Source organism: Schistocerca gregaria, chromosome 1 (genome assembly GCF_023897955.1).
Source record: "Schistocerca gregaria isolate iqSchGreg1 chromosome 1, iqSchGreg1.2, whole genome shotgun sequence".
Taxonomy (NCBI): domain Eukaryota; kingdom Metazoa; phylum Arthropoda; class Insecta; order Orthoptera; family Acrididae; genus Schistocerca; species Schistocerca gregaria.
Genome location: NC_064920.1, coordinates 1,026,519,059 through 1,026,591,147, shown reverse-complemented (window position 1 = coordinate 1,026,591,147; position 72,089 = coordinate 1,026,519,059). Strand labels below are relative to the sequence as shown.

The window sequence follows — 72,089 nt, the reverse complement described above, 5'->3', positions numbered from 1 at the left end:
ATTTTTGATATGCCGAGAACTCTTTGAAGACGAACCTCGCTCAGGGAGACCTACAACTTCAAAATCTGACGAACTAGACCGACGCATAACAATAAGGATGGTGGGTATACTGTTAAACACTTTCACGACAAATCAGACTTTGACAGAAGGTTTGCACATGCGAAAAGTTTGTGCCAAAATGGTGCCGTAGAACCTCGCAGATGAGCAGAAGGACAATCGAAGAAATGTACTTATTTTACTGTTCTTTACTTTAAGGGCCTCTCCACTCTTCAGCAGATGGCATGTCTTACCATTCACCAGCGTTCACGATCAATCAAGTTTTCGTCTTTCAGATATCTCTCCTGATTATTCCAAATACTCCTACCCTGTATGTTAACCTCGGCATCCCCGCTTTCTTCTTCTTAGCGCCGACCATTCCAGGATTTCTTTTGGCTATCGACCTTGCTCCATTCGCCGACAGGGCTGCACCATAGAAGAGGTCTGTTCTCAATTGTCTGCACTACTGGTTGTTTGGTATCCATTATCTCCCTAATTTCATCATTTCTCCTCCATTCTGTCTTGGATATCCTGGTTGCCCTTCTTATTCCATCTCTACTGCCTGTGCACAGCCTCTCTACCGCTCCTCCAAAGTCCATAATTCTGCACCGTACATTACTATACTTTAGACTACTGTAAGCAAAATCCTCTTATTTGTTTCTTTCGATATTGCCCGGCTCCACAGAACACCATTCATCATTTTAATTGTTCCTCTTCCGCTCCACATCTCCTTCACAGCTTCCTGAGGAATGGAGAATCGATCAGCGTATCAATTTTCAATACGTCCACTTCTTTAATTTTTTCTCAATTTTTCCTGCTAACTCCTGTACATTCCATGTTCCGCAAATCAGAATTCTTGTTCTTAACCAGAGGCCATGCCTTTTAATCCGTACAGCTTTTTTTATTCTGTTTGGAAACCGTAGCAAATGCCAGCCGCCCACCAAACACCCAACCTGCAGGACCGATATTTTTCTCCAGGGTTTACTCCTCTAAGGAGGATGGCTTCAACCTGCCCTATTTTACTGTTTCAAGAAAGGAAAACTCGGGAGTGGATAAGGGAAAAGATGGCGCGTCGTGAGACACTATTTGTCCGGATCGTCTGCGAGAAGCCTGTCCGGCATGTGTGCATTCATCTTCTTGAGAGGATTGCCAGCGACCAAGAATGGTTCATTCATGTGACCACAGGTGATGAATCCTGGACTTTTTAGTGCCGTCCTGAGACACAGATGCGAAGTGAGGAGTGACACACTCGGTCGCAAAAAGCGCGAATGAGCAAACCAAAGACCAAAACAACGCTGATTTGCTTTTTTGATAGTTGGGGTTTCGTGCATAGAGAATTTTTTGCTCCGAGATAGTCAACCAAATGTTTTACAAAGATGTCCTTGAAAGCCCCAGTAAAATGGTGAATCGAATGTGACCGGACATTGCAGATAAGTGGATGATGTTAATGACAATGCCCCCTGTCACACTGGGACTTCCATCACAGAATGTTTGGCCTCGAAACGGATTCCTGTTATTCCACTCATATTCATTTGATCTGAGTACTTGCGACTTCTTCTTTTTCCAAAATTGACAAATTTCTTAAAAGGTCATTTCGGGACTGTGTTGAAGCCTTTCAGCGCTGCTGTGAACACTGGGAAGAACGACTCCTCCGTGTGTGGCTGCAGGAGGGAATTATTTTGAATGGTACAATATTGTTGTTCGAAAAAATAAAAAGAGTTCTGTATAAAAAATAAGTCTCGTTACTTTTCGCACACATCTTGTGTAGAGGCGTCCGGATACGTTTGATGAGATAATGTATAGTGAGCGAAAAGAAAATATCGGGACAAGAATATGAATGAGCAGAACGAGTTTTCACAAAATACCTGTTTCAGAACTCACGGTGACAGTCTATGCAATAGGTAGAATGACTGATGTCTTCCTCATTCCACAAATGGGTTTATGACCCGTATCTGAGCGACCAATAGCGTTCATAAAAAGCAACCTTCTCAAAACGGAAGCTCAGTCTGCTGTAGGTGCTGCCGTCTCGTGGTTACTGTCATTTGGTCTACGCTTTAAATTTTTAAACATATTGTACAAGCAATATGTATTAGTTACAACCTTTTAAGTATATGTAATTTTCATCTTCATTTCGCTTAGGACTTTATTTTAAGACGAAGGTGGGTCCTTTTGATTTGGTGCACACTCTAGTGGTGTTTTTGTTTGAATGTTGGTATTCCTGCTGCTATGGGTTTATTTAGCGATTGTCATTTTCATTTGTAGTTCAGTTTTGGTATTTGAGGTTACATTGTCATTTTGTCGTTCGGAGATAGTGAATGGAGCTCTGAACGCTACAAAATGGAGAGCCAAGAGGAGAAATTGTAACATTTCCTACATATTTTCCTCTCTGAGTTCAATAGAAGGGTGACAGCAGCGGAGGAAGCCAGAAACATATGCGCCGTGTGTGAGGATAAACCATTGCACTGAGCACGGCTAGGAAATAGTTTTCTCATTTTAAGGAGGGTCGTTTTGACATTAGCTACTCTTCACATTTAGGAAGAGCTTCAGGGTTTGATGAAGACTGTTTAAATGCATTAATCCGCTATTATCCACGTCAGTGAACTCGAGATCTTCCACATGTGATGAACTGCGACCATTCCACCATAGCGCAACATGTGCGTGCAGTGGGGAAGGTTCAAAAATCGGGTGTAAGGGTAACGCAAACACTGAGCCAAAATCACGAAAGTCAGTGGGAGTCCATGTATGTATCTCTGCCTGCTCGCCATCAATTGTCTCGTGAACAACACCGAGCATTCCTGTTCTGCATCGTTACTGGTCACAAGAAACGATGTCTTTATGCTAACATAAGGAAACGAAACGAAAGGTTGAGCCCAAAGAAAGCAACAACTCCCTGCATAAAGACTGTCCGCATCCACTGTAAGGTGTCAGGCAAATCCAACACCTTCCATGAAAACCCTGACATGATAAGCAACTCCAGTAGCATCTCACATAGCTCCGAATAAATCGTGACATTAAATTAACCAAAGTAATACGAAAATGGTTCAAATGGCTCTGAGCACTATGCGACTTTATATCTGTGGTCATCAGTCGCCTAGAACTTAGAACTAATTAAACCTAACTAACCTAAGGACATCACACACATCCATGCCCGAGGCAGGATTCGAACCTGCGACTGTAGCAGTCGCGCGGTTCCAGACTGAGCGCCTAGAACCGCGAGACCACCGCGGCCGGCCAAAGTAATACGAGTAACGAGTGAGCAAATGGAATCCCACAAACTAACATAAGAATGCCTAAATGCATGTCATACCTTCCCACCGTGAGACAGACGCAGTTCCGAGGGGAGAAACGAAAACAGAAGCTGAGAGCAGAACCGTGTTAAGCTAGAAGGCCCTACGATAAGGGACGGACTTGACACCCGCGTCGCCAGCCTACCGCTAAGACCACACCACCCGCTCGTTTTAGCATGAGACTTTTTCGCGTCTTTGTTACGTCAAGGACCACCCCCCAGCCCACCAAAAAAACAGTATAGATCTTACGATAACGCTAAAAGCACCACACCAGCTGCAAGTTTTAGCGTGGGACTTTTTCGCCTCTCTGTTACATTGCAAATTTTAAAAACATTGCCCCACCACGAAAAGTATAACATTTCTCATTGGATAGACAGAATTTTTGTAGGAGGAACTTAAGGTTAACATTGAGACCCTGATTGGTCAGATGAAAACACAGCCAGATAGTTCTTTTTTAAACCAACTTCGGTAAATTGTAGTAAGGAGAAGTTAGGAGAAAGAGTTAGTTCCGGGTCGGCGAGGTGAGCGGAGCTGTGCTGCCCGCAGCCCCCTGACGAACACCGACAAGGTAATGAATGCACGCGATGCCGCATAACAGCGCATAAAGCTTCATTCAGAACTGCAGAAGTGTCATCTGTTACACCCCTTCTTTGCGTAACACTAGTGTCGATCGTAAATTAAAGCTCATGGTGTTCACATTTGCCACTTGAAGTAAAAATCTGAAACGCGATGATTTTTTTGTTATATACACTCCTGGAAATTGAAATAAGAACACCATGATTCATTGTCCCAGGAAGGGGGAACTTTATTGACACATTCCTGGGGTCAGATACATCACATGATCACACTGACAGAACCACAGGCACATAGAAACGGGCAACAGACCATGCACAATGTCGGCACTAGTACAGTGTATATCCACCTTTCGCAGCAATGCAGGCTGCTATTCTCCCATGGAGACGATCGTAGAGATGTTGGATGCAGTCCTGTGGAACGGCTTGCCATGCCATTTCCACCTGGCGCCTCAGTTGGACCAGCGTTCGTGCTGGACGTGCAGACGGCGTGAGACAACGCTTCATCCAGTCCCAAACATGCTCAATGGGGGACAGATCCGGAGATCTTGCTGGCCATGGTAGTTGACTTACACCTTCTAGAGCACGTTGGGTGGCACGGGATACATGCGGACGTGCATTGTCCTGTTGGAACAGCAAGTTCCCTTGCCGGTCTAGGAATGGTAGAAAGATTGGTTCGATGAGGGTTTGGATGTACCGTGCACTATTCAGTGTCCCCTCGACGATCACCAGAGGCGTACGGCCAGTGTAGGAGATCGCTCCCCACACCATGATGCCGGGTGTTGGCCCTTTGTGCCTCGGTCGTATGCAGTTCTGATTGTGGCGCTCACCTGCACGGCGCCAAACACGCATACGACCATCATTGGCACCAAGGCAGAAGCGACTCTCATCGTTGAAGACGACACGTCTCCATTCGTCCCTCCATTCACGCCTGTCGTGACACCACTGGAGGCGGGCTGCACGATGTTGGGGCGTGAGCGGAAGACGGCCTAACGGTGTGCGGGACCGTAGCCCAGCTTCATGGAGACGGTTGCGAATGGTCCTCGCCGATACCCCAGGAGCAACAGTGTCCCTAATTTGCTGGGAAGTGGCGGTGTGGTCCCCTACGGCACTGCGTAGGACCCTACGGTCTTGGCGTGCATCCGTGCGTCGCTCCGGTCCGGTCCCAGGTCGACGGGCACGTGCACCTTCCGCCGACCACTGGAGACAACATCGATGTACTGTGGAGACCTCACGCCCCACGTGTTGAGCAATTCGGCGGTTCGTCCACCCGGCCTCCCGCATGCCCACTATACGCCCTCGCTCAAAGTCCGTCAACTGCTCATACGGTTCACGTCCACGCTGTCGCGGCATGCTACCAGTGTTAAAGACTGCGATGGAGCTCCATATGCCACGGCAAACTGGCTGACACTGACGGCGGCGGTGCACAAATGCTGCGCAGCTAGCGCCATTCGACGGCCAACACCGCGGTTCCTGGTGTGTCCGCTGTACCGTGCGTGTGATCATTGCTTGTACAGCCCTCTCGCATTGTCCGGAGCAAGTATGGTGGGTCTGACACACCGGTGTCAATGTGTTCTTTTTTCCATTTCCAGGAGTGTAGTTATTGAGTAGCCACATCAGCCACTGTAATTTACGACAAGTTAGATAAGAAATTAAAGATAATTGAGTGTCACTGTAGACCATTTTGATAGTTTTCTCTTTTGTGAAACTTAATTTAAACCTAGATTATAGATGTGATATGGCATAGGTCATCCTTCGATCCATTGTAGAACTTGGAAACCCATTCATGGAATATTCGTTCACATTTTTGTTGAACGCAGTTGGTTTTTACCATCCTGTATTAAAACAATTCCTTTTATCAATAGTGCAATTTATAAACAATGTTTTGTGAGTAGAATAAAATTTCCAATGGTAAACTTAACTGCTTTTTCGACGTTATTTTACTAGCTAACTAAAAATTGGAAAGCCTTGAACTTCTTCCACTAAATTTAGTTAGCATTAAGATTCTTTTACAGGGAGTGCAGTGGAGCTGACGCTGAGATCATTAAGTATTTGGTTATATCATCGCTAGTCTCACTGAACTCTTCTGAATTCTAGATGTCCTGTGTGGTCTGGCGTCTCCTTACCAGCAACAGGTCCCAGGTTCAAACTAGTCAATTCCCTAAAAAACACGCTCAGAGCGTCGTTGCGCGAAAGTGGTAGGGAGACACGATACAGAACAAACAGACACCGCCATGAATGTTTAGACCACAAAAGATAATGTTATGCATCTGCCTAAACAGCGACTCTATGGTGTAATACGAATTGTTTGGTGTACCAATCATTGCTGACATTTACTGTCAACAACTAAAACGTCCTGCAGATGCCCACATTCCGCTAGTCTGACAAAAAAAAAAAACTAAAAGGGGGTGGTATTGGAAAGCCATTCCGCACCCACCACATTCACCTGATCTTGCGCCCTCAGATTATCACCTTCTCCGCTCTCTATCGATAACCTTCAAGAAACATTCTTTCTGGATTAAAATGCGCTCTGAACATAGATCGACTAATTCTACTCCTCAAAATCATTTGATTTCTACAGTCGCCGAATCGAAAGGTTACCACAGCATTGGCAGAGTATTGTAAATGGTTCAAATGGCTCTAAGCACTATGGGACTTAACATCTGAGGTGATCAGTCCCCTAGACTTAGAACTACTTAAACCTAACTAACCTAAGGACATCACACACATCCATGCCCGAGGCAGGATTCGAACCTGCAATCGTAACAGCTGCATGGTTGCGTACTGCAGTATACGCCTAGTACCGCTGGAGCACCGCGGCCAGCCTATATTAAATAGTGAAGGAGAATATATTATTAATGATTTAAGTCTCTGTTATGTATATCTGTTGTGTTTATTAAACTTATATAGAAACGTATGCACCAATATTATATAGCCGGCCGGTGTGGCCGAGCGGTTCTAGGCGCTTCAGTCTGGAACCGCACACCGCTACGGTCGCAGGTTCGAATCCTGCCTCGGGCACGGATGTGTGTGATGTCCTTAGGTTGTTAGGGTTAAGTAGTTCTAAGTTATAGGGGACTGATGACCTCATATGTTAAGTCCCATAGTGCTCAGAGCCGTTTGAACCATTTGAACCAACATTATAAGAGGGCACCAAAGTGTGTTGGCAACCACGTGACTCGGTAATTACGAGGTTTGGTTTGATTCACGCCGATTTGAATTTCTTTTCCATACTGCCCCTGTATGGGCGTTTATGTCGTTTTATGACTATCTTTGTACTTTTGTACCCATTTTCTTTCCTTTCCGTGATTGATCGATCTAAAGGTGACGAGAAAAAGTGTCGAAACTGGTTATCCAATAAAATTAAAAAGTGACGTAGACGGCATTTTCCCATCTAAACAACCGAAGCGTTCATGGTGCCCTGTGAACATCAGGTCCCTTATTATGAGATATTAGCTGTTGCCTGCGGCTCCGCTTGCATTGCAATACTTTTGCTTCGGTGAGTAATTGTAACTGCCTGCGTTTCCAATTAAGCATAGCTCGTGATACGATATCTTGTGATCTTCCCTCGGGAGCGCAGATTTGTGTGTGGGTTTGCCCTATCGTGGACAAGGAGCGCGTTTGCATTTTTATGTGCACAAACACGCTATTATCGTATCTTCAACTTCTCTAGACCCTCACACTTCGGAGTTTATCGTTTGACCACGATGGATGAAATCGAACAGAATAATCCCTTCTGAGTCCCAGAAGATTTTGGCTATGACTTTACCAGCTGATGTGATTAAAAACAATCACATTAAATTAAAAACAATTTCTTCTTTGAGTGGGACGTTGTGTGGTGTCGCTCCATGGATTCCCGTTTTGTTTCAGGCTGGTGAAGAATTCATGTTTCATCGACTGTGACATGTTCCTTGTATTGTACACTGTTTAGATTGATTGAGGCACAGCTTTACTGATGAGATAGTCGACAAGGAAGCTCCTATCATCAATGTTACACAACCAACGATATGGTCCTTTACTACGACCAGCTTTATTTCAGCTATTCGTAAAACCAGGTCTGCCCGCATCTCGTTGTCGTGCGGTAGCGTTCTCGCTTCCCACGACCGGGTTCCCGGGTTCGATTCCCGGCGGGGTCAGTGATTTGCTCTGCCTCGTGATGGCTGGGTGTTGTGTGATGTCCTTAGGTTAGTTAGGTTTAAGTAGTTCTAAGTTCTAGGGGACTGATGACCATAGCTGTTAAGTCTCATAGTGCTCAGAGCCATTTTTGAACCAGGTCTGCTACTGAAGTTGTTTTAGAAGAGATACAACAGCGTGACTACATAATATTTTCTTTATCACTTCCAGAACCACAAAAAAAAAACATTCTGGTTTCTAGAATAAGGGGAACGTACTTACAGTTAATGTTACACATTTCGAAACATCCACACAGATTAAAACTAAGCATCAGTACACGAGTGTTGATCGTAGGGATGCTTTACAACGTATAAGCCGCCACAGTTTGGTAACATTTCCCTCCTACTTTCCAAACTCCATAAATACTAGCTAGTTCAGTGCTGTACTAACGCCCTGGAGGTCGTGAAAAAAGGCTATGACGTACGTCGCCCCAGCGACAGTCCATCGGGTGTTCCCAAAATAAACATTTCACAGTGCAGCAAGCTGTAAACTGCTATGAGGCTTTGTCATAAATTAGAAACCTTGCGCTAAGGCGAGACACTAACGTAGAACTGGTAATTCTCTGAAGGGGAGAGTTCGCCTGCTGGGGTCATGTTCAGTACTTGTCTCCTAAAAGGATTTCTGACTCTGTACATCCGATGAAGAGTGAAATAAATTTTTCTAGAGTTTATTTAATGTTTCTGTTATTTTGTGGGATATGATATTTGAACGATTCTGTTTACATTCACATTATATTTTCCATCATTGAAATATATTTTACATCTTCCCGGAAATGTTATAAACCTGTCGCAGCAGGATCTAATAAAATTGTAATTAAATTATTTAAGGGTAATAAAAATACGTTATTTAATTACATAAATGAGAATATACGTCTATGTTTGTGTTGAATAGAAAGTTGCGATATCTGTGGATACAGTCCTACAATACCATCATTTAGTTTCCAATAGCACCGTAATTGAATCGGGTTCCTACAGAGATTTTTGTTGTACAAAACTATTCTCTATTGTTATAAGTATTGCTAGTCTGTTTTGACAATACCTTGAATCTCTTAATCTCAGAGGCGATGACGCATGAATTTTACGGCGGATTCTGTGTAGAAGTTCGGTCGCCGTGCAGCTATACGGACTTCATTTCCTTGTAACTGAATTCTTTATCTGTAAAGTTCTTCTGGCATACAGCTTGCAATAATTTCTGATATGCCTTTTTCTCTTCTACAGCTCATTATTTCACTTCACGGAAGTATACACTTTTAACATTAACTTCCGAACAGAAAGCACGATTGCAGCTATACATAATACGAGACGCAATTGCTTCCCATTTCCATTCTGCGCCGCTAACTGACAACTCACGACTGACAGTCCGTGACGTCTGTTGGGTTCAACAACCACAACAAGAAGAGATCAGCTCAGAGATATGCCTACCTTATTCTAGGCTACTCGTAACTCGTTCTTAACCCGTGACACTGGCGTCCTCATGCACAAGTTGAGTATATCCATATACAGTTTCAGATTATTTAATTTACTTGCATTTCATTGATAAAAGTAATTAAAGGAAGAATTGCGCAGGTAATTTGTCCTTTCAGGTCCAGATAATTATTTCTTCTCATTGTGACCTAAAGTCCCACTTCACTGTGAATAAAATCTTCTACGTGGTGCACAAACAAATAGATCTGTCTCCTTCATACGTTAATCAAACATTTTCTACAGTGAAATTCATTTTCGGTGAGCGTTTTAAAGTGTGGGAGCGAAAATCTAAGGACTGTACTGTATGGAGAAGTCTGAGAGAAGGCTACATCCAGTAGAGGACGATAAATGGCCGACGATAATGGTGAGGATGGGGTAACGTGGAGCCACTCGTAGCTTCTTTCTTAATTCGTTCTAACGCTTTGATGTGAGCTTTCTACGGCTAAGTGTTGGCAATTTCGAACGCAGGAGAAACCACCACTTCTTACCGCAACTGATGATAATTATAAGGATGATGATGGTGATGATGATGTGTTCTGTCCATTTGGCGAGTGCATCACTGTAATTTCAGCATTATCCAGTCTTCCCTACTTTTCTCCATCCTTTTCTCAGCTACGTATGGTAGTTTTGTTTTGATGCTGTACGCTTTAATAAGATAATTATGTAAGACTCAGCAACTACATCTTGCTCCCTTTAGTTAATGGAAAGTGAATCACTTGACTTGTCATCCACTTTAATGGATACATTTTCTAAGAAGCTAAATAAACAATAATAAATAAACAAGTATTATCTTCTATTTACTTGTTTTTCCCACCTTTTCGCGACGGATTAATGTACATGTTCACCTGATACTCTCGTTTTGCTTATTGCTTATTCCTTACAAAAAAATAGACCATTGAGATTACTCTAATTTGCTCGACAACAGGAAATGTCGTAATAGGGCAGGCGCGGATGTTGCCTGCATCAGCGAGTGTTTCAAGAGCACGCAGTACCTCCACCTACGTGTACTTTCTTACAATGAGACTTGAGAAACCTATTTCGGCCTATTAATTTCTATATCTTTAGAGTGGTATCTTTATAAATGCAAAATATGATTTCTGATTTATGTTGTTCGCAGCATTCACTAAAAAAATGAAATGTTGACACAACTACACAGCTTTAAATATATCTGCCACTGTGTAGGATATTTTCCTACAAAGATATGCGTGAGTTTGGTAGCGGCTTAGTTAATGTCGTAAAATTCCCTTGCCAACATTCTTATTGTGGACGACTTCAATCTCGACACAAAAGAAATGCTACTGCTCGCAGCACTAATGACTTATTTTGTATGACGTATTATTGTGCGACATTTTTCTACCAGACTGCTTCCACACGCCGTCACGGTTTCCATCAAAACTTATCGTTTCAGTGGTATTGGCGGAACAGTTTACTCCAAACGTCCTATTGCTCTAAATCAGAAAATATCATCTACAAATTATGACACAGAGTGTACAAGACTGGTGGGGTAAATTTTTTGTTTGCGAAACATGTTCTAGTGATGGTTACTATGGACAACCATATGCTATTAAAATGTTGGGAACTTCTACATAATAAACCCACTTAATAAACTGCGGACAACACCATTTACCACATCGTCTTACGCCACATAGTGGTACACGATTTCTACGAAGCTGTTTGTACTGAAGACATCCGTATCCTGCAGTTTAGTGCTACGTAACTTGAATCGTCATAAGCCAGAAATTAGGTTTGTTGTTCTCCTCTGAGGACATTTGTAGGATGAAAAAAGAAAAAAACGAAAACAAACTTGCTATTCCATTTCTGCCTTACATGCACCCGGTGTCTGATTTGCCAGTAGGCCATCAGAACGACTTAAGAACATAACTTGCACGCGTTCTGAGGTTATTCGTGCCTCCCGCCCCAGTCCTCGTCCCAACGCGTTATTCGACTGATTTGGTTTGTGTTAGAGGTCCTATTACTGTTTATAATTGTGCAGAGTTGTTGATGTCAGTTTTGTTGAGGCAGCCTGATTCTATGGTATTCCAAGATTCGTGAGGTGAAAACAGTGAAGCGTTGTGTTTGCTGTTCATATTTTCTTTTTTACTCTTAAATCTTGTCGTTCACTCTGGATAGTATATATTTCCACGATTGCTATGTTTTCTAATTTTCATTTCTTGTTTACTTTTGACTTTAATTAATGCCTAACTCTCGCGTAGGTATCAATGCGACAGTTTTAAGATATGGGGGCGATTAGATTCAGCGTTTTCTGTCTAGCGCACGAGATAATTAAATGGCTTGCTGTCGATCGATCTATGCATGGAGGTGTAAGATATTGGCTGCATGCCAAAGGTCTGACTAAACATTTCTCACTTCGAATTCTTTGAAAGATTTTACAACAACTTTCATAGTTTCTTCGTGCTGGTTTTGAGAGAGTTTGGTATGTTGTATACATTGGTGAATGTATACATCAAATTTCTTTCTTCAATTCTGAAATAATCACGGTAATATGTGACTGTAAATGGTATTGATAAATTGTGTAAAGCACAGTTGTGAAATAAAATAATGGTTGCAGCTAAAGTTTAATGTTAGTTTAGGGGGACCACAACGTGGTTCAGGTCGAAAATAATCGATTTTAGGTTTTCATCATATTTCGATAGATTAAAGTTTTATTTAAGTGCTCTGAAAAGGATTTTGCTGTACAATTTTTTTTCAGGCATTTAAAAGCATTTTCCGACCACGTGTGTTTATATGTGCCACGCCCACTTTTCTGCATATATTTTCGATCTTTATACCCCCTACATTGCACGTTAGGAATTTTTTTTTTACTCCCGAGTGTGTTGGCTATCCTGGGAATGCAACGATCGCTACTCTTTTGTTTCTGCTGTTTGTAAACAACACGCTTTCAAACACGCGGTTACTTGAGTTCAAGTGTGATTACAAGTAGTTTTTGTACGTATGTTTGCAGTGCTTGTTTACAAATGTACTCACCTCTTTTACAGCTATTTATGTAGAAGCTCCTGCAAGTTAAGCCTATACCTAACGTCCTCTACTGATGATAAGCCATGTCATGGATTTTGTCCATCAGGAGAAAATTCGTGGTGCAAATACAACAGGGCTTAGGCAACTGGAGCATCTTATTCTCACCAGCATGCTCTTCCTGCTGCTCTTATTACACCAATTAAACCTATTTTCAGAGACTTGGTTAATCCTGACCTTCTAAGGAAATGTCTGCATGGGCAGACCCAGAACTCAAATGAATGTTTCAACAGCATAATTTGGAACCGTTATTACATTCAGTTGTGGTAATATTGGAAAGTGTTTGGTACTGAGCCGGCCTCGGTGGTCTCGCGGTTCTAGGCGCGCAGTCCGGAACCGTGCGACTGCTACGGTCGCAGTTTCGAATCCTGCCTCGGGCATGGATGTCTGTGATGTCCTTAGATTAGTTAGGTTTAAGTAGTTCTACGTTCTAGGGGACTGATGACCACAGCAGTTGAGTCCCATAGTGCTCAGAGCCGTTTCGAGCGTTTCTAGACGCTACAGTCTGGAACCGCGCGACCGCTACGGTCGCAGGTTCGAATCCTGCCTCGGACATGGATTGTGTGATGTCCTTAGGTTAGTTAGGTTTAAGTAGGTTTAAGTTCTAGGGGACTCATGACCTCAAAAGTTAAGTCCCATACTGCTCAGAGCCATTTGAAACAATATTTTTTTGTTGGGTACTGAAAAATCTGGTAATTAATCCTGGTGAAAATATGATCACTGGGCTGCAACGCTGCGATAAAATAAGGATAGCCGATGCAGACAGGTCTACATCTAATACGGCCAAGAAAGCAAGACAAACATCCAGGAAGGTGAAAAGGAGCTAGAAGGCCTGCTAGAGGCCAAAGAAGGGCCATCATATGCAGCAAGATAGTTTTAATTAACTGTAAGCAAAAAAAAAAAAAAAAGATTTTTCTTCAATGTCAATTTCAATCAAACTAAAATTTTCAGGACATATGCCCCTTTACATCAGAAACTATCATATATAAAAGAATGAAATTTTCAGAGACTCTGCATAACATAAAAAGCCACCTGTTGTAGAACATTCATTAATATCCCCCCATTAGGAAATTCACAAAAAAATTTCTACAGAAAAAACTTAATATTTTTTGTTAATTCATTCAAAAAAGCATTTCCTACAAACTATAAAATGGATAAAGTAGATTTTAGTACAGTTGACTCTCTTAGCATCGTGTAACATACAGTAAAAATATTAAGGTCCTGAATCAAATAGTTTCTTCAGAAATGGGTTTTACTTGCCTCAATTGGTTCAAATGGTTCAAATGGCTCTGAGCACTATGGGACTTAACATCTATGGTCATCAGTACCCTAGAACTTAGAACTACTTAAACCTAACTAAACTAAGGACAGCACACAACACCCAGTCATCACGAGGCAGAGAAAATCACTGACCCCGCCGGGAATCGAACAAGGGAACCCGGGCACGGGAAGCGATTGCCTCAATTAACATGGATTAGATAGGGATGGTGTGGTCCCCTTACGACGATTTCTACGGACACTCTTAATACGTCGCTTCAGGTAGTGTAGGTTTACAGTGAATTGGTGCCTCTTTCCTAGACGACCTGAGATGAAGCCATCAAAGTACGCAATTTGTAAGAGTTAATGAAACTTAAAAGACGTGTTGAATAAGTAGTCAAGTACTAAGAAACAAAGATACAGTCTCAAAGTTTCGTTTTCATCCTGTATTGTGAATGTTGAGTTGCTATGAACTGAGTTTATTGCCTCGTGATAGATGTTCGTGAATCACAGAACTCAAGTGAGAGCACTATGGGACGTAACATCTGAGGTCATCAGTCCCTTACACTTAAACCCAACTAACCTAAGGACATCACACAAATCCATGTCCGAGGCAGGATTCGAACATACGACCGTAGCAGCAGCGCGGTTCCGGACTGAAGCCCCTAGAACCGTTCGGCCACAGCGACTGGATAAGTGAGAACTGCCAACGAATGGAAATATTCTGTTTTCCTCTATCGGCAGAAGCGCCTGAGTAGAAAGATGAAAACGAGGATCGTACGGCGGGGCAGCTGCGACACCACGTGCTGACACCTGCATCGATCTACCGGTGGCCTAACAGATGGGGTGTGGCGGTGATGAGATCAGTCCACGCTGGGGAGCCGACGCAGTTAGCGGACTGGTGGCCCCACCCAAGAGGCGACATCTGTCGCCGTCCCCACGCGGCTGCGGTTTGCTGGGCAACAAAACCCGCCGCGAGCGACCTTAATGAGGATTAATACAGCCCTACAGGTAGCAGTCGCTAAAGTCACCTCTGATTTCCCTCATGCAAGAACGTTACAGATTATCTCACAAGATATTTAGTTCCCACAATGATTTTTCACTCCGCAGCTGAGTGTGCGCTTATTTGAAACTTCTTCACAGATTAAAACGTGTGTGCTGGCCCCGAACTTGAACCCGATAGCTGTGCCTCTTCGATGGCTAGGCAGGCTTGGGTAGTTCAGTCGGCAAAACACGCCCCAGTGAAAGGCTACCGGCACACACTTACCATCTGCCAAGATGCTCCACTTCTTTTTGTCATTAGTCTTCTGACTGGTCTGATACTTCCAGCCTCGAATTCTTCTCCTCTGTCACTCTTTTCAGCTCAGAGTAGCACTTGCAGTCTACTTCCTCAATTATTCTGCTGCATGTATTCCAGCCTCTGTCTTCCTCTGCAGGTTTTGCTCTCTACAGCTCCCTCTAGTACCACGGAGTTTATTTCCTGCCGTCTTAGCACATGTCCTATCATCCAGTTCCTTCTCCTCGTCAGTGATTCTGTTAAGAACCACCTCAGGCCTTACCTTATCGGGCCTTCCATTTTTCAACATTCTTCTGTAGCGTCATATCTCAAATGCTTAGAGTCCCTTCTTTTCCTGATTCCCACAGCCCATGTTTCCCTACGATACAAAGTTGTGCTCCAGACGCACACTCCCTGACGTTTCTTCCTCAAGTGAAGACCTATGTGTCATACTAGTATATATCTCTTTTCCAGGAATGCCCTTTTTGCCAGTACTATTCTACTTTTTATGTCCACAGTAATTTATTTTGCTGCCTAAGTAGCAGAATTCCTTAACTTCGTCCACTTCGTGATCACTAATTTTGATGTTAAATTTCTCGCTGTTCTCTTTTCTGCTATTTCTCAAATGGTTCAAATGGCTCTGAGCACTATTCGACTTAACTTCTGTGGTCATCAGTCACCTAGAACTTAGAACTAATTAAACCTAACTAACCTAAGGACATCACACACATCCGTGCCCGAGGCAGGATTCGAACCTGCAACCGTAGCGGTCGCTCGGTTCCAGACTGTAGCGCCTAGAACCCCACGGCCACACCTTCCGGCGCTACTTCTCAGTACTTTCGTCTTTCTTTGACTTACTCTCAATCTAAATTCTATACTCATTAGACTGTTCATTCTATTCAGCGGATCCTGTAATTCCTCTTCACTTACACTGAGAGTAGCAATATCATCAGCGAATCTTATCATGGATAACCTTTTACCTTGAATTCCAATTCCACTCTTGAACCTTCCTTTTATTTCCGTTATTACGTCTTCGATGCATTGAATGAGCAACAAGGGCTTAAGATTACTTACTTAGTTATCTGATAAACAAATCGTAATTTTTCCGTTCTGCAAATGATGACTAAAAATATAATATACTGCGTATGTTGATGCACATACAACACAACTGCCGTCCGCGACCACCACCTCATGTGTACCCAATCCAGCATGCTAACAACACCATCTTTCCTGCCTCATATTCTACATTCCATTCTTCCCAGCGATCACTCTATTTCTACAACTTCAGCGACTGATGCATCCAATGCTATCTATCCACGGACCCAGAGAAAAGCAGGTAATAGTAATGGGGGAAAAAACAGCAAATCGTTCCGTCCCCAACGCCTTTACCTGACTATTCATAACGGAACAATACACCTAACTGATCTATTAAAATGTCTTGGACAGAATCTATCAAAAATTAAATGGATGTGATACAGGGTGTTTCAAAAATGACCAGTATATTTGAAACGGCAATAAAAACTAAACGAGCAGCGATAGAAATACACCGTTTGTTGCAATATGCTTGGGACAACAGTACATTTTCAGGCGGACAAACTTTCGAAATTACAGTAGTTACAATTTTCAACAACAGATGGCGCTGCAAGTGATGTGAAAGATATAGAAGACAACACAGTCTGTGGGTGCACCATTCTGTACGTCGTCTTTCTGCTGTAAGCGTGTGATGTTCACAACGTGCAAGTGTGCTGTGGACAACATGGTTTGTTCCTTAGAACAGAGGATTTTTCTGGTGTTGGAATTCCACCGCCTAGAACACAGTGTTGTTGCAACAAGACGAAGTTTTCAACGGAGGTTTAATGTAACCAAAAGACCGAAAAGCGATACAATAAAGGATCTGTTTGAAAAATTTCAACGGACTGGGAACGTGACGGATAAACGTACTGGAAAGGTAGGGCGACCGCGCACGGCAACCACAGAGGGCAACGCGCAGAAAGTGCAGCAGGTGATCCAACAGCGGCCTCGGGTTTCCGTTCGCCGTGTTGCAGCTGCGGTCCAAAGACGCCAACGTCCACGTATCGTCTCATGCGCCAGAGTTTACACCTCTATCCATACAAAATGCAAACGCGGCAACCCCTCAGCGCCGCTACCATTCCTGCACGAGAGACATTCACTAACGATATAGTGCACAGGATTGATGACGGCGATATGCATGTGGGCAGCATTTGGTTTACTGACGAAGCTTATTTTTACCTGGACGGCTTCGTCAATAAACAGAACTGGCGCATACGGGGAACCGAAAAGCCCCATGTTGCGGTCCCATCGTCCCTGCATCCTCAAAAAGTACTGGTCTGGGCCGCCATTTCTTCCAAAGGAATCATTGGCCCATTTTTCAGATCCGAAACGATTACTGCATCACGCTATCTGGACATTCTTCGTGAATTTGAGGCGGTACAAACTGCCTTAGACGACACTGCGAACACCTCGTGGTTTATGCAAGATGGTGCCCGGCCACATCGCACGGCCGACGTCTTTAATTTCCTGAATGAATATTTCGATGATCGAGTGATTGCTTTGGGCTATCCGAAACATACAGGAGGCGGTGTGAATTGGCCTCCCTATTCGCCAGACATGAACCCCTGTGACTTCTTTATGTGGGGACACTTGAAAGACCAGGTGTACCGCCAGAATCCAGAAACAATTGAACAGCTGAAGCAGTACATCTCATCTGCATGTGAAGCCATTCCGCCAGACACGTTGTCAAAGGTTTCGGGTAATTTCATTCAGAGACTACGCCATATTATTGCTACGCATGGTGGATATGTGGAAAATATCGTACTATAGAGTTTCCCAGAACGCAGCGCCATCTGTTGTTGACAATTGTAACTACTGTAATTTCGAAAGTTTGTCTGCCTGAAAATGTACTGTTGTCCCAAGCATATTGCAACAAACGGTTTATTTCTATCGCTGCTCGTTTAGTTTGTATTGCCGTTTCAAATATACCGGTCATTTTTTAAACACCCTGTATATATAACCAGGCCAAAACAGCCACGTTAGACCGAATCTAGTAACCGATCGAATACGGGGACTAAACGTAACCATCATGAACCGTACAGACAAAGCCGGCATCCGAGTAATCCACATTCAAGCTAATGTTGCATGAAGCTCTCGATCTCCTGAGTTCCACCACTCCCTTAAAATGCTGCAACAACACGCATTCCACCTCACTTTACGGATCCGACTGCACTCTCTCAACTACATTCTGTACCAACACAAAATATCCACTCTCTTCAAACCTCTAAGACACCATCCTCTGTCCTAAATTTCGCGTAAACACGAGACGCCAACATACTATCTCTTATCTGCCTGGCTGTAGCACCTCTATCATTACGTTCAACCTTTCCTTCATCTACATGCACTCCACGTCTTTTCTCAGCGTAACTTTGGTCACATTTCTATTGTATAACAATTCCTCAGAAGCGTCTTCTACCCAAACTGCGTGCCTATGGAATATAGCCACAGTTGTACGACCGGATTCGTGATTTCCTGTCAGAAAGATCACAGTTCGTAGTAATAGACGAAAAGTCATTGAGTAAAATAGAAGTAATAGGCCCTCTGATGTTCCTGACCTATATTAACGACGTAGGAGACAATCTGAGTTGCCTCTTAGTTTATTTGCAGAAGATGGTGTTATTTACCGTCTTGTAAAGTCATCAGATGAAAAAAATTTTTAAAATTTTTTAGATAAGACATCTGTATGGTGCGAAAAATGGCAATTGACCCTCAGTAAAGAAAAGTATGAAGTTATTCACGTGAGTACTAAAAGAAATCCACTAAATTTCGATTACGTGGTAAGTCACACATACCTGAAGGCTGTAAATTCAGCTAAACACTTAGGGATTACAATTACAAATAACCTAAACTGTAACGATCACATGTATAATGTTATGGGTAGAGCAAACCAAAGACTGCGATTCATTGGCAGGGCACTTAGAAGGTGCAACAGGTCTACTAAAGACACTGCTTGCACCACGCTTGTCGCCCCTATTCTGGAGTATAGCTGTGCGGTGTGGGATCCGCAACAGGTGGGACTGACGGATGAAATCTTATAAGATAAAGGAAGGCAGCTCGTTTTGTATTATAGCGAAATAGAGGAGGTAGTGCCTCAGACAAGATATGTGAATTGGAGAGGCAATCATAAAAACAAAGGCTTTTTCTGTTGCGACGGGATCTTTTCTGAATTTCAAACACCAGTATTATCCTCCGACATTCTGTTGGCACCCACCTACATAAGGAGATAAGATCACCACGATAAAATAGCAGAAATCAGGGCACACACAGAAAAAATGTAAATGCTCGTTTTCCCCGAGCGCCGTTTGAGAGTGGAACGGTAGAGAGACAGCTTGAAGGTGGTTCATTGAACCCTCTGCCAGACGCTTTATTGTGAACGGTAGAGTGATCACGCAGATCTAGATGTAGATTATTTCCAAGATCCACTCTTCCTATCAGCTGTAATGCATCGTAGCTATTCCAACTCAGCGGAATCTGCCAACGTATTCTTAGCCCTATAAACAAAACGTTTTATTAAAATCGCATTGATTTTAACTTTATTGGTGAATATCAGGTCTTTTATATAACAGCTTTCATACGACCAGTTTCAGCTTCACACTAGGTTGCAGTACTTGGAGGAGTTATTATTGTCCAAATATTCAAATGTGTGTGAAATCTTATGCTAAAGTCATCAGTCCCTAAGCTTACACACTACTTAACCTAAAGTATCCTAAGGACAAACACACACACCCATGCCCGAGGAAGGACTCGAACCTCCGCCGGGATCGGAGTTATTATCAGGTGTCATGCGTTTGACATTTAGCAACTGGTAATAACATAGCGGCTCCGCTCATTGGCTCTTCATGAGGACTGGAAATTCTTCTGAAGATGATTGTTTCGTAGGAAAAATCAGTAAAATTAAAGTTAAATCGTTTTGGACAGATACGTTTTTGTATTACCTACCGTGGCTGACTTATTCATGAAAACGTATAGGGTACTTACCGTTGGTCTTCAGTCATGAAATATGGCAAGAAGTAAGATTTCATTGTACCAGTAAAGGAAAAAAGTCGAAAATGGTGAATCTATATTTATATCATACGAAAAAAATTTCACATTTGTTTTCAGACATTCTGTTGTCCATCCGCCTGTTAAGCGGCATAATTATCAGTAACGACAGACGTGTCACGTTGAAATTTGTGTCACATACTAAAGTCTGCAGGCACTTGGCGGGCACATAAATGTAAGCTTCAAAGACTATGTGGTCAAAAGATACGGTCATTATCACGTACTTTGATACTCGCGAAGTCACTCATTGACAACGGCCTTGCCGCAGTGGTAACACCGCTTCCCGTCAGATTAGCGAAGTTAAGCGCTGTCGGGCTGGGCTAGCACTTGGATGGGTGACCATCTGATCTGCCGAGCGCTGTTAGCATGCGGGGGGCATGGGGCACTCAGCCCTTGTGAGGCAAACTGAGGAGCTACTTGACTGAGAAGTAGCGGGTCCGGTGTCGGAATCTGACATACGGGTGGGAGAGCGGTGTGCTGACCACATGCCCCTCCATATCCGCGTCCGGTGACATCTATGGGCTAAGGATGACATGGCGGCCGGCCGGCAACCGCTTTGGCTTCTTCGACTGTTCTGGTCGAGTTAAGTTAAAGTCACTCATTAAAATCTGTTGTTTATTTGCCCCTGAAGTTCTTTTTTTTTATCTTATTGGACTTAACTGGTAAGGTCATCAGTCCCTAAGCTTACACACTACTTAACCTAACTTATGCTAAGGACAAACACACACACCCAGGCCCGAGAGATGACTCGAACCTCCGCCGGGACCAGCCGCACAGCCCCTGAAGTGGATGGTTCAAATGGCTCTGAGCGCTATGGCAACATCTGAGGTCAGCAGTCCCCTAGAACTACTTAAACCTAACTGACCTAAGGAAATCGCACACATACATGCTCGAGGCAGGCATCGAACCTGCGACCGTAGGGGTCGCAGGTTTCCAGAATGAAGCGCCTAGAACCGCTCGGCCACATCGGCCGGCTTCCTGACGTAGAATGGTGAAATTTGGCAAGCAGAAACTTTTCACAGTACACGTTCGTAACTGAATCGCATGGAAAATATATTTCTTTCGTCATTTCTTATCCAATTCAAAACTTGAAATTAAAACAATCTCGAAAGCCTTGGAATCCCTGGGACGTATATCTTGTCAGTATGAATCGACAACAGGGAAAAATCTTTCGAGATTCTCGTTGCCCGGAATTGTGAACTGTGTGTTTGCATTATTAATTTCGTACGAGACCCTCAATGTGCGAGGTCCACTCGCACCTGCCCAATTTGCCTTTGCCGGCCGTTGTGGTCGAGCGGTTCTAGGCGCTACAGTCAGGAACTGCGCTACCACTACGGTCGCAGGTTCGAATCCTGCCTCGTACATGGATGTGTGTGATGTCCTTAAGCCTGTCTCACACGGAGCAAAGTTCGCTGCAAGTTTGTGAGATGGCATGCATGCCTGCCAACTTGCAGGGAAAGGAGCAGCCTATCTTCCATGCCGAAGCTCTCCCACGGTGCAAGATCGGCAGCTAGTTGTGTTGTTATCGGCTGCATGTTGTATCGAACGAAGATGGCTGCTTCAGGTACAGATGTTCAGAGCAAACTGGCGTTATTAGCTGTTTTGGTGCTAAACGATGCAGAAATGCATGCTAATGAGAGAAGAAGAAAGAAAGAATGGACGAAAAACTGGATTAAGAGGAGAAACGATGGAAAATGTGAGCTCTCCATGCTTCATAAAGAGTTGAGGTTAATCACATAACACCTACTTTTGTTTGAAAAGTATCACCATTTCATTACTGTTTGATTTTATAAATATAGCAGTAATGACTGTTATATACGACTTTATTTTATAGGATAGAAGATCGTACATCGTTTGCAAATTTTAGGCGAATGGATGCGTTGATATTTGCAGCTCTTTCGGGTGCCTCTGGACGCAAGTGTTTATAATAATAGTTTGCGCGTTTCACGACGTACAGACACTGTTCTTCCCTATAAGTACATATCAATGCTTCAATCGCTTCCTTGGACCACTGCGGTGCCATTATTTAACAATTATAAGAACTTCCTACCGCACATCACAACAGCAGAAAAACGACTATCAACAAAGGCTTCACGCCCAAGCTTTCCGCGACTGATGTCACAAACGAAACGCCTCATGATTGTCCAACGCAGGTAGCACGCAGGGAACCTTGCAAGAAAAATAGTACCGGACCTATCCTGAAAATCTTACAAGGTTCCCAGCAAGGTAGCCCGCTAGCAGACGACGGAGCCCACAACGGAACCGCCGCACGAGCCAGCAAGGGAACTTACAGCGAATCTTGCTCCGTGTGAGACAATGTTAGTTAGATTTAAGTAGTTCTAAGTTCTAGGGGACTGATGACCTCAGAAGTTAAGTCCTATGGTGCTCAGAGCCATTTTTGAACAAATTTGTCTTTATGTCTTGTAGTTCTGATGCGGCCTTCTCTGAAACTCCGAAGGTACTTATGAATAACCATTTACGCGAGCACGCGGCGCACATGTTCCGAACACTGCCAGTAAAACGTGCTGATGAAATCTCGGTGAGAAATGTCCGCCACCGCCGGTTCGGCGCCCGCCTCTGCCGCTGTCGCGGCGTATTATTTGGCCGGAGTGAGCCCCGCAGAGATTGGCGGTGGCGGCGGCTGCGGCGCCGGTAATCGGCAGATCGTGTCACCTGTCGGCCGACCGCCCACGCCTCCCCGCAGCTGTGACAGCCGCGCGCTGGCAGCGGGAATCGCAAACGAAGAGGACAGGCGGCTGGCTGCGCGCAGGGGATTACACCGCCTCCCTGTCCCGCAGCCGCGCGAACCTAGCCCTCATCCACCGAGCACAGCGCGCAGAGCGCATTAGGAAATACTGATTCACTCTTCACAACACACGCGGTCGATCCATGTCCTGGCGGACAAACTGGTAGTGTCAAAAAATACGAGGGACTTTCCATAACTAGCCCAAAACACTTTCTTCTTGGCCCATTTCGGTAAACAAAGGTGGATTTTCTGTAGGACGTATGCAGTAGTCCTGCTTCAGCTCCTATGCTTCCATGAAGCGGCGATAAGTGGCGGCGCTATACGCAGATTTCAAAATAGTGCCTGTAACGGAGGTCCGTTCCAAGCAACCAATAATTTTCTGAAATAGAAATAATTCAGAAGCGAAGATCGCTTAAATACTGTTTACTGGATGACTGGTATCAACACACCAAAGGTGCCATCATCGGATCTGTGAGGATATAACATGACAAGTTTCAGAGAAGGCTTACGTGAGTTACACTGTATACAATCCTGGAAATGGAAAAAAGAACACATTGATACCGGTGTGTGAGACCCACCATACTTGCCCCAGACACTGCGAGAGGGCTGTACAAGCAATGATCACACGCACGGCACAGCGGACACACCAGGAACCGCGGTGTTGGCCGTCGAATGGCGCTAGCTGCGCAGCATTTGTGCACCGCCGCCGTCAGTGTCAGCCAGTTTGCCGTGGCATACGGAGCTCCATCGCAGTCTTTAACACTGGTAGTATGCCGTGACAGCGTGGACGTGAACCGTATGTGCAGTTGACGGACTTTGAGCGAGGGCGTATAGTGGGCATGCGGGAGGCCGGGTGGACGTACCGCCGAATTGCTCAACACGTGGGGCGTGAGGTCTCCACAGTACATCGATGTTGTCGCCAGTGGTCGGCGGAAGGTACACGTGCCCGTCGACCTGGGACCGGACCGCAGCGACGCACGGATGCACGCCAAGACCGTAGGATCCTACGCAGTGCCGTAGGGGACCGCACCGCCACTTCCCAGCAAATTAGGGACACTGTTGCTCCTGGGGTATCGGCGAGGACCATGCGCAATCGTCTCCATGAAGCTGGGCTACGGTCCCGCACACCGTTAGGCCGTCTTCCGCTCACGCCCCAACATCCTGCAGCCCGCCTCCAGTGGTGTCGCGACAGGTGTGAATGGAAGTACGAATGGAGACGTGTCGTCTTCAGCGATGAGAGTCGCTTCTGCCTTGGTGCCAATGATGGTCGTATGCGTGTTTGGCGCCGTGCAGGTGAGCGCCACAATCAGGACTGCATACGACCGAGGCACACAGGGCCAACACCCGGCATCATGGTATGGGGAGCGATCTCCTACACTGGCTGTACACCTCTGGTGATCGTCGAGGGGACACTGAATAGTGCACGGTACATCCAAACCGTCATCGAACCCATCGTTCTACCATTCCTAGACCGGCAAGGGAACTTGCTGTTCCAACAGGACAATGCACGTCCGCATGTATCCCGTGCCACCCAACGTGCTCTAGAAGGTGTAAGTCAACTACCCTGGCCAGCAATATCTCCGTATCTGTCCCCCATTGAGCATGTTTGGGACTGGATGAAGCGTCGTCTCACGCGGTCTGCACGTCCAGCACGAACGCTGGTCGAACTGAGGCGCCAGGTGGAAATGGCATGGCAAGCCGTTCCACAGGACTACATCCAGCATCTCTACGATCGTCTCCATGGGAGAATAGCAGCCTGCATTGCAGCGAAAGGTGGATATGCACTGTACTAGTGCCGACATTGTGCATACTCTGTTGCCTGTGTCTATGTGCCTGTGGTTCTGTCAGTGTGATCATGTGATGTATCTGACCCCAGGAATGTCTCAATAAAGTTTCCCCTTCCTGGGACAATGAATTCACGGTGTTCTTATTTCAATTTCCAGGAGTGTACATTACTATTAGTACAGTACAACATACGTAAATGTAGCTTAAAATTTGTAGATCATTTGGATATAATGATACATGAGGCAGTCCAGCAGATTTACACTACTGGCCATTAAAATTGCTACACCAAGAAGTAATGTGTGGTCTAGCGGTTCTAGGAGCTCAGTCCGGAACCGCGCGACTGCTACGGTCGCAGCTTCGAATCCTGGCTAGGGCATGGATGTGTGTGATGTCCTTAGGTTAGTTAGGTTTAAGTAGATCTAAGTTCTAGGGGACTAATGACCACAGTAGTTGAGTCCCATAGCGCTCAGAGCCAGCCAAGAAATGCAGATGATAAACGGGTGTTCGTTGGACAAATATATTATACTAGAAGTGACATGTGATTACATTTTCACGAAGTTTGGGTGTATAGATCCCTGGAAACCAGTACCCAGAGCAACCACCTCTGGCCGTAATAACGGCCTTGATACGCCTGGGCATTGAGTCAAACAAAGCTTGGGTGGCGTTTACAGGTACAGTTGCCCATGCAGCGTCAACACGATACCACAGATCATCGAGAGTAGTGACTGGCAGTTGCTTGGCCACCATTGACCAGACATTTTCCGTTGGTGAGAGATCTGGAGAATGTGCTCGCCAGGACGGCAGTCGAACATTTTCTGTGTCCAGAAACGCCCGTACAGGACCTGTAACATGTGGTCGTGCATTATCATGCTAAAATGTAGGTTTTTTCAGGTATCGAATGAATGGTAGAGCCACGAGTCGTAACACATCTAAAATGCAACGTCCACTGTTCAAAGTGCCGTCAATGCGATCAAGAGGTGACCGAGACCTGTAACCAATGGCACGCCATACCATCACGCCGGGTGGCACCCCAGTATGGCGATGACGAATAGACGTTCCAATGTGTGTTCACCACGATGTCGCCAAACACGGATGCGATCTTCGTGATGCTATAAACAGAACCTGGATTCATGCGAAAAAATGACGTTTTGTCATTCGTGCACCCAGGTTCGTTGAGTACACCATTGCAGGCCCTCCTGCCTGTGATGCAGCGTCAAGGGTAACCGCAGCCATGGTCTCCGAGCTGATAGTCCATGCTTCTGCAAACGTAGGTGAACTGTTGGTGCAGATGGATGTTGTCTTGCAAACGTCCCCATCTGTTGACTCAGAGATCGAGACGTGGCTGCACGATCCGTTACAGATATGCGAATAAGACGTCTGTCATCTCGACTGCTAGTGATACGAAGCCGTTGGGATCCAGCACAGCGTTCCGTATTACCCACCTGAACCCACCGATTCCATATTCTGCCAACAGTCATTGGATCTCTACCAACGCGACCAGCAGTTTCGCGATACGATAAACCGCAATCGCGATTGACTACAATTCGACTTTTATCAAAGTCGGAAACGTGATGGTACGCATTTCTCCTCCTTACAAGAGGTATCACAACAACGTTTTACCAGGCAACGCCGGTCAACTGCTGTTTGTGTGTGAGAAATCGGTTGGAAACTTTCCTCACGTCAGCACGTTGTAGGTGTTGCCACCGGCGTCAGCCTTGTGTGAATGCTCTGAAAAGCTAATCATTTGCATACCACAGCATCGTCTTCGTGTCGTTTAAATTTCGCAACTGTCGCACGTCATCTTCGTGGTGCAGCAATATTAATGGCCAGTAGTGTATTAATACAGTGCCACATACGTGAATGTAGCATAACATTTGTAAACCATTTGGATATAACGATACATGAGGCAGTCCAGCTGATATAAAATCATTGTCAGAAAAATGAAAAATAGGAAACAACTGCTCTCATGGTCATTCTTTTCCATCAGATATGTAAAACCAACGTCACAAGATAAAACTACTTGGTACATAAACGCTGCTCGAATACCAATGGTTGGCATCAGACTGCCCTATTCCGCGCCGGCTTACCTTCTGCGATTGTAATGGTTCACAACCGGCCGCTTGATAGCGCTGTCCCAGCAGTGCACATATAGTCTCATGGTTCAACCACTCATTATTACTACAATACAACTTTACAATTACTGCTAATTAAATACCCATGCAAAGAACACTTTCGCATACACGTTCTGTACATACTACACGTGCTATTCATACTCTACACTCTATGAAGTATGTCAGTTACAAACATCTGAAGCAAAGGCATTGTCAATATTAGCACCATAAAAAACTACATATTATAATGTACTCTTATTCATATATGGAAGTCAGTAAATTTAACATAGTAAGCTGTTCATAACATGACTAAGATACAATGTGATGAGTGATTAAAACCTATATCGTGGGCTTTACCTGTCTGGGCACTACGGTATTAGGTATTGTAGCCGCAAAAAAACCTACGACCGTAGTGCCCAGACAGATAAAGCCCAGGATATACGTTTTAAACACTCGTCACATTGTATGTAAGTCGTGTTATGGACAGCTTACTATGTGTAAATTGTGTCTGAGTGGAGCCGTGACCGGAAAGCATGGAACGCCGATTCATGGCATCGCACTGTGTTCAGCAATGACGGGAGGTTCTGCACTAGCTCGAATGTCTAATGTACTGATCAGATTAAATCTAATTTCTACCCATTACAAAGCTATAAATGTTCAATGTTTTGGGTGTGAATCCGACATGCCGTATGTAATTGGCTATATTTCAAGCGCACTCATATGTGCGCGCATCAAAATAGGCATCTTTAGAACTCATCACGCAAAGTAACATTCTGTCACTAGAACATCCAATGAACTCTACCAATTACACTATATAATGTACATAAACGAAGCCTTCGGAAATAGTTTTCCGAATGCGAGAGAAAATCGGTAGAATCAAAGGAATGATTGCAATTTCAGAGAAACTGCATAATTTTTTCAAGATAAAGAGCTTCACAAACAGTAGTCAGTAATGCTTTAGTCTATCTCTGGCCCATATGCAAGCAGTTAGTCGTCTTGGCATTGACTGATGAAGTTGTTGCATGTCACCCTGGGGGATATTGTACCAAATTATGTCCATAAGATGCGCTAGATCGTCAAAATTCCGACGTGGTTGGAAGGCCCTGCCCCTAATTCTCTATACGTTCTCAACTGGGGAGAGATCGGGGAACCTTGCTGATCAAAGTAGCTGTGGTAAGCACGAAGGTAAGCAGTAGAAAACTCTCGCCTTGTGCGCGTGTGCGGGCATTATATTGGTGAAATACACTCCTGGAAGTAGAAAAAAGAACACATTGACACCGGTGTGTCAGACCCACCATACTTGCTCCGGACACTGCGAGAGGGCTGTACAAGCAATGATCACACGCACGGCACAGCGGACACACCAGGAACCGCGGTGTTGGCCGTCGAAATGGCGCTAGCTGCGCAGCATTTGTGCACCGCCGCCGTCAGTGTCAGCCAGTTTGCCGTGGCATACGGAGCTCCATCGCAGTCTTTAACACTGGTAGCATGCCGCGACAGTGTGGGCGTGAACCGTATGTGCAGTTGACGGACTTTGAGCGAGGGCGTATAGTGGGCATGCGGGAGGCCGGATGGACGTACCGCCGAATTGCTCAACACGTGGGGCGTGAGGTCTCCACAGTACATCGATGTTGTCGCCAGTGGTCGGCGGAAGGTACACGTGCCCATCGACCTGGGACCGGACCGCAGCGACGCACGGATGCACGCCAAAACCGTAGGATCCTACGCAGTGCCGTAGGGGACCGCACCGCCACTTCCCAGCAAATTAGGGACACTGTTGCTCCTGGGGTATCGGCGACGACCATTCGCAACCGTCTCCATGAAGCTGGGCTACGGTCCCGCACACCATTAGGCCGTCTTCCGCTCACGCCCCAACATCGTGCAGCCCGCCTCCAGTGGTGTCGCGACAGGCGTGAATGGAGGGACGAATGGAGACTTGTCGTCTTCAGCGATGAGAGTCGCTTCTGCCTTGGTGCCAATGATGGTCGTATGCGTGTTTGGCGCCGTGCAGGTGAGCGCCACAATCAGGACTGCATACGACCGAGGCACACAGGGCCAACACCCGGCATCATGGTGTGGGGAGCGATCTCCTACACTGGCCGTACACCTCTGGTGATCGTCGAGGGGACACTGAATAGTGCACGGTACATCCAAACCGTCATCGAACCTATCGTTCTACTATTCCTAGACCGGCAAGGGAACTTGCTGTTCCAACAGGACAATGCACGTCCGCATGTATCCCGTGCCACTCAACGTGCTCTAGAAGGTGTAAGTCAACTACCCTGGCCAGCAAGATCTCCGGATCTGTCCCCCATTGAGCATGCTTGGGACTGGATAAAGCGTCGTCTCACGCGGTCTGCACGTCCAGCACGAACGCTGGTCCAACTGAGGCGCCAGGTGGAAATGGCATGGCAAGCCGTTCCACAGGACTACATCCAGCATCTGTACGATCGTCTGCATGGGAGAATAGCAGCCTGCATTGCTGCGAAAGGTGGATATACACTGTACTAGTGCCGACATTGTGCATGCTCTGTTGCCTGTGTCTATGTGCCTGTGGTTCTGTCAGTGTGATCATGTGATGTATCTGACCCCAGGAATGTGTCAATAAAGTTTCCCCTTCCTGGGACAATGAATTCACGGTGTTCTTATTTCAATTTCCAGGAGTGTATAACCTGGGGTGGCTTGCCATGAAGGGAATCAAAATAGGAAGAGGAATAACGTTGATATACCATTCTGCTCTAATGATGCCACGATTGAGTACCAAAAAGAATGCTAGGAAAAGAAATGGCACCCCAGAACATCTCTACAGCTTATCAGGCTGCATGACAGTCGACACTTAAGTTGGTACCCCAGAGCTGTCTGGGGCGTTTCCACACACGTCATCGGTGATTAACGGGGTCAGTTCGAAGCAGGGCCCATCACTGACGATAATTCTAGTAGTAGTAGTAGTAGCTTTATTCATCTGTAGATCTCTTTTTACAAGGATATAGGACATGTCAAAGTGTTTACAAGTCTAGACCAATTTAAAATAAACTATTTCGTATACACATAAATTTACAGACTTCTAGTTAGAGACAATCATTACATTTACTGTTGTTGTTGTTGTTGTCTTCAGTCCTGAGACTGGTTTGATGCAGCTCTCCATGCTACTCTATCCTGTGCAAGCTGCTTCATCTCCCAGTACCTACTGCAACCTACATCCTTCTGAATCTGCTTAGTGTACTCATCTCTCGGTCTCCCTCTACGATTTTTACCCTCCACGCTGCCCTCCAATGCTAAATTTGTGATCCCTTGATGCCTCAAAACATGTCCTACCAACCGATCCCTTCTTCTAGTCAAGTTGTGCCACAAACTTCTCTTCTCCCCAATCCTATTCAATACCTCCTCATTAGTTACGTGATCTATCCACCTTATCTTCAGTATTCTTCTGTAGCACCACATTTCGAAAGCTTCTATTCTCTTCTTGTCCAAACTAGTTATCGTCCATGTTTCACTTCCATACATGGCTACACTCCAAACAAATACTTTCAGAAAGGACTTCCTGATACATAAATCTATATTCGATGTTAACAAATTTCTCTTCTTCAGAAACGCTTTCCTTGCCATTGCCAGTCTACATTTTATATCCTCTCTACTTCGACCATCATCAGTTATTTTACTTCCTAAATAGCAAAACTCCTTTACTACTTTAAGTGTCTCATTTCCTAATCTAATTCCCTCAGCATCACCCGATTTAATTTGACTACATTCCATTATCCTCGTTTTGCTTTTGTTAATGTTCATCTTATATCCTCCTTTCAAGACACTGTCCATTCCGTTCAACTGCTCTTCCAAGTCCTTTGCCGTCTCTGACAGAATTACAATGTCATCGGCGAACCTCAAAGTTTTTACTTCGTCTCCATGAATTTTAATACCTACTCCAAATTTTTCTTTTGTTTCCTTTACTGCTTGCTCAATATACAGATTGAATAACATCGGGGAGAGGCTACAACCCTGTCTCACTCCTTTCCCAACCACTGCTTCCCTTTCATGCCCCTCGACTCCTATTACTGCCATCTGGTTTCTGTACAAATTATAAATAGCCTTTCGCTCCCTGTATTTTACCCCTGCCACCTTTAGAATTTGAAAAAGAGTATTCCAGTCAACATTGTCAAAAGCTTTCTCTAAGTCTACAAATGCTAGAAACGTAGGTTTGCCTTTTCTTAATCTTTCTTCTAAGATAAGTCGTAAGGTCAGTATTGCCTCACGTGTTCCAACATTTCTACGGAATCCAAACTGATCTTCCCCGAGGTCTGCATCTACCAGTTTTTCCATTCGTCTGTAAAGAATTCGCGTTAGTATTTTGCAGCCGTGGCTTATTAAACTGATAGTTCGGTAATTTTCACATCTGTCAGCACCTGCTTTCTTTGGGATTGGAATTATTATATTCTTCTTGAAGTCTGAGGGTATTTCGCCTGTCTCATACATCTTGCTCACCAGCTGGTAGAGTTTTGTCATTACTGGCTCTCCCAAGGCCGTCAGTAGTTCTAATGGAATGTTGTCTACTCCGGGGGCCTTGTTTCGACTCAGGTCTTTCAGTGCTCTGTCAAACTCTTCACGCAGTATCGTATCTCCCATTTCGTCTTCATCTACATCCTCTTCTATTTCCATAATATTGTCCTCAAGTACATCGCCCTTGTATAAACCTTCTATATACTCCTTCCACCTTTCTGCCTTCCCTTCTTTGCTTAGAACTGGGCTGCCATCTGAGCTCTTGATATTCATACACGTGGTTCTCTTCTCTCCAAAGGTCTCTTTAATTTTCCTGTAGGCAGTATCTATCTTACCCCTAGTGAGATAAGCTTCTACATCCTTACATTTGTCCTCTAGCCATCCCTGTTTAGCCATTTTGCACTTCCTGTCGATCTCATTTTTGAGACGTTTGTATTCCTTTTTGCCTGCTTCATTTACTGCATTTTTATATTTTCTCCTTTCATCAATTAAATTCAATATTTCTTCTGTTACCCAAGGATTTCTAGCAGCCCTCGTCTTTGTACCTACTTTATCCTCTGCTGCCTTCACTACTACATCCCTCAGAGCTACCCATTCTTCTTCTACTGTATTTCTTTCCCCTATTCCTGTCAATTGTTCCCTTATGCTCTCTCTGAAACTCTGTACAACCTCTGGTTCTTTCAGTTTATCCAGGTCCCATCTCCTTAATTTCCCACATTTTTGCAGTTTCTTCAGTTTTAATCTACAGGTCATAATCAATAGATTGTGGTCAGAGTCCACATCTGCCCCTGGAAATGTCTTACAACTTAAAACCTGGTTCCTAAATCTCTGTCTTACCATTATATAATCTATCTGATACCTTTTAGTATCTCCAGGGTTCCTCGACGTATACAACCTTCTTTCGTGATTCTTAAACCAAGTGTTAGCTATGATTAAGTTGTGCTCTGTGCAAAATTCTACTAGGCGGCTTCCTCTTTCATTTCTTAGCCCCAATCCATATTCACCTAATATGTTTCCTTCTCTCCCTTTTCCTACACTCGAATTCCAGTCACCCATTACTATTAAATTTTCGTCTCCCTTCACTATCTGAATAATTTCTTTTATTTCATCGTACATTTCATCAGTTTCTTCGTCATCTGCAGAGCTAGTTGGCATATAAACTTGTACTACTGTAGTAGACGTGGGCTTCGTGTCTATCTTGGCCACAATAAAGCGTTCACTATGCTATTTGTAGTAGCTTACCCATACTCCTATTTTTTTATTCATTATTAAACCTAATCCTTTATTACCCCTATTTGATTTTGTATTTATAACCCTGTATTCACCTGACCAAAAGTCTTGTTCCTCCTGCCACCGAACTTCACTAATTCCCACTATATCTAACTTCAACCTATCCATTTCCCTTTTTAAATTTTCTAACCTACCTGCCCGATTAAGGGATCTGACATTCCACGCTCCGATCCGTAGAACGCCAGTTTTCTTTCTCCTGATAACGACATCCTCCTGAGTAGTCCCCGCCCGGAGATCCGAATGGGGGACTATTTTACCTCCGGAATATTTTACCCAAGAGGATGCCATCATCATTTAATCATACAGTAAAGCTGCATGTCCTCGGGAAAAATTACGGCTGTAGTTTCCCCTTGCTTTCAGCTGTTCGCAGTACCAGCACAGCAAAGCCGTTTTGGTTAATGTTGCAAGGCCAGATCAGTCAATCATCCAGACTGTTGCCCCTGCAACTACTGAAAAGGCTGCTGCCCCTCTTCAGGAACCACACGTTTGTCTGGCCTCTCAACAGATACCCCTCCGTTGTGGTTGCACCTACGGTACGGCCATCTGTATCGCTGAGGCACGCAAGCCTCCCCACCAACGGCAAGGTCCATGGTTCATGGGGGGAGGTACATTTACTACCTATTTTACATTTACTAGTGGTATAAAATACGTATTTTACAACATGAACCATGGATCTTGCCGTTGGTGGGGAGGCTTGCGTGCCTCAGCGATACAGATAGGCGTACCGTAGGTGCAAGCACAATGGAGGGGCCAAACAAACTTGTGGGTCCTGAAGAGGGGCAGCAGTTCAGTAGTTGCAGGGGCAACAGTCTGGATGATTGACTGATCTGGTCTTGTAACACTAACCAAAACGGTCTTGCTGCGCTGGTACTGCGAACGGCTGAAAGCAAGGGGAAACTACGGCAGTAATTTTTCCAGAGGGCAGTTTTACTGAATGGTTAAATGATGATGGTGTCCTCTTGGGTAAAATATTCAGGAGGTAAAATAGTCCACCATTCGGATCTCGGGGGGGGGGGGGGGGGGGCGGGGACTACTTCGGTCAAATGCAGGCCCACAATGGAGCCCCTTACAGGTACTGATAATGGTGTTCCATTCGAGTTCACGGCACCTACGTGTCCTTCAGAGGGATCACTCAACATCTATGCGGTTTACGTCCCTTATATACCGTATCAGGCCTGGTAACAACACTAACCATGGACAACACTCTATTGGTCGCTCTATCTATCACAGATAACTGCAATTGTAATCATTTACGAGTATATACTCACAACTGGTTTGTACGCATATAAAGCTACAATGTCGTCCGATCATGTCTTCAGGGTGCTTCCTTTTTTTTCAAGCAGAGCAAACTTTCCTGATATACATCGATGACTTTCCCAGTAATTGTATGAATTTCAGTTTGAAGAGGAAAAATGAAAATTTTAAATTAAATGGATATGGCACCTCTATAGATTGTGTAACAAATGCAAAATTTCTAGGAATGAATATTGATTCTCAGTTGAAGTGGTGTGAACACACAAAGGTACTTGCAAACAGAATGTCATCAGTATGTTATGTCTTTAGAATCCTATCATCAGTGTGTAACATGCAGTATCTTTTAGGTGTATATTATTCATATGTACACTTAGTTCTTAGCTATGGCATTCTTTTTTGTAGAACAAACGCACAAAATATGAACACAGTCTTCAAACCCCACAAAAGGGCCATAACAATAATAACAAAAATGTTAGTCGAGCTCATTGTAAAGACCTAGTCAAAACACTGGGCATTTTAACTGCTCCATGTGAACACATTTACCAGTCAGTTATATACATCAAAAATAACATTGTAATTACTGCACAAACAGCTCTTCCATGACCATGCACAAGACACAGATTCAACTTACATTTACCAAGAAAAAATAAACATAAACAGCATTTTCTACCAAGGAATAAAACTGTACGATAAATTACCAAAACAGATTAAAGAAATAGCAAAATACACTTCTTTAAAAAGGCAGCTAAAAAGTACCTACTATGCAATATCTTTTATAAATTGAAGGATTACTTAGATAAAACAGAGATCTACGGATGAAAAAGCTACTACTGCTTCTACTACCTTTATCCAGCCCTGTAATACAATTTTGATACATTTTCTTTTTCCATTTTTAAATGATGGCAGTCAATTTCTATCTCATGTAGCTTTTTTCCGTTATTAACGAAATTACTCTGAAGAATTAAGGTTTCTCCAGTTGTGAAACTGCTCCAAGTTACAAAATGATCACTGACCCTACTACTTATCTTAGAAGCTAGATTAAGAAAAGGCAAATCTAAATTTCTAGCATTTGCAGACTTGGAGAAAGCTTTTGACAATGTTGACTGGAATAATCTCTTTCAAATTCTGAAGGTGGCAGGGGTAAAATATAGGGAGCGAAAGGCTGTTTACAATTTGTACAGAAACCAGATGGCAGTTATAAGAGTCGAGGGATACGAAAGGGGAGCAGTGGTTCGGAAGGGAGTGAGACAGGGTTGTAGCGTCTCCCCGATGTTATTCAATCTGTATATTGAGCAAGCAGTAAAGAAAACAAAAGAAAAATTTGGAGTAAGTATTAAAATCAATGGAAAAGAAATAACAACTTTAAGGTTTGCCGATGACATTGTAATTTTGTCTGGGACAGCAAAGGACTTGGGAGAACAGTTGAACGGAATGGACAGTGTCTTGAAGGGAGGATAAAAGATGAACATCAACAAAAGCAAAACGAGGATAATGGAATGTAGTCGAATTAAATCGGGTGATGCTGCGGGAATTAGATTAGGAAATGAAACACTTAAAGTAGTAAAGGAGTTTTGCTATTTGTGGAGCAAAATAACTGATGGTGCTCGAAGTAAAGAGGATATAAAATGTAGACTGGCAGTGGCAAGGAAAGCGTTTCTGAAGAAGATAAATTTGTTAACATCGAGTATAGATTTAAATGTCAGGAAGTTGTTTCTGAAAGTATTTGTATGGAGTGTAGCCATGTATGGAAGTGAAACATGGACGGTAAATAGTTGGGTCTAGAAGAGATTAGAAGCCTTTGAAATGTGGTGTTACAGAAGAATGCTGAAGATTAGATGGGTAGATCACGTAACTAATGAGGAAGTATTGAATAGGATTGGGGAGAAGAGGAGTTTGTGGCGCAACTTGACTAGAAGAAGGGATCGGTTGATAGGACATGTTCTGAGGCATCAAGGGATCACCAATTTAGTATTGGAGGGCAGCGTGGAGTGTAAAAATCGTAGAGGGAGGCCAAGAGATGAATAAAATAAACAGATTCAGAAGAATGTAGGCTGCAGTACGTATTGGGAGATGAAGAAGCTTGTACAGGATAGAGTAGCATGGAGAGCTGCATCAAACCAGTCTAAGGACTGAAGACCACAACAACAACATAGGAACAAATATTCTACTGAAATATAAAAGCGTTGAAATCAAGAAAAACTTCTCCATCTGTTACATTACTACTTTATTACACACCAATAATCAGTAAGTGAAACCAAAATAAGCAGAAGTTGTATCAAAAACCCGTTTCAAATTAAATAAATTTTGAAATAAAAGCTAGTAAAACTAATCCGAATTTTCACAAACAAGGCAAGGAAATTGCTGAGGCATTAAAGAAGCGCAATTCATTTGTGTGTATCACATGTTCCATGGTAAGAGACCTTCTTCTGTTTCAAGGCACAGTGTCGTGGACGACCGACGAAGGAAGGCTTAACGGTCCATATATTTGTTACATAAATAGTTCTAAAAATTTATAACTTTTACTCACCATTAAATTCTCAAGCTGAATAATTAGTAGCATATTACAGTGTGCTTTTATGTGTTACACAGCACTTAAATGTACAGAACATTTACAACTGCTGCATAAAATACAAAGTCATATAAAACGACAAAAATTGTAGAAAATCTCTAGCTCGCATTTCTTCATGTGATTCTAAAATCAGTCACTAGACTTAAGAACGAACCATAATCGTCATTTTTCGTTAGATACCTCTACATGCACATGATTTCTCTGCAATTCACAATTAAAAGCCTGGCAGAGGGATCATCGAACCCCTTTCAAGCTATTTCTGAGCATTTCCACTCTCGAAGAGCGCACGGGAAATCAAACTTTCCGTGAGAGCTCATAGTTATTTTGTTATGATGACCATTTCTCCCTACGTATATGGGTGTCAACAAAACATTTTCGCACTCTAGGGAGATGGTTGTGACTGAAATTTCACGAGAAGATCCTGCAGGAGCAAAAATGCCTTTGTTTTAATGACTCCCTCCCTCCCACAATTCGTTTATCGTATTCGCGGCACTCTCTCTCTCTTATTTCGCCATAGTACAAAACGAGCTGCCATTCTTTAAAATCGTTTGACGTCCTCCTTCAGTCCTGTCTGATGAGGATCTCGTCAACCCCGCGCAATACTCCAGCCAACGATGGACAAGCATAGTGTAGGCAGTCACTTTAGTAGACCTTTTGCATTTTGTAAGTATTCTGCCAACAGATCGCAGCCTTTGGTTCGCTTTCCCGCAACGTTACCATGTGATCGTTCCAGTTTAAGTTATTTGTGATTGTAATCCTTTAGTATTTAGTGGTACTCACATCCTCTAGAATTATGTTTCCGAAATTTAAGAGAGCAGAGGAAGGCAGACGCCCCATAACACTTCCTTAGGAAACGCCAGGTGTTACTTCTGTTTTACTCGATGACTTCCCGTCAGTTACTACGAACTGTGATTTTTCTTCCAGTCTCGCAACTGAGACTATCATCTACGTACAACTCTCTCCCCTAAACATATTTACTCCAGCCTGTATTTCCCAGCTGTTGCGTCCATTAGTTTTCCCAAAATGTAGACATCATCGAAGACGAAACAGATAAATTCTTGAGATGTATCTTTTACTACACTATATAGTGATGAAGTTGCAAGGAAGTGCGGTGTGTGGTACTCAAGACCATATGCAACCTTCCTTCAAACAGATTCTGATGACTGCAGCCGACACTCTAGATCAGGGGCAGTCAAGAATTCATTTCGTGACCCATGACTTGGCTTGTGTGTCATAGTGTTTAGCCGACCGGGACACATCACCCGCCATCATATGACATTATCTGAGCAGGTGAAGGGGTAAGAGAGAAACTGCAAAGGTGCCGTATGTAGATGGTAATGCAGTCACACTGCGTGAGTCGATTTGATATTTCATACTTCTCAACAATGAGTCGATTTGATATTTCATACTTCTCAACAACGTAGGTCACAAATGAATCAAATTTTCGGTATTATTTAATTATTATTGGCGTACTGAAGACATAATTGTTATGTGGTACGACCTTTCAGCATAAGGATAGACGCAGACGATTTCGAAGATTTTCTCACTCAGTTTGCCACATAAATGTGACTTAAGGTATATAGTTTCATAATGGAAAAAGGTCTTTTATACACACGTGTTGGTCGAAGTATTCTAACATTTACGAAACTTCGCTATGGAGATATCAAAACTGTACCTAAGGAAAATAATGTACACGTTATTGAAAATTTTAAAGTAAAATGATTTGTCTTTAAAATAGGAGTTACACTGCGGATCAGTCGTTTGCACACGCAGAGGAGCGCTTTCAATTGAAACAGCAAACGGTCTCCAAAGAAAGCTTGACAACGGATTATCGTTGGCAGTGTCCTCAAAACGATTACAAAACTACCATTGTAATTCTTTCAAGATTACACTGAGTTCTTCTAACCTCGCATTTTCTTTAATGTCCGTAATCTTAGGGAACTGAGCCATGTTTGTCAGAATTTGTTCACTGTAGAATGCCATTTTACTTTTAAATGTATCTCCATGAAATCAGAAATAAGTTGTTTCTCATCCTGCAGTGTCTTCCTATGGACAGTGTTCAGTTAAGTATATTTAAAGTGGAAGGTCTGCACTCCATTCTGCATGTTCTAATTGTACTAACTGCACTCCTTTTCCCTTCACAAGTACAACAATAGCGGATTTTAAATCTAAAAAAGGTATACCACCTGACTTGACCAACGCTCTTTGCAGTGATATATGAAATCTCCATAATCATCGTTTGAAAACTGTTACAACTGAAAATCGAATAATGGGTGCGACTTGAGAATTTTACTGTTTACCACCAATTTTTTCACGTGCTCGATGCCAGAAAATTTAGCACAAAGTGCTTCCTGATGTGCAACACAATGAATCCCGTCTGCCGATCGTTTTTACTTTTTTCTTTCATTATCGACTAACTCTTTACATTCTTTCTGTATGGTATTGAATGGTAACTTTCGTTACTGCAGCAGCTTATTGAAGTACATCGTTACGTTTGTGAACTGACACAGCTCCTCATAAGAAGAGACTTATTTTGAATTTCCTCTGAGATCTTTAAGCTCCTAAATTTTGTGCGTTTTCTGTATTTATCAGGCCTCCAGTTTTTTTTCCTTTTTTCCGAGGCAGTTGCCGTTTTTACATGCTTCAATTGAGTGAGGCAGTGAGACTCCCCGGGAGGTCGATCGGTGGATCTATCCAGTCTGTCTGGTAAACAGGTTTCACGTGTTGTCTGTTTCTAACAAGCATCCTGAGCCCCGTTTCAGGGGAGACCTCTCGGCCTGTAGAGTATGGACTGTCACGGGGGATGTAACTGCTGGTAGCTGGAAATTCCAACATGTGGCGCATAATGGGGAAACTTATCGATATGGCTGCCAAAAAGGAGAAGGAACACAATGAGCACTCTGTGTGCATACTGGGAGGAGTGATTTGAGATGGCAAACGGGTGTTTCCAGATGCCATGTAAAGCAAAGGGCGAAGCTAACTGCAGTAAGTGGCTCAGGTAGGTACTAAAGATGTGTATCGCTGTCGTTTTGGATCTAAAGAGATTCTCTCTGGTTTTTTATGGCTAGCTGAAGTGGTAAAGGCTGTCAGTCTTGCTTGTAAGGCTGAGACAGAGCTCACCATCTGTAGCACCATCGCCTGGCCAGACGCTTGACTTTTGCTACAGAGCCGAGTAAAGGGTCGGAATCAGATGCTCAGATGCTTCTACGACCTACCATAGGATGGTGGTTTTCTAGTTCCGTTTAACAGGTCAGGATTCATTACACAGAAAGCAGCTATATGGGTAGCGCGGGCTACGTGTAGCGGACCGTGTGAAAGGTTGCAGGGCAAACACAGAACGAGGGTAGCCCTTGCAACAAACGGTATTGCCGTTATAAACAGTAGTAGTTGTGTTGGAAAAGAGCAAGAACTCCAAGTGCTAATATAAAGCACTGAAGCTCAAATTGTTATAGGGATGAAGAGCTGACTAAAGCTGGAGATAAGTTCACCCAAAACTTTTGCAAAAGACCTAACCGTGTTCAGAAACTATAAATTACATATAATTGGTGCTTGAGTGTTTAACTATAGTGAAATTCAAGTAGATAGTTCCTTTGAGTTAGTATGCGTAGAAGCTATACTTGACAACCGGAATAAATTAATAATTGGTTTTGATTCCTTTTGCCACTCGCCCCCTCCCCTCCTATTCAGGTGATACAGTCGCTGAACAGTACAAAGAAGACTTGAGTCTCATTTCAGATAGGTTCTCCATTCATGCATTTACAGTTGGTAGTGACTTTACCCTCGATACGTTGGAAAAACACATGTTTGAAGCCGTTGGTAGGCAAATCGTATTAAATGGTTTCTCAGGTTACTGTTTTTAATAATTAGTTCAGGATCCAGCTCGAATTGTAAACTGTTGCAAAAACATATTTGATCCCGAAGCAACAGATAATCCTGAGCAAATAGGGAGCATTATTAGGGACACAGGGATTAGTGACCACAAGGTCGTTGTAGGGTGACAAAATACCGTGACATCCCAACCGAACGAAAATAAACGCAAAATATATCTACGAGGGCTATCCATAAAGTACATTACGTTTTGGAATTAAAAATAAATAAAGAATTGGAATTTTTTATTATATACAGATGAAAGTCACATTTAAGTACTACTTTTCTACATAGTTTCCATTTAAATTAAGGCACTTATCGTAGCGATGGACGAGCTTGGAAATTCTTTCGTCGTAAAATTCGGCCGCCTGCGCCTTCAACCACGTCGTTACCTCTTCTTGAAGCTGTGCGTCGTCATCAAAACGCTGCATAGCCAACCACTTCTTCATTGCTGGGAATAAGTGGGAGTCGCTCAGTGCCAGGTCGGGACTGTACGGCGGATGAGGAAACAACTCCCACTTAAAAGATTCGAGAACTTCACGAGTGGCATTTGCCGTGTGGGCCCGGGCGTTACCGTGAATCAGCAAGATCTTTGAGCCCAACTTTCCACTGCGCTTTTTTTGTATTGCTCTTCTGAGGTCGTGCAGAGTTTGACAATACCTTTGAGAGTTTATTGTAGTGTCTCTTTCCAGGAAATCCTCGAAAATCACACCTTTTCTGTCCCCCAAAAAAGGTAACCACGTGGTTGAAGGCGCAGGCGGCCGAATTTTACGTCGAAGCAATTTCCAAGCTCGCCCATCGCTACGATAAGTGCCTTAATTTAAATGGCAACTATGTAGAAAAGTAATATTTAAGTGTGGCTTTCATCTGTATATAATTTAAAAAAATTCCAATACTTTATTTATTTTTAATTCCAAAACGTAATGTACTTTGTGGATAGCTCTCGTATTTAAAAAAGCAGATAAAAATTCATTGTACGCCTACCCAAGGTACAGTCTCCAATCCTTCTAATCTTACTATGTAAGAGTGACCAGATGTGGTTTGAATTCAAAGAAATAATACCATCGACGGTAACTGAGACATATATGCTAAAGAAATTGATACGAGATGGTATTGGCGCCATATGGTACACGAAACAGGTCAAAACACTGTTGCAGAAACCCCCAAAGTTAATCCAGTTTTACAGAAGATAGAACCTTATCACGATCTTCAACGTGAAATACTTTTAACAGTTTCCACAATGGAACTCTGTACCAAAACCTAGAAGAAAACCCAAAGCGATTCTGGTAGCATGTAAAGTACACCAGTGGCAAAACGCACTGTGCAATAACAGTGGTAATGTTGCTATTGACAGTGTCACTAAAGCAGAGTAACTAAAGGCTGTTTTCTAAAATTCCTTCACCAAAGAAGGTGAAGAATTCGAATCAAGAAAACTGCCAACATGAAGAACTTAGATATAAATACCCTAGGTGTGGTGAAGTAGCTTAAATCATGTAATAAAGACAAGGCCTCTAATCCAGACTGCATACCAGTTAGTTTTGTTTCAGAGTATACTGATACAATAGCTCCATATATAGCAATCATGTATAGCTGGTCACTCGTCAGAAGATCCATTACTAGAGACTGGACTGTTGCACAAGTTACACTAATACTCAGAAAGGAAATAGGAGTAATTTTCTGATTTAAAAACCCATTATCGCTAACGTCGATTTGCAGTAGGATTTTGAAATATAGACTGTGTCTGAACATTATGAATATCCTCAAAACTTATTGACAAACAGCCAGTACGGATTCAGAAAATTTATTTCGTGTGAAATACAACTAGCTCTGTATTCTAACTAAGTAATGAGTGCTGTAGACAAGATATATCAAATTGATTCCATATTTTTAGATTTCCAAAAGGCTTTTCACGCCATTGCTCATAAGCATCTTGTAATGAAATTGCGTGCCGATGCAGTATGTCTCGCTTGTGCGACAGGATTCGTGATTTCCTATGAGAAAGTAGTAATTGACAGAAATTAATCGAATAAAACAGAAATAATATCTGGCATTCCCCAAAAAGTGTTGTAGACCTTCCGCTGCTCATGGTCTGTGTAAACAATTTAGGAGACAATCTGTTCAGCCCTCTCAGTCTGTCTGCAGATGACGGTTTCATTTACCGTCTCGCAAAGCCATCATATGATCAAAACTAAGTGCACAAGATTTAGACAAGATCCTGTATGTTGCGAAAAGCGGAAATTGATACTAAATAATGAAAAGTGGGCTGTCATCCACATGAGTAGAAAAACGAATCCGCTAAATTCCAGTTACACGATAAATCACGCAAATCTAAAACCTGTCAGTTTACTAAAAACTTGGGAATTATAGTTACAAATGACCTAAAGAGCCACGATCACATTTATAATGTTGTGATGAAAGCGACCCAAAGAGTGCATTCATTGTCAGAACATTTAGAAAATGCAACAGGTCTATTGATGCACACTTTGGGATCCACATCAGAGAGGATAGACGGAGGACGTAGTAAACGTTGAAACAAGTGCAGTTCGTATCGTGTTATAACGAAATAGGGGATAGAGTGCTACGAATATAGTACGTGATTTGTGTTTGGCATTAAAACTAAGCCGTTTTTCGTTGCAGCAACATTTCAGTCACCAATTTTCTCCTCTGAACCCGAAAATACTTCTTTGACACCCATCTACATAGGGGAGATGATCATCATAATATAATAAAGAAATCAGAGCTCGCACGCAAAGAGTTAAGTGTTCGTTTTTCCCACGCGTATTTCGAGAGCGGAACTGTCGAAAAATAGCTTGCAGGTGGCTCGACGAACCTTCTTCCGGGCGCTTAATTGTAAACTGCAGAGTAACCAAGTGGACGCAGACGTAGATGTAGATTGTAGCATCGTTTCATAGAAAATTTGCAGTACCAGTCGATTATGCGACTGATTATTAGATGCTGAGAATTCTCATCTCTCTCTCTTCTCTTATTTCCATTCAGTTTCAAATGCTTGTGAAGAAAGATTGTTAGTCTACCTCTCTTTGTGCAGAGAGCCACTGGACCTCTGAATGTCCTTCATACCACGAGCAGATAGTGAAGAGTAAACAGTGCTACACCGCAATACTAAATGCAATGTCGTGGTCTACCGCGTACTTCCAAGAAGGGCTGAACAAAGTCGAGAAAGGCAGAGCCTTCGCCACCAAGTGGTCCGCACATTCCGATGACGTGGAATTTGACACACGTGGCCGGTTTTGTTCAAGACACTGTATTTTTCTGCTGTTTCCGTGCGATCATCAATAGCTACTCAAGCATCTGGCTGGTCCATGCTCGATTCTTTACGCCACTACCCTTAAGGTGCATACTTGTTAATGCGGATCGTAGCGGTACCAGTAAGAACATATTTGCCACGTTTTGAGCTGCTCTTAATGACATTGGTGCGTAGTTGCCGAAGAGGCTGTGCAATATAATCTTCTCCAAGCCAAAGCACACTCGCCGAATATGAGCTGATTACACGAATTGTTTTCGTGGACAGTGGAGTTAGAATCACCCGGACTCAGTCCTGTGTTTGTGTTGTTTTGTGGAAACCACCAATCTTAAAAAACAACTGAAATAACCCTAAATCATTCTTTTAAAATGAGCCAAAACAAACGCTGCGACTGATTCTTTATTGTCGACGGAGAAGTGTGGAACTGCGCAGCTGAAAAAGACAAAATGGCGCTGAGCACTACGGGACTTAACTTCTGAGGTCATCAGTCCCCTAGAACTTAGAACTACTTAAACCTAACTAACCTAAGGACAACACAACACATCCATGCCCGAGGCAGCAGTCGTGCGGTTCCGGACTGAAGCTCCTAGAACCGCTCGCCATCCCGGCTGGCTGAAAAAGACATTTCATATTAAAAGAATTTGGGTGAAACCGATGTTGTTGAAGGAAAAAACAAACAGTTCACTTCATCTGCATTCCACAATACCTCTAAAATAAAAGAAAGGTGTCTCAGACGCAAAAGAGGAAATCTAATCTCAGTCTCAAATTACAGGAAAAATGGCATGTCAAATGAAACAAGTAGTGGTGACAATCATCACCCAGCAATTCACCGCAATGACAAATTCTGATGATACTGTTTGATGTATGAAGCCCCTCATTTCACCGATGTCCCATTGACAAGATAACCGTTATGCCTTGCTAATACAAAGGCAGTGGGTCAGACTTTTGCTAGTAAAGCATATTTCTCAATGCTCATTCTGATGAGATCGAGGTTATTCTGAAATACAATTTACAAACAGGAACATCAGTTAATCTTGAGTTCTTGGGTAATGGAAACAAAATACCCTCAAAATTCGAGAAGTTCGAAGCTACTTCATTGTCTTCATGTTTTCCGTGACGGCATTTTTTAAAGAGATCACACCACTTTTACCTTTTACAAAATCCAGTGCAGTGAGCCCAACTGCACAATATACATGCTGGTATCACATCCATTTTAAGAGAGACCGTAACGCATTATACGTTCAAGGCGAGCAAGACAGTTGACAACATGCAAGAGGCCCTTACAGACACGAGCAACGCAATAGCTATATCCCTGAGTGTAGGACTTGTTAAGGCAAAATCATAACAAAGCAACGAACACGAGTCACGATGTAGCGGCAAATGAGAGTATTTACATGTTGTTCGATGCGAACATACCGCTTTTCCTTTTCTAATTTATATCAAGACCCAGATAATACGTTGTCACGCTATTAAAGTTCACGTGCTTCCAAATACGTACTCAGCAACCTATTAATGTTAGATGGATAAGGATGCTAATGACAGTTTGTAAGACATTCGGCTAATTACAGATATGTTAAGACCTGCGTAATGGACATAAGAGGTCACCTCAATAAAACCGATTCGAGGTACCCAAGTACAGCAGTATAACCTCGCGAAATAAAAGCAGCAATATTTCTAGCAACATCGGCGGCCTTACATGGATTATGTAAAGGAAAAGTTATGTAGCTTAATAACTGTCAGTAAAGTCTGATGAAATAAAAACCAGTTCTTCTACAAAATGTTTCATTGTGCATCTTCTTTGTTATTCCTAGTACCACACATCCAACACGAATCGGTTTAAACAGAGTTTCCGCGAAATAAGTGTGGTGCAAAAATATTAATGTGAAACTGTCTAAAAGGCTCTTTGCTAAAAGATGTTTTTTTTTTATTATGTACATACATAAGGACCTATACGCTTTATAAAGCACTGGACACTGAAATCGTATGTGCTAATTGTGATGTGTACAAAAAATTAACAATTAATCTACGAAATTATTTCATACAGTTAACAAATTTCTTTGGCTTTCAAAATTTGTTTACTACTAAATCTTCTTGTAGTTAGCAGTTACAACTGATTAACATTCTTCGATAATTATGAGCAGATTTCACACTTAAATTCCCAAGTACAGGTTAGTCACTAGGGGCTCGTTAAAGCGAAATACTGATTATCGGCTTCTTCAAAAATAAACAACTGTATTCTTGTTTTTAGCGCTGAACGAAAATTAAAATGTTATGATTCCAGAATGAAATTTTCACTCTGCAGCGGAGTGTGCGCTGATATGAAACTTCCTGGCAGATTAAAACTGTGTGCCCGACCGAAATGTTATGGTCAGTAAGTTCTTAACACAACGCCACCCATTGTGTAATAGTTTATTAGCGTGTGTAGATGTAATTCTAGACAGTAAACAGCGAATATAAACCACAATTATAAATTTTAATTAAATTAAACGGGTCTCTAAACGGCGCAGTGTAGTAAACAACTTCATTCTGAAGTTAATTAAAGAAAACAATTTAAAATATTTGAAAAGGTGAAGCATAAAATTACAAAATGAAAAGCACCACTGAAAACTAAAAGTAACAATAATGTTATCCATATATTTATATAGCCTGTTCATATCAGGTATGATCATACTAAATATGTCCCAAGGAAGTTCTTCCTACGCTACGAGATCCCAATTATAAAAACTTGACTGAGCAATTAATGAGAAACACAATTAGCTAAGACATTATAGATCTCTTGACGTCGACGGGCGCTATGGGATTTCTTACAAGTTGATAAGACTACATGTTCACCTTTATATTACAACTCCTCTTCTTATCCGAGAAATTTTAAACCCAGTGCAGGGATAAATATATTTTTGGATTTAGCAGTTGTTTCGTTTTATAGGAAGTCTTCTTAACTTATACACCTCATAACTCTACAGGAAGCTATGCAACTTAATCTCTTTAATAGATGTACGATATTTTTAGCTATCACACTGGATGAATGTCTCTTATACAAACTTTTGTTGTTCAGCTTTCACCTACGATTTCTTCATAGGTTTGTTAATTATGTTTCTTCCTTAGTTTCAAATATCACAAGTTCCCTGACTTATCGAAACAGGTAAGAAGACTTATTTTGAACTGCAAGCTCTATTAACAAATAAATACAGGATGCTCAAAATAATACTGGGTCGAAAAATGTTTTTGAAGTTAGGGACAATGTAATTTAAACAGCAAAGAGATCGTTAGAGCAGGAAAATTTATAGTCAAATACAATTATTCTGCAAAGAGAAGTTCTTTTATTCATTAACGATGACATCTAAATAAGTGTCAGATCTCTGAACATTTTGTAAGACAGCTTTGTTTTTGCCACCCTGCATTACAGTTGCAGGTCACACTAGTGGAATGGGTGTGACGATTATCAAAGCCGAGACATCGGTCTATCAGCGAAAAATTTACAGGTACGATTCAGTCTACTAAGAAAATACATCACTAAAAATGTGAAATGACTAATGTTGTATGGAATTATGTCTTGGAGCTGTTGTGCACTTTGACAGAAAGTGTTAATTACTCAGAAACGTGCTGTAAGAGATATCTAGTGACCAATCTCGAACTTATGTAGGTAACTATTTTTTAAAAAGTAGGCACGCTAACAACCACTATACAGAAACATGGTTTTTTTTTACTTAGTTTGTTGTAAAGAACCAGTCGTAATCTTAGAATAATAGTAGCAGCAACAAACATAAAATTCGTTACGAAAATGAGTACCACTATCAGTAATTTATCCCTACTCTGGCACAGAAAGAAGTAAAATATGGTACCATCTGTATAAGCACTGAAGAACCACAATATAAGTTCCGAATCTACTGCAAGTCTCAGTTCACGTTATAATTTTACAGTCAACTACATTTCACAATTCTGCAATAGCTAGTTTGACTCAAAATTTATATCTTTAGATACATACATAAATACGTGCTAAGTCGCAACAGAGCAGCCGTAAGTAATGTAAATACTAACTTGACCTAAATTTGCTTCCGTGAAGCAAAACATTTACAACTAAACAAATAATTATCTATTTTATTTCATTGTAGAACGAAGAAAATATATTACATGACACATATTTAATAAAAACGATATGTAATAAAAATGCAGTTAGCAAAAATGTGTTCATTCTTATCTCCTCCAAAAAATCATTCAGGCTGAAAATGAGAATTAAGCGTAGCAAGAAATAACTACAAGGTTCTGTGTAAAGGTTCCCAAAATGTGAACTCTGTGCGAATATGGAAACGAATACATTGAATACCGCTATGTGGCTCTCCATATCTTCTGCTGGGATCAGTGTGGCAAATGTCTGAGAGTTGCGTGGTTTGGTTGATTGTTGGAGAGCATAGTTTCAAGGTCATATTTTCCTGAATTTGGGGTTTTTCCATGGCTCGCCAGAACGCAGTTTGTCTGTATAAAGTGTGGTTTTAATTTAGGGTAAACTGCTACAGAAACACGTCAAACTTTGGAGTAAGCTTTTGGAGTCAGCGCTTTACGTCAAACACAGACTGTCGACTAGGGTATAGGTTCAAACGTTTGACGATCATTGCGGATGACTGTCAACAGGCGGCACACCAGAAAATTTCCTTAATTTAAAAGGTCAGATTTTGCAGAATCGTGGAAAGACCGTCCAAAACCTCCACAACATCTTGGGAATACTTTATGATACACGAAAGTACACCGGCAGAATAACTAACTATGAAGAATAGTGTGGTGTACTTTGTTTCACGACTGCTACGAGACGAACAAAAGCAACATCGCGTAGACGTCTGCAGGGAAGTACTGCAAGATGACTGACACTCCCTTTCAAAGGTTGCCACTGACGGCGAAAGTGGGGCCTATGGCTCTGAGCCTGAAACTAAGCGAAAATCGTCGCTATGGAAAAGTCCTTCTTCACCTCTCCCAAAATAAGCTCGATCAGTCAATAGTAACATTTCAGTCCTTCTTGACATCTTTATTGTACAATGCCTGATAAAAGAAGGGAAGCAGCTAGAAGGTATGGTCGGGTGTCGGTGTAATTTCGTACACATGTACCTTATCGGTGGGTACGAAAATGATAAGAGCTGTGACAAGTACACTTATGCACGTAAATTAAGGATAATTGCAGAATATGGTGCCACACAACGTGGCACTACAGAAAACTGGCGCTAACAACATAGCCACATGGAGAACACACATAACACAGATCTGTATGTCCACGGTATTGGTGATAAGTTGAGAAAACCGTCCCGAAACACATGTGCTACAAAACGCCACTATTTCCTGCGCATGTACCCCGACATCGATATTGGATATGATAACCATGCACACGTACACAGGCCGCATAGCGGGTTGGCACACTCTGGACCAGGCGGTCGAGCAGATGCTGTGTTGTAGCCTCCCATTCTTGCACCAGTGCCTGTCGGAGCTCCCGAAGTGTCGGAGGGGTTTGAAGACATGCAGCGATACGTCGACCGAGAGGATCCCATACGTACTCGATGGGGTTTAGGTCTGAAGAACAGGCAGGCCTGATGGCCACGATGGCAGTTTGGTGGGTCCGTGCGTTATCAACCATCAGGAGGAAGGTGTGACCCACTGCTCCCCTGAAAAGGCGGACATACGGGTGCAAAATGGCGTCCCGGTACACCTGACCTGTTACAGTTCCTGTGTCAAAGACATGCACCAAAAGACGTGCACCAAACATAGTCCCACCCCACACCATCGAATCATGACCTCCATGCAGGTCCCTTTCAAGGACATTAAGGGGTTCGTATCTGGTTCCTAGTCCACGCCAGAGGAACACCCGGCGAGAATCACTGACCAGACTATACTTGGACTCCTCCGCGTACATACCCTCTGACCACTGTTACAATGAACATATACTGTGTTCTTGACACCAGGCTTTACGTCCTTCGTTCTTCTTCTGCAGTGAACTTGTTTGGTTTCGATTTATTTCAGTTGTTTAACTTGTCTATAGTAAATCAGGTCCTATCAGTGAACCAGACTGTGCCTTCAGACAGTGTTTCCCGTCTATGTGAAGAATTTGCAGACATTTTTGCACCGGGCCTCGGTTGCGCTAAGAACTATAAAGCACATTAGGAACTGAAAGTAAAAACGCAACGGAAATTTTTCAGAGCGCGCTATGTTCCCCACGCACTGCTTGATGAGGCCGCAAAAACATTAAACGATTTGGAATCACAAGGTGTAATTGAAGGTGTGCAGGCTTCTCTCTGGGCATCACCCTTAGGAATTTTGCCAAAACCGTCCGGAAAATTGAGACTTTGTGTGGACTTCAAGGCAACAGTGAATCCACAACTAGTGATTGCAAATTTTCCTTTACTCCGCCCGGAAGATCTTTTTGACAAACTGTGCCCCGGTAAATATTTTTCGAAGCTGGACATAGCAGATGCGTACTTGCAAATACCGGTGGACGAAGAATCCCAGCGCGTTTTGGTGGTTAACACGCATCTTGGTTTGTATCGATTCGAACTACTGCCATTCGGGTGTGCATCCTCCCCTGCATTGTTTCAGCAATATCTACAAACTGTTTGTGCGTCGGTCCCTACTGCAGCAAATTATCTGGACGATACTGTGATCTCTGGAAAGACGGAAGAAGAAAATTTGGCCAATCTCTGAACATTATTTCAGGTCTTGCGACAAAAAGGGTCTTCGCTTGCGGAAGGACAAATGTGTGTTTTTTGCTCGGGACTTGCCATACTTGGGACATGTACTCAATGCCCAAGGCATACATCCCAGTCCCACGCACCTTCGTGCCATACAAGACTTACCGTCGCCGCAGAATTTGAAGCAGCTACAGAGTGTGCTGGGAAAAATTAATTATTATCACCGTGATATACCACACGCCTCTTCCATGTCAGCACCGCTTCATCGCTTACGCCGTAAAGGTGTTCCGTTCGTCTGGACGACGGAATGCGAACGCGCCATTCGCCAGTTGAAATCGGAGTTGCTTTCCAATACTTGCCTTACGCCATTCGATCCCCAGAAGCTCCTCTTGTTGATGGTGGATGCATCGGATTTCGGGATCGGTGCTGTGCTTGCGCGCAAAGATGGGTCGCACGATCGCCCTATTGCCTTTGCGTCCAAATTGCTCTCGTCTGCTCAAAGAAATTATTCACAGTTCGAGAAAGAAGCATTGGCTCTCGCATTTGGTGTTACAAAGTTTCATGATTTCTTGTATGGCCGTCACTTTACTATAATCACAGACCACAAACCATTGACATCGCTTTTTCATCCGACCAAGCCTGTACCTCCACGTACAGCGCAGAAATTCATTCGCTGGTCTATTTTCCTCTCGCAGTACCGCTACGATATCTTGTATCGGTCCACTTCTAAGCACGGAAACGCCGATGCGTTGTCCCCCTTGCCTGTTGCTGAGGAGACGGCATTCGATTCCTCCGAACTTGCTTGCATGTTCATTGATGCAGAAACCGATGACGTGGTCGAATCGTTTCCGATTGATTTTCGTCGTGTAGCTACAGTCACAACTGCCGACCCTGTTCTTGCTCCCGTTCTGCGTTTTGTTGCTACGCAAGGGCCCTTCTCAAAGTCACGGATCGGGGACCCGTTGGTTCGCCGATTTTTTGCTCACAAAGAGAGACTTTTTGTACGACGTGGTGTTTTGCTGATGCGTTCTGATAATGATCAGTCCAGGGTCGTGGTCCCATGTTCGCTACAGTCCTCTGTCTTACAGCTTCTCCACCAAGGACATTGGGGTATAGTGAGAACGAAACAACTTGCTCGTCAGCACTGTGCTTGGCTCGGAATCGATGCCGCGATTACGAATATGTGCTCTTCTTGCATGGTGTGTGCCGAACAACAGTCAGCACCACCGCGGAAATTCTTTGCATGGCCAAAAGCCACTTCCCCTTGGCAACGCTTACACATCGATTTTGCTGGTCCATTGTGGAATGCTCAATGGTTGGTTGTGGTAGATTCATTCAGTAATTTTCCTTTTGTTGTCCGGATGCCTTCCACGACGTCATCTGCCACTATCCGCTATCTTTTGAATTGAAGGTCTTCCACAGACTATTGTTTCCGACAATGGCCACAATTATGTCCGCAGAATTTCAGTCATTCTGCAAGGCCAATGGTATTCAACATCTGACGTCCGCGCCGTTTTCGCCACAGTCAAACGGTGGAGCTGAACGATTGGTCAGAACTTTCAAGTCACAGATGTTGAAGTTGAAAGAGTCGCATTCTCGGGAGGACGCGTTATTGCTCTTTTTGTCCTCGTATCGCTCTCAGCCCCGAGATGGTCGCTCGCCGGCTGAGTTGCTCCACGGTCGTCCTCATCGAACCTTGATGTCTTTGTTACATCCGCCGCATCAGGTTCCTGTGCAACGGCAGACACCTGCTTTTGCTCCAGGCGACGTTGTCTACTCTCGCCAATATCGAGGTTCACGGCGTTGGCTCGAAGGGCGCATTCTTCGCTGCTTCGGACGCGCTATGTATCTGGTTTTGGGGGCCTCTGGTGAGGTGCGTCGGCACCTCAATCAGCTGCGCCTCTGTCGTCGCACGGGATCTGCCGCTCGCCGTCAGCTTTCAGCGACGGTGCCGTCCGGTCAGCGCCCTGGGGACCCATCTACTGGCTCGCCTCAGCCCCAGGTGTTACCGACACTGCCTTCCATTTTGCCCCATGGCGACGCGCTGCCACCGCCGCCGCCGCCTGTTTTCCCGCCGGCGACGCCCGCAGTGGACGCCTCGCTGCAACCGTCGGGCGCCTCCCTGGGTCACGCGCAGCCGATCGCTTCCCGTGACCAGTTGTCCTCCGACATGGAACTCTTGCCCGCTCCGGACCATATGTCGTCTTCGCCCGTCGGGTGCCCCGGCCCGAATGAGGTCGACCCTTCGGCCCCTCGAGTCTCTCTACGGGCGCATACACCGCATGTTGGCGTGCACCCTGGACCAGGTTTTTAGGCGTTTCCTAGCTCCCCGCGGTCCGAATGGCAGGGTGTGGATGGCACAGCCTCGCCTGTTAGGCTCCCCACCTCGTCGCACACGTCAACTTGGGGTCCTCCCCACGGCGAGCGGAAGCCTTATGCCACAACCGTACGCCGATTTGCGGGGGAGGAATGTGGTGTCACCGCCAGACACCACACTTGCTAGGTGGTAGCCTTTAAATCGGCCGCGGTCCGGTAGTATACGTCGGACCCGCGTGTCGCCACTATCAGTGATTCCAGACCGAGCGCCGCCACACGGCAGGTTTAGAGAGCCTTCCTAGCACTCGCCCCAGTTGTACAGCCACTTTGCTTGCGATGGTTCACTCACAAATTACGCTCTCATTTGCCGAGACGATAGTTAGTATAGCCTTCAGCTACGTTATTTGCTACGACCCAGCAAGGCGTCATGGTCAGTTTCTATTGATATTGTAAATCATGTACCGTCAAGAGCGACGTTCGCCATTAATGGATTTAAGTTAAGTATTCCACCAGTTACTTCCGTTTTTCTCAATTCTAATTCCCTTGTCATGTTCCAGACCTCACGCCAGCCTGCGTGAGCTAAAACGCGTGCATTTCGGCCTCCTTTATTTACACACTGTTGGCTCTCCTGCCAACCACAACAATTTGTCCAATGAATACCCGTTTATCATCTGCATTTCTTCTTGGTTTAGCAATTTTAGTGGCCAGTAGTGTACTTTACAGAGTAGGCCTCCGAACCTCACGTTCTGTGAATAGTCGTAGATGTCCAACCATTTAGCTCCTAGTGGTAGCTTCACTGTCCTCTTTCCATAGATGCTCAAGACAGTACCACGTGAACAGTAGCATCATCGTTTTGGAGATACTCGTTCTCCAACTGCAGCCCATATGTTCCCTAGGGAGATCCCCCATCCGTCTCTGCTGTGCTTAGATACTTTTCGTACAGCATCGCCGGGCGTCATCCAAACTCGCGGTGGGCAGTGCTCCTAATGTTTTGGTTCAACTCTGAATCAAACGAATATGCTACCAGTAAAAAAAGTGTTGGATTATTAACTGTACGCTCCTCGAAAGTACCTATTTGTGAAAAACCTACATGTTGGCGTATTCTAGGAAAATGTGTAATAATTCTGGAACTACTGACACGTTCCACATCATTTTGAACTATCGCAAATATGGTTCAACTGCAGAAGTGGCATCCTAGTGTCACATGTTGACGTTAATGTAACAATATTTTGAACATAGCCGCACAACAGAAACGGTTGCACGTAATAAAATTATAACCAGCCGACCAGTTGCAATGGATAAAGAAATTCTTTACCTAGGTTTCGACAAATATAAATTTGTCTTCTTCAGAATGTAGCCTAAGGACAATGAACATCATAGCTTACATTAGGAAAGTATGAAACGTAAGCCAAGAATAAATTTTAACACAAATCAGAGAACTTTTGCATTACAGAAATATGATAACGACGACTGGTACTTACAATTTTACATTAGTAAGGACTAATGTACCATCGCCGTTTTTACAGTTTTCGGCGTAGATCCATGTGTCAAAAATGAAAGATAGCCCTAGAATTAGGGTTTGTCACGTAAATACAAAATAGTTCATGGACCTTGCAGAGCTCACAACCGACTGAGTGTAATCGGCGAGCGTAGTTACTCTGAAACCAGGGCAGGTGGCGCTCCTGCCAAGAAACATGTGCCAATTGGCGTACACTGACAACGTGTAAATTATCAATATTAATAACGCCGTTAGGTAACGGGACAGTAAAAAAGAAGGAAATTAACACTCCCGTTGTAACAGTATGGGAGCATTGGTACAAATAATGTAGTTATACACCAAAAAAGCAGGTGGTGCTTACGCCGAGGAACTTACGCCAAGTGGCATATACAGCCAAAGTAAACAAAATTACATTACTACATTAGTGAAGCCCACAAACGGTATATATGTCAGAACTCTAAAAGTGACAATAAACTGGGGAACTATCAAGAATGGGATTCCACAAGGGACGGTCCTTTGTTCTTCTTAATATATATTAATGACTTGCCATTCTATATTCATGAAGTTAGTTCTCTTTGCTGATGAAACAAATATAGTAATCACACCTGACAAACAAGAATTAACTGATGAAATTGTCAATAATGTCTTTCAGAAAATTAATAAGTGTTTCCTTGTAAACGGACTGTCACTGAATTTTGATAAGACGCAGTACATACAGTTCAGTACAGTAAATGGTATGACGCCATTAATAAATATAGACCTAAATGAGAAGCATATAGCTAAGGTAGAATATTCAAAATTTTTAGGTGTCTCCATTGATGAGAGATTAATTTGGAAGAAACACATTGATGATCTGCTGAAACGTTTGAGTTGAGCTACTTATGCAATAAATCTCATTGCAAATTTTGGTGATAAACGTCTTGGTAAATTAGCTTACTACCCCTATTTTCACTCATTGCTTGCATATGGCATCATATTTTGGGGTAATTCATCACTGAGAAATGAAGTACTTATTGCACAAAAGCGTGTAATCAGAATAATAGCTAGAGTCCACCCAAGATCATCCTGCAGACATTTATTTAAGGATCTAGGGATATTCACAGTAGCTTCTCAGTATATGTACTCTCTTATGAAATTTGTTATTAACAACCAAACACAATTCAAAAGTAATAGCAGTGTGCATAACTACAATACTAGGAGAAAGGATGATCTTCACTATTCAAGATTAAATCTAACTTTGGCACAGAAAGGGGTGAATTATACTGCCACTAAAGTCTTTGGTCACTTACCAAATAGTATCAAAAGTCTGACATATAACCAACGAGTGTTTAAGAAGAAATTAAAAGAATTTCTGAATGACAACTCCTACTCCATAGAGGAATTTTTAGATATAAATTAAGAAAAAAATTAAAAAATTAAAAACAATAAAAGAATTTGTTATATTAACTTAATTATGTTGTTGAATTAACTTAATTACGTCATGTATTGCAAAATTTGACTCGTTCCGCATCATTACGAAATATCGTTTTCATGATCCATAGAACTAGTATTAATCTAAACTAATCTAATCTCTGTCAAGAAAGAATTACGGACACTGGTACACGATCCTGTTAATACACATTGACAGGGAGAACCAAAATTTTTTAGAACCAGGCAAAATCACATAAGGGCCGATGTAGTAACAACACACATCGTAAGAAAACCACCATCACATAAGGGGTATTGAGCTTGAGGCATAGAAGGTGCATGATAGCTTCCTGAGGAAATAAACCACTAAGGTTACCAGCAGTAATGTTATACCATAAACAGTACAGCTTTAAAGCCTTCGAAAAATTGTCTACAAGCAAGGTTCAATTGGTCGTTCAGTGTATTACCGTCCTTGATCTCAAGATGTTTGAAAATTTGTAACTCTTCCCACAGATCTAATATGCTCCCTTTGACTTCTGTGTGTAGGATAACAGTGTCTTCTAAATGTTTAGGCGTATGACTGGCTATCAAGAGGTGTTCAGCAAAGAAGACAAATTTATATTTGTCGAAACCTAGGTAAAGAATTTCTTTATCCATTGCAACTGGTCGGCTGGTTATAATTTTGTTAGTGTACCAATTGTAAGCCAGGCTACACAGCACCCAGCTCATAAAAAGCGAACGACTGCGTATGGTCCGTGGGAATGGCGAGGAGGGAGATGCGTCTGTAAGAGGTAGATGACGGACGCGAAGGGGTGGACGCGACGGCCGGATCGGGCGATGACGCAACGGAGGGACTCCGCTCGACCGGACTGGCCGCCGGCGGCTGGTCGCCCGGGGTTTCCTTCCCCGGCAAGAAGGCGCAGACAGTTGCCCCCGGAGTGGGCCCTCGCACATCTATCGACGCGGGGACGCCGGCCGCATCTCAAGCAGCTGCGTCATCCCGTTAGTGCCCGGCCAGACCGCCTCATTGCGTATTGCGAGCGCGTCCGCTCTATGAGATCACTCTCGCTGTTGGCGGACGACTCGTGCGAACAGCTCTCGTAGTAGCCGGAGCTAGCCTCCAACACTTTGCCATCTTCATCAAGGTTGGGAATCGACTGATGACACGGTGCGTTGGTGCCACATATCGCTTGAAATTTGAGATGCGACTATAGAATAACTTGACTGACGCCGCCACGGAAGAAGTTCGCATGTGCAAAGATGAGCGACCAATAGCTATGAGTCGAATGCGGTATCTGCAGTGTCTGAATACCAATCACTGTAGCCGTGGCCTTCGTTTATGTAAGAGCCTGTAGGAAAAATGATAAGTGTAATACAATGAAGCGCCAGAGAAACTGGTACAGGCATGCGTATTCAAATACAGAGGCCGGCCGGTGTGGCCGTGTGGTTCTAGGCACTTCAGTCTGGAACCGCGTGACCGCTACGGTCGCAGGTTCGAATTCTGCCTCGGGCATGGATGTGTGTGATGTCCTTAGGTTAGTTAGGTGTAAGTATTTCTAAGTTCTAGGGGACTGATGACCATACATGTTAAGTCTCATAGTGCTCAGAGCCATTTGAACCATTTTTTGAATCAAATACAGAGATGTGTAAACAGGCAGAATACCAAGCTGCGGTCGACAACGCCTATGTGAGAGAATAAGTGTCTGGGACAGTTTTTAGACCGGTTACTGCTGCTACAATGGCAGGTTGTCAAGATTTAAGTGAGATTGAACGTGGTGTCATAGTCGTCTTACGAGCGATGGGACACAGCATCTCTGAAGTAGCGATGAAGTGGGAATTTTCCCGTACGACCGTTTCATGAGCGTACAGTGAATATCAGGAATCCGGTAAAACATTAAATCTCCGACATCTCTGCGGCCGGAGAAAGATCCTGTAAGAACGGGACCAACGACGACTGAAGAGAATCGTTCAGCGTGACAGAAGTGCAACACTTCCACAGATTTCAATGCTGACCATCAACGACAGTCAGCGTGTGAACCACTCAACGAAACATGATCGATATGGGCTTTCGAATCAGGTCCACTCGTGTACCCTTGATGACTTCACAACACAAAGCGGTGCGCGTCGCCTGGGCCTGTCGGCACTGACAATGGACTGTTGCTGACTGGGAACGTGCCTGGTCGGACGAGTCTCGTTTCAAGTTGTATCAAACGATGGACCTGTACGGATATGGAGACAACCTCATGAATCCATGGACCCTGCATGTCAGCAGTTGACTGTTCAAGCTGGTTCAGGCTGTGTAATCGTGTGGAGCGTGTGCAGTTGGAGTGATTTGGGACCCCTGATACCTCTAGATACGACTCTAACAGTTTATACGTACGTAAGCATCCTGTCTGATCATCTGCATCCATTCATGACCATTGTGCATTCCGCCGACGGACTTGGGCAATTCCAGTAGGACAATGCAACGCCCCACATGTCCAGAATTGCTACAGAGTGGCTCTAGAAACACTCTGCTAAGTTTTTAACACTTCCGCTGACCACCAAACTCTCCAGACATGAACATTATTGATCATGCCTTGCAACGTGCTGTTCAGAAGACATCTCCACCCCCTCGTACTGTTACGGATTTATGGACACCCCTGCTAGATTTATGCTGTCAGTTCCCTCCAGCACGTCTTCAGACATTAGTCGAGTCCATGCCACGGCGTGCTGCGGCACTTCTGCGTGCTCGCTTGGCCCTGCACGATATTAGGCAGGTGTACCAGTCTCTTTGGCTCTCCATTGTAACAGACCAACGTATTGTCATATATAACTTGGAGAAACTGATTCAGGGATCTTAGTTTTACTAAAAGAAGTCTATGTCGAAGACTGTTTATCATGTACCCAAGTTTCGGAGTGGTTAAAGACGTTGAAGATGACACACCCTCGGGACGCCCTTCGACGTCAAAAACGGATGAAAATATCAGAATATTAGGTAATCTGATCGAATCTGAAAGTTGATTGAGTATTAAATCGATTGCTAAAATTATAGGAATTGTCAAGGAATGCGGAAGGCAAATTTTACATAACTGGTCTAACACGAGAAAAGTGTGTGCTATACCGGAGCCGAAATTCTCACGGTCGAACAAAAACAAGCTCCTCAAGATGTTTGTACTGACAAATTGAATACCACTCAAAAGGATCCTAATTTCGTGTAAAAGAGTGATAATATGTAATGAATCTCAGTTTTTCACTTATGATCCAGAAAGTAAGAGCTACACTATGCACTGTCAGGGCCCACCTTAGCCGAGAACGAAAAGAGCTCGAAAGAGAAATTCAAGATTCAAAGTGATGATGGTATCTTTGTTTCAGTATTCGTGCAGTTGTGCATGTTCACTGGGTTGATGAAGGTCAAACTATTAATCAACGTTACTACCTTGAGGTTCTTGCTAAACTCCGTGAGAAAATAAGAAAGAAAAAAAAAAAAAAACACGCCCCGAAATGTGGAAGAACAAATCATGGGTTCTCCATCAAGACAACGCACCGGCTCATACCGAATTGTGTCTTAAGAGGTTCGTAGCAAAGTACAGCATCCCAGAGCTAGGTCACCCACATTACTCGCCTGACCCAGCACTATGTCACTTTTATGTATTCCCTAAAGTCAAGTCCGCATTAAAAGCAACAAGATTTCAGTCCGTTGAAGCAGTGAAAGTAAAAGCGGCAGGTCTCATCAAAGAGCTCACAGAGAAAGAATGCCAGCAATGTTGCCATTAATGGAAAATTCACATTGAGTTTACAGGGAAAGAGGAGAGAAGTATATTAAGGCGACAATAACTAAATATACATGTTTCTGGGAGAAAATATTTTACAAAAATAGTCCCGTTATTTTATAGCCATAGTTTGTATCGTTACATCGTCGAACTATCACTATTTTGGAGGCCGAATCTCTGCTATGTAACGGTCAACGTGGATGTACAAACAGCTATGTTGGAAAACTCATCTCACCCTGTTCTTAGGCTGCGATCGCAGTGGCACAGACTTCGGTTGATTCCGCCGAAGACCAGCATTGGGCGAAGACGTCCCATCTATTCAGATCAGTACGGCGCTATGACCACGATCACAGTGCAGCCTATCCCATAGAACGACAATCAGTGAAGTTCAAATCACTCAATTTTCTTCAGTCGTATCGGCCGACTTTCTCGCGCACTGAATATGGACTGCGAGAAACTGATAACTTTAGTCCAAGACAAGAGTGAGTGGTACACTGATGTACAAATATATCGTACTCTGGATACAACTCAGAATTTATAGACTAAAACAGCAGCTTTATCGGAAACCAAAAGTAGGCAAAATCTTTATCGGAAAGTTTAGGCGTAAATTATAGCCTCGAAAAATAAATTGTTAAAGTGGGGAGAATAATGGGGAGGGTGGTGTATCTTATGTTTGAAATTACTGTAGCGGATCTTGTTTCGGTTGTGATAGGTATGTTTTAGCTGTATACATATTATGTATTATTTCTGCTTATCGGTATTTTTATCCCATCAGGGTCATGTTTTTAATTCATCTCAAGTTATGCAAGGTGTTTGGAATCTTGCTTCTCTGTGCCAGCACAAATCATCTTGCATATGTAACAGAACGTTTCTCTCTCCGTCTCATATATTCGAAGAACTGAAGAAAGAGTGTACAGTAATCGCAACTTGCTTTTCAGTTCAGCTCTAGCTCAATCACACTCATCCAGCTTCTTTGTAACAGCGTAAGTCGTTCTGCAGCAACCATCTCTAAGTACGCAAGCCTTATGGCATCCATCCCGCCCCATCCCCAATCTTCTTCATGCCGCCAAAAACTATGAAGATCAGGTGCACGGTGATCAAGCTGTTGTGTGTTATCCGGCGTCCTCTAGTGACGGCGTCTGGAGATCGTCGTCGGTGCCACCTTAACGCTGGAAGATAATAGCCAAATTCAGGAATATCTTCAGAGGATCAACAATTGATAGAGGGACTGCCATTTGACCCTGCAATTTATTTAACCGCTTGGCCCATCCGGAGAGACCGTAAGTGGAATGACCACATCAAACTAATTGTACGGAAAACCGATGCCAGACTGAAATTTAGTACGATGATGTTCATAAGGGGATGCAGTATTAGGGTCAGAATTTAAAAGAACTGTGGAAGACTTGAGACCAAATAAAGCAAAGAGATATGTAACATTTCATCGGAATTTCTAAACTCGATGAGGGAGGTAGCAAGCAAATAACTTTACAAGTTTGTGGAACTAACGACAGAGACTTCCGGAAAAAAAATCATGCGCTCAATTCCGAAGATAGCAATGGCAGATAGGTGCCAAAGCAATCGCACAATCAGCCTTGCGTCTCATGCATCCAAGATGCTGACAAGAATAATATATAAAAGAGTGGAAAAATTGGGTTTCTTGTTATATGACGATCCATTTGGCTATAAGAAAGGTAAAGGCATCAGAGACGCCTTGCTACGTTGCCCTCGATAATGGAAACAAGGCTCAAGAAGGACTAAGATACGTTCATAGGATTTGTAGATCTGTAAAATGTATTCGAAAATGCAAAAAGATGGAAGACGTTCGCAATTCTGAGGAAAGTAAGAATAGTAGGTAAAATCGAGTAATCTACAATATGTTGAGCGATCAAGAGGAAACTGTAGGAGTGGACGATCAAGAACGAAGTGCTCGGATTGATAAACAGTGTAAGGCAGAGATGCAGTCTTTTATCCCTACTGTTCCATCTATACATCTAATAAGCAAGGTTCAAGAGCGCGTTTAAAATCAGGGTGATAAAACTCTCTGATGACATTACTCGCGGAAGCGAAGAAATAATACGGGATCTGTGGAATGAAATAAACAGTCTAATGAGGACTGAGAGTAAATGGGAAAAGGACAGAAGTAATGGGAAGTAGCAGAAATGAGAACAGCGATAATCTTAACATCAAACATGGTAATCACGAAGTTAAAAATTGTGCTGCCTTGGAAACAAAATAAACCACGATAGATGGAGCAATCAGGACACAAAAAGCTACTAACACTGGCAAAATGGCATTCCTCGACAACAGAAGTCTGCTGATGTCAAAAATAGGCCATACAGTGAGGAAGAAATTCCTGAGAATGTACGTTTGGAGCGCAGCAATGTATGATAGTGAAACATGGACAGTGGGAAAACCCGAACAGAAGAGAAACGAAGCGTTCGAGATGTGTTGCTACAGAAGTCTGTTCAAAATTAGGTGCACTGATAAAACAAGAAAAAAGATGACCTGCAGAATAGGCGAAAAAAGGAACATAACGGAAATGCTCACGAGTAGAAGGGACAAGATGGTAGGACGTGTGTTAAGACATGGGGGAATAGTCTGCATAGTAGTAGTGGAAACTGTAGGTAAGAAATTGCAGCTGAAGGCAGAGACTGGAATACATATAGCAAATAACTGAGGATGTAGGGCGCAAGTGCTGTTCCGAGCTGAAGAGTTAGCGGCAGGAGAGTAACCATGCTTTTAAGTATTGCTAGGGCCATTACGAGATTTGATTAATATAGAAGACAGGGAATATCTAACAAAGAGCGACGCGTTTCGTATTGGATCGTTTAGTAAACGCAAGAGAACTGCGGAAATGCTCAACGAATCCCAGTGTCAGGCATTACAAGAATAACGAAAAGATTTACTCTTAAAATTCCTAGAACATGCGCATCAAGAAGCCTCATCTCTGCAGCCTACATGCATTGAACGTGATTAGGGTAATCCAGTCTTAGTCTTCGTATACAAAACGCTACACTTCCCTCCATTAAAAAGATCACTATGCCTGAAAGACGCAATGTGTGTCTCATCTTCTTCTACTGAAGTTGTGCCGCGAATGTATTTTTTTCTCATTTCGATCTTCAGCTTTCTTGTACAGAATCATATTTATAGACCTTCGGTTCTCTTTTTGTCTGGAGTATTATCATCCACGTTTCGCTTCCGTAAAATTCCAGACAGGTACGATCAATCAGGATTTCTTAATACATAAATCGGTGTTGATCCTAACAAAATTCTCTTTTACAGAACCTCGTTTCTTGTTGGTGTCATTCTGCATTTTCCGCCTCTTCTTCCTCTGCGCAAAATTGCGAAACTTTTCTGCATTTATTGTCTCATTTCCTAGTCTAATTCTCTCAGAACCGCCTCAGAACTGACCGATTTAATTCGACTCCGTTTCATGACCCTTTTTTACTTCGGTTAATATTCATCTCACAATCTTTGACAGAATTAAAATGATATCAGTAAACCTGTGAGTTTTTATTTCTTCGTTCTGATCTTTAATTTCCTTTTCTAATATCCCTTTATTTTCCTTTGCTGCTTTTTCGATGTTCAGATTAAATAACATGTGGGACAGGGCAGAACTCTTTCTCAGTCTCATCTCATATTCTTCACATACCAACAGTATGCTTTCTGTACAGGTTGTAGGTAGCCTTTCGAATTATGTTTTTTTTATCCCTGGTTCTATCAGAATTTCAAAAAGTGAGCTTCACTCAACATTGAAATTGTACCAGGGGTAGCAAGCAAAAGTTAGTAGAATGAGATTTTCACTCTGCAGCGGATTGAGAGCTGATATGAAACTTCCTGGGAGATTAAAACTGTGTGCCGGACCGTGACTCGAACTCGGGACCTTTGCCTTTCGCGGGCAAGTGCTCCACCAACTGAGCTAGCACGATTCATGCCGAGTCCTCACAGCTTTACTTCTTTACTTCTGCCAGTACCTCGTCTTCCAAACATTCCAGAAGCACTCCTGCGGACCTTGCAGAACTAGCACTCCTGAAAGAAAGGATGTTGCGGAGACAGGGCTTAACCACAGCCGGAGGGATGTTTCCAGAGTGAGATTTTCACTCTTTCAAAAATTAAATACCTAATAAGTCACAGTTTATGAGTGGAAATAACTGTTTTTCGGGTTCTGTACCTCAGTTGGTCAAAACGGAGCACTTATGGGATCACATTTTTAAGACCGTTTTCCTCAAGAACGGATAGAGGTATCAAGACCAAATTATCGTTAAATACTAAGGTGTACGGTCCCTAGGTGGTGTAAACTATTTATGCTTCTCAGTCAATGCAATCAAAACATGCCAACATTTATGTCACATATTTTCATACTCGCAGACTGACTCATCATAATCTATAAATGAACAGGCTAAATACAAAATTAAATAGTTTTTTATGTTGCTTGTAATGGAACTGAGCAATAGAGCCCATTTTGTTATGAGGTATTATACACTAATTAAAACTGTTTTCGTAAAGCATTCGCCTAGTATGATGTTAGGGTAGTTGTTCGACTAATGCAAATTTGAAAGTGTGTATATTTAAATTTCGACTTTTATTACTTCTAAAATTTTGACTTGCATTATTTCTATGAACAATTTTGTCACTCATATTATTATTGTCAATGAATTAGCCTTTGCCGGCCGGGGTGGTCGTGCTGTTCTAGTCGCTATAGTCTGGAACCTCGCGACCGCTACGGTCGCAGGTTCGAATCTTCCCTCAGGCATGGATGTGTGTGATGTCCTTACGTTAGTTAGGTTTCAGTAGTTCTAAATTCTAGGGGACTGATGACCTCAGAAGTTAAGACCAAAGTGCTCAGAGCCATTTGAACCAACTACCCATAATGCTATTTGATATTTCATGCAACGTAAAACTGCAGTATCAATAATCGATACAGAAATCGCAGGTTCTTTGTCGATATGACTCTGTGATCTTTGGCCAGCAACGTGATTTCGGCCACTTGTGTTTTGGCCGCGGTCGAGAGGTTTTTTTGTGTTTCTTGATAAACGTGTGGTGTCCACAATTCACGTGATACTTTTTTTATGTTAGACACTGCGAAATTTACTAAATTACTTTCGACTTCAAAGTTCCAACAGTAAATATGTGTTTCTTCTAAACAAAAAATTGTGGAATCCTGCTTGATGCTTTCTGTAGTCTGGTAATAGTCAAGTCCCGCACCTTTTTCATCCAGAGCTGCAAAGGCATTAATCATCACCTAGACAACGCAGCCACATGTGCAACTAATATACAGCAGCATCAAGATAAGTGACATCATGATCATCTCTACAAGTTACTTCACATCCATTAGCCACACCTTAACGGTGTCTTTAAGGAAATAACTTTGCATCACAGTAGAGAGAGTCCATGGTATGCTGAACAACAGTTATACAATACTTTTTAAAGGAACACACCACCATTTGACTGCTTATTTATTGAAGTAAAACTCCGGTTTTGGTCTTTCATGCCATTTTCAAGTATCTGATAAAAGCAAAAATTGCATAGAGTGAGACCACGTAAAATTTCAAAGGATGTAAAATATCTTAAAGAGTGATTGCAAACTATTACGAAATATGTATGTCTTTAACATACACTACTGGACACTTAACATTTTATCAAGGTCGAAGGTGGCCATTAATTAAGAAACATTTGGCTCCCCACGAAATGCCTGATGTAAAATCACCACCTGGTAACAGATTAGTAAGTACTCGAGGGAGTACTTGTAATTTAGTAAAAACAGGCTTGGGTTGGTAAATAAAAATGAACACATGTAATGATTGTGAAATCAAAGACTATCAATAATAGCAAAACAGAGTACTAAAATGACTATTAATGTTAAATATCTTCAGATTATATACAATTATCTTTGCGTGGCACCGTGCATCATCATCTTTGCAAAAAGCATTTATACATCAAATAATCAACAACTGTAAGTGAACCGACACTAAGTTGGTTGAGGAACTAATGTTTGAAACGAACAAAACAAATAAAATTCAGAGACAGTGAATCACGCACAAGAATATAGTTAGTGCCATTGATCATACAAAATAGGAGAGTTAACAATGAGAATTAAAAACACAGTAGAGCCGAGGGAAGAGGGTAAATGGATGCTGACTGAAGAGGGATGGAAGAGATACAGGTATATACATTGTTAAGCCAAGACTTCTAAAATTAAGAACATTGTGAGGGTTAACATTGTAATTAAGACAGAGAGGTGGGTTTGTAATGAAATACAAGGGGAGGGAGGGGATAATAATTAAGTTTGTACAGAATCCTCAGAGCGTGAATCCCAGACGCACACGTCTGCTTTTTCTTTTTCTTTTTTTAAATATGACAATATAAGGACCATGTAAATTGTTAAGGAACAGAACGTGGATATAAGCACGTAAATACAGATATACGCTTCTAGTGCTTTGCCATCTTATATGGTATGATGTACTCTTCACCTTATACTTTCTGGACGATTTCGGTGAAACATTCAATTCCAACCGTCATACTTTCACCATGTCGTCACTTACAGGTACAAGTAAACAATCAGACCATTTGTTTCTCGCTTTTTATGCTTCTTCTGTTAGATTTAACTGCAGGCTCTAATCGGCATTTAACGTTTTGGGTTTCAATGTAAGCGGAGTCGCAATGAAATTTAGCACCAACTGCTGGCAGCGATATTAGAAATATTTATGGGCGACACAGGCGGCGCGCATAACGGGGCGCGTGGGCGTTTTGATGGCGAAGCGTTCCTGGAAGCAGCGGAATGTCAGCGGCAGCAGCAACGGCGGCCACTAACTGCACGTCACCCATCCCAGGGGCGCGACGTGTCGCCTGCAACCCCAGCCCTTATCACTACACTGCCCTGCTGCGAGGGGGCTGATGCTTCTGTTCAGCTATTTTTGTCGTCTGTAAGCGCTTATCGTCTACTATGTCCACTGAACGCTGTGCTGATTCAAGACTTACGCGACGAACTCACAGGAACTGTAATCTGTACCTTGAAAATTCTAAAATTGCATGTTTCCTCGAACGTGGCATACTCCGCCTTGCTTCAGAATCCTTTTAACCTTCCTAGCTTATCAAATTCATGAACTTAGTGTTAACATATTTGTAGGTTTCCCCAATATTCCTCGCTGGCTGCTATTACCAGGAATTAATACAAACAGTAAATAAGTACGGCATGCAAAGGCTTGCACATTCCAGTTGTATTCTATATTACGTTAGCCTTGAAGCTGGTCGCACGAGAACCACCTGGTACGTGGCTTCCCAATTCGCAAGTGTGCAAATTGATTTGAGTGTTACTAAAGTACAGTTTCTGAGACGCTCTAATTTGAAATAATTGAGGATACGGAAATTTAATTGAAATGAAAATTACTGGTGTGACTATAAACGTCCACCCTTCCTCACACGTAACTTGTATGAGTGTTTTACTTTCCATATATTTAAAAAATCCATCGTCTCCATCCCCGTCCTCCCAACCCCCCCCCCCCCCCCCCCCCCCACTCGCCTTTCCCAGCCAGCCTCGCCTCTCATTAGTAGAAATAACAAGAAAACCCTCGTAGACTGTTGTTCCATCCAGCTGCCCGTGTACCATGGCAAAACACCAAATCATTCCCAATATCTACTCAGCCTTTGAAATTTATAAGACCTTTCCTTAGTTTCCTCGAGTTAGGACCATCTCATTTCATTTCCATTGCTTTAACCCTGGTCGTGATTTACTACTGGGTGACGGCCGACACGAGTGGCTGAGCGGTTCTAGGCGCTACAGTCTGGAACCGAGCGACCGCTCCGGTCGCAGGTTCGAATCCTGCCTCGGGCATGGATATGTGTGGTGTCCTTAGGTTAGTTAGGTTTGAGTAGTTCTAAGCTCTAGGGGACTGATGACCTCAGAAGTTAAGTACCATAGCGCTCAGAGCCATTTTTAACCAGTACTGGGTGACAAAAGAAATGGTCATCAGTCCCCTAGAGCTTAGAACTACTTAAACCTAACTAACATAAGGACACCACACACATCCATGCCCGAGGCAGGATTCGAACCTGCGACCGTAGCGGCCGCGCGGTTCTAGACTGTAGCGCCGAGAACCGCTCGGCCACACCGGCCGGCTACTGTGTGACAGTTACATCAAGTAATTGATCGACAGCCTCTAACAAGGAGAACGTACAATAAGTCGTCATTTACCATTTACCGTTTTGTTTTGTTTGCGTGTTATGAACTAAACAAAATATACAGCTGTTTACCGGCCTTGCCTGGTTACTTAATATCCATATCTTACTTGTCACAAGTAATTCAATGGTTCTGATTATTTTTGTATCTCATTCCCTTTCTAGGTCTAGTCGCACTTCCAAGAATGAATTTTCGTCTGAACTATCATCAGTCAATGGAACAACCCCTAGAATTATTGATACGACACTAACATCAGTCGTTTTTTATTGTTGCCGCATCTCAAATTCTTGCCACCTCTACCTGATTCCTAGCGGTGCTATGAGTATCTTACCACATTACATTACTCGCATAGTAAGCAGCAGGTGTACTGAATTTTGTTGAATGTCTTCAGCCGTTCCACAGTAACGCTTAGATGTCACAGTTATCTCTCCTACTCCCACCGCAATCAGCAAGAGAGCTGGGGGTGTACTGGTGCCAAAGTTCCTAGATGACGAGTCATATAGGCATCAATTTTTGTTGAAATCTCTCCAGGGTTTCCAAAACTATGTTATATTACACATAATGCTCAATACTCAGGGATATAGCAAGAACGTCTAGTGGCTAGCGCTGCTGCCTCTGAATCACAGGGTGCCGAGTTCGATTCCAGACCGGGTTGGGGATTTTCTCTGGTCAGGGACTGAGTGTTTGTGTTGTGACTGTGAAAAAATTGGGGCTTTGTACGGGCGCTGATGACCGCGCAGTTGAGTGTCCCACGAACCGAACATCATCATCATCATATAGCTAGAACGATCATTCGAAGCAAAGAAGTCCGGTAAACACTGGCTCTGAAATGCATATCTAAAGAGCTATAAGCACTTCATCTTCGATATTTGGAAACACACTTCTTCTACTGAGCAAATGTACATTATAGACCCCACATTTGCTAGACAATATTTTCTTGTTTTGGTCGAAAGTACCTCCTTCTAAAATATGGAAAGCAAACAGTTTCCATTAGAAGAGACCTATCTCATAGTATCAAAGATGAAGAAGTGTTCATAGCTCTTGATGTATGCATTTTAGATCCCAAGTTTACTGAAGCTTTCGCTTCGAATGATCGTCCTTGTCATATACCCGAATAGTGACCATTTTTGTCCAGTGGAATTGTACTGTAGTATTAACTCTTGATCAGTGAAGAGTTTTCGTGCGCTTCTGGATTTAGGCATTACTTATTTTTTTGGTACACACTCTTTGGGAACCTGTGAAAGGAGGTAGGTTTGATGCGACATACCACGACATACCTTATGAGGTCTTCACCTCAGAGTAGCACTTCCACCAAATGCCCTCATTTATTTGTTGGATGTATCCCAGTCTCATTCTTCCCATGTTATGCCTCTACGGCTCCACCTTGTACCATGGAATTTACTACCCCTGACTTAACAGATGACATATCGTTCTACGGAGAATCTTGATATTATCAATGTTTTAAATTGAATAACTACTTTTTGTCTGCTTTAAAATAAGTTTTGACTAATATTTGTTGATTTGTACTGCTCTCATAGCACACGTAGTAGTTAGAATGAAATAGCAATAATGGAAAGCAACGTACAAGAAGCACACTCTGTGTGAGAAGTTAAAACACGATCCGTGCCAAGTGTCAAACCAACACCGCTGTATTTCGAGGGAGATTAAAACTGTTTACTAGTTAGTTGAAACTAGTTTCTGGTCATTATGACTCAAGCGTGGGATAACGTACAACCTGGCTCATGAAGGCGTTAAATTTGAGCCCACAATTGACGTGAAACCGTTGATTTTGCTATGGACAACATAAATGCTTCCAGTATACTTTATCATGTACGTAGATAAGTAACACACTGTCTTTTGCAACTGAATTTATTGTATGGACGAAATATATTTCGCCTATTCTTGCCAGACATCTTTCTGGTGGTGTCGGTGGTTCTTGCCAAGCACAAATAGAAGAAAGATGTACCGCACACACAAATTCATTTGCAAAAGACGGTATTTTTCTTACCTGTATGATAAAGCGCAAATCAAGTAGCAACTGAGGAGAAATGAATTCCAATGTTAACAGTATTACAAATGTTCTCGCTGATTTACATCCGAGAATGCGTTATGTAGCACCACACACGGTCTCGGAGAACCTGAGAAGTGACGGAGTACGACAGATACTATGAGACTCCAGAAAGGCAAATAGTAGGATTAATCAGTGCACATAAATTGAGGAGCGGCTTCCTGGACGGTCCATTACGTCAGAGAAGAACCTGATCCTCAGTATTAGTAATACTGTCAAAACAGTGTGACAGGAAGGCTCTAGAAAATTCCGATATGCCCGAGAATAACTTCTATATTCATCTGATGATGAACTGTGCCATTTTTTATCCTAAACGTACATTACAAGGTACAACAGGTGGCTTCCTTGCCAGTAACTGATAATATCACCTCTAACTGGAGAACGTTTTAAGAATTACTGAGAAGTGAGTTTAGGGAGCACAACGCTCTGAATACCGTGGCAAACATGAGAAGCAGCTTTTGTGGAGTAACCTTTCATCTGATTTTCTTGAAAAAAATTCGCTGGATAGTGCAAAACTTTTCACTAATTAATATAAAAGAAGTTTCTGATAATAATGTTTCTACCTAATGAAGCTCTATCTGATTGAATGTTTGCAAATTATGTGGCTGTTATAATAGTAAGCCGAGAAATTATACTTGTTTCATTTTTCCATCAAATATAAGGAGCAATAAAGTGCAGTGCATGCTTGCTGCTTAAACAAAGTAAGTACAATTATAATACTACCCAATTTTGAATTGCAGCAAAGATTTGAAGTACGTGTTAGAAACCTATGCTGTAGTCTCACTCAAAAAAGGCAAATAATTGTTAAATTGAACATACAGGTTATATTACGACTGCTTTCTTAAATGTCGCTTAAATCCACTGTCGGGATGGTTCTTTTCAAACAGCACTATCAATTTCCTTTCCTATCCGACTCTAATGACCGCATTGTCGACGGGATGTTAAACAGAAGTCTTCCTTTTTGTTGATAATTGTGCCTGTTGGAGATTTGACAAACTTTTCTCTGAATTTAATGACTTGTGCGTCCACTGTTCGTTAGCTGAAATACAGAAACACTGACACAATCTACCCGTGTCACATACAGGGTGTTTCCATCATAATGACACAAGCAATCGAGGACGAAAGAGAAGAGAAACTTAAACTGAGAGAGAAAGGTGGTTCGGAAGCAAGAGAGTTGAATGATATAAATGAGATGGTTCAGAATTTGTCGTTAGTCTGCACAACTCGCATAAGCAGCTACATTCACAACTATTGTTCAGAATGGTGTCCCCCAGTCGTATTGTGCCGCGCTTTTTCGTGAAATTCCGGCACATTTCTTGAAAATACAATAGGTAGTGCGAATTCTTTCCAAAGTATTCTCTTCAGTCTCAAAAGGTGTACAGTGGACTTCTGACATTAAGACATAAAAAAGTCGACAAATCGGGTGTACCGGATGACTTCAAAGAAAGACCGTTTTTTCTTTTCCTCTTTTCTGCATGCGCTGATCTCATGCACAATATGTCAAGCGGATAAAACTCAGCATATTATAATCTTTTGTCATATTTAAAAACACATAAAATGTCCAAAATGTATATGGAAATGGTCTTTTGGACAAGATTCTGTTTTTAAACATTTTAGAGATGACAAACTTTATAATGCGCTTGGTGTTATCCACTTCACATAGTACGCATGAGGTCAGCATGAAATGAACATTTTTACTACAAAAAATGTTCAAAACCCGAAGATCACAGCTAAGACTGTTGAAAGCGGTTGTCGTCAATCAAAAAATTTTTGTAATATCTTGCCTTTCGAACGGCTTTTAATGATTATATGTGATCATTTCTTTTGCTGTCCATAGAGTTGTCCTGAACTGCGCTAAATACAGAAACTCACGAACTGATCGTATATCTTCATAATTAATTTGAAAACCTTGTTGTTGTAGTTTTCGCTCCAGAAACTGGTTTGATGCAGCTCTCCATGCTACTCTATCTCTGCAAGCCTCTTCATCTCCGAATAACTACTGCAACCTATATCGTTCTGCGTCTGCTTAGTGTAATCACCTCTCGTTTTCCCTCTAGGAATTGTACCCTCCACACTTCTTTCCAGTCGTAAATTGGTGATTCCTTGGTACCTCAGAACGTTTCCTACCTACCGATCCCTCCTCCTAGTCGTGCCACAAATTCCTCTTCTCCCAAATTCTATTCAGTACCTCCTCATTAGTTTCGTGATCTACCCATCTAATCTTTAACATACTTCTGCAGCACCACATTTCGAAAGCTTCTATTCTCCTCTTGTCTACACTGTTTATCGTCCATGTTTCACTTCCACACATGTGTACACGCCATACAAATACTTTCATAAAAGACTTCCTGACACTTAAATCTAATCTCGATGTTAACAAATTTCTCTTCTTCTGAAACTCTTTCCATGCCATGGCCAGTCTACATAACATATCCTCTCTACATCGACCATCATCAGTTATTTTTCTCCCCAAATAGCAAAACTTTTGTACTACTTTCAGTGTCTCATTTCCTAATCTAATTCCCTCAGTATCACCTGATTTAATTCGACTACATTCCATTATTCTCGTTTTGATTTTGTTGAAATTCATCTTGTATCTTCCTTTCAAGACATTGTCCTTTCC

General features: G+C 42.8%; 1 pseudogene; it reads left to right on the top strand.

The window, feature by feature from the left end:
- Positions 1–20,458: 20,458 nt before the first annotated feature.
- Positions 20,459–20,576, top strand: LOC126291235 (5S ribosomal RNA; annotated as a pseudogene).
- Positions 20,577–72,089: the final 51,513 nt, after the last annotated feature.